Source organism: Oncorhynchus mykiss, chromosome 9 (assembly GCF_057628025.1).
Source record: "Oncorhynchus mykiss isolate SJ-2025 chromosome 9, ASM5762802v1, whole genome shotgun sequence".
In the NCBI taxonomy this organism is placed as follows: domain Eukaryota; kingdom Metazoa; phylum Chordata; class Actinopteri; order Salmoniformes; family Salmonidae; genus Oncorhynchus; species Oncorhynchus mykiss.
Window position 1 is genome coordinate 53,415,425 of NC_143030.1, and position 72,089 is coordinate 53,487,513.

The 72,089-nt window shown below is 44.1% G+C and overlaps 2 protein-coding genes across 7 annotated transcripts; one reads left to right on the plus strand and one right to left on the minus strand.

Annotated features, from left to right (window-relative positions):
* Positions 1–19,638: 19,638 nt before the first annotated feature.
* On the minus strand, positions 19,639–39,241 carry LOC110532255 (protein FAM110A). Of its 6 annotated transcripts, none has more exons than XM_021615985.3 (4): positions 39,124–39,229; positions 30,938–31,125; positions 22,795–23,109; positions 19,639–22,638 (listed from the first exon to the last, which is right to left on the minus strand). In XM_021615985.3, exon 4 carries the CDS (start codon positions 22,628–22,630, stop codon positions 21,245–21,247), a length of 1,386 nt encoding a protein of 461 aa, XP_021471660.3. In that variant the 5' UTR covers positions 22,631–22,638; positions 22,795–23,109; positions 30,938–31,125; positions 39,124–39,229; the 3' UTR covers positions 19,639–21,244. The 6 variants fall into 6 exon arrangements, with proteins under 6 accessions (XP_021471660.3, XP_021471662.3, XP_021471661.3 ...); XM_021615987.3 differs by having other exon boundaries at positions 39,128–39,222; XM_021615986.3 differs by having other exon boundaries at positions 30,938–31,173; positions 39,124–39,222.
* Positions 39,242–64,034: 24,793 nt separating this feature from the next.
* LOC110532257 (cytochrome c oxidase subunit 4 isoform 2, mitochondrial) lies at positions 64,035–71,130 on the plus strand. The gene is made up of 5 exons (XM_021615992.3): positions 64,035–64,104; positions 68,671–68,773; positions 70,368–70,532; positions 70,615–70,746; positions 70,865–71,130. The coding sequence occupies exons 2-5, from the start codon at positions 68,671–68,673 to the stop codon at positions 70,996–70,998; spliced, it is 534 nt and encodes a 177-aa protein (XP_021471667.1). The 5' UTR covers positions 64,035–64,104; the 3' UTR covers positions 70,999–71,130.
* The last annotated feature ends 959 nt before the right edge of the window (positions 71,131–72,089 follow it).

Consider the following 72,089-nt stretch of genomic DNA (forward strand, 5'->3'; position numbering starts at 1 on the left):
TTGCCTTGATGACAGCTTTGAACACTCTTGACATTCTCTCAACCAGCTTTATGAGGTAGTCACCTGGAATTGATTTCAATGAACAGGTGTGCCTTGTTAAATGTTAATTTGTGGAATTTCTTTCCTTCTTAGTTTGTTTGAGCCAATCAGTTGTGTTGTGACAAGGTAGGGGTGGTATACAGAAGATAGCCCTATTTGGTAAAAGACCAAGTCCATATTATGGCAAGAACAGCTCAAATAAGCAAAGAGAAACGACAGTCCATAATTACTTTAAGACATGAAGGTCAGTCAATCCGGAAAATTTCAAGAACTTTGAAAGTTTCTTCAAGTGCAGTCACAAAAACCATCAAGCACTATGATGAAACTGGCTCTCATGAGGACCGCCACAGGAATGGAAGACTCATAGTTACATCTGCTGCAGAGGATAAGTTGCAGCCCAAATAAATGCTTCACAGAGTTCAAGTAACAGACACATCTCAACATCAACTGTTGATAGGAGACTGCATGAATCAGACTGTAACGGTTTTCTTGATGAGAAGGAGAGTCGGACCAAAATGCGGCGTGTCTATTGCAATCCATGTTTAATGAAGTAACACACTAAACACAAACACTACCAAAACAATAAACTTAACGAAAACCGAAACAGCCTATACTTGTGTAACCTAACAAAGAACAATGACATCAGGACACTAAGGACAATCACCCACGACAAACTCAAAGAATATGGCTGCCTAAATATGGTTCCCAATCAGAGACAACGATAAACACCTGCCTCTGATTGAGAACCACTTCAGACAGCCATAGACTTAGCTAGAACACCCCACTAGCTACAATCCCCATAAATACACACCACATACAAAAACCCATGCCACACCCTGGCCTGACCAAATAAATAAAGATAAACACAAAATACTTTGACCAGGGTGTGACAGAACCCCCCCCCCCTAAGGTGCGGACTCCCGAACGCACCTCAAAACAATAGGGAGGGTCCGGGTGGGCGTCTGTCCATGGTGGCGGCTCCGGCGCGGGACGTGGACCCCACTCAATCAATGTCTTAGTCCCTTCTCCTCGCGTCCCTGGATAGTCCACCCTCGCCGCCGACCATGGCCTAGTAGTCCTCACCCAGAACCCCACTGGACTGAGGAGCAGATCGGGACTGAGGGGCAGCTCGGGACTGAGGCAGCTCGGGACTGAGAGGAAGCTCAGGAGTGAGAGGAAGCTCAGGAGTGAGAGGAAGCTCAGGCAGGTTGATGAATCTACCAGATCCAGGCTGGCTGGTGGTTTCGGCAGATCCTGGCTGACTGGCAGATCCTGGTCGACTGGCAGATCTGGAAGAGTCTGATCGACTGGCAGATCTGGAAGAGTCTGGTCGACTGGCAGATCTGGAAGAGTCTGGTCGACTGGCAGATCTGGAAGAGTCTGGTCGACTGCAGATCTGGAAGAGTCTGGTCGACTGGCAGATCTGGAAGAGTCTGGTCGACTGGCAGATCTGGAAGAGTCTGGTCGACTGGCAGATCTGGAAGAGTCTGGTCGACTGGCAGATCTGGAAGAGTCTGGTCGACTGGCAGATCTGGAAGAGTCTGGTCGACTGGCAGATCTGGAAGAGTCTGGTCAACTGGCAGATCTGGAAGAGTCTGGTCGACTGGCAGCTCTGGCTGCTCCATGCTGACTGGCTGCTCCATGATGACTGGCAGCTCTGGCTGCTCCATGCTGACTGGCTGCTCCATGCTGACTGGCAGCTCTGGCTGCTCCATGCTGACTGGCTGCTCCATGCTGACTGGCAGCTCTGGCTGCTCCATGCTGACTGGCTGCTCTGGCTGCTCCATGCTGACTGGCTGCTCCATGCTGACTGGCTGCTCCATGCTGACTGGCGGCCCTGGCTGCTCCATGCTGACTGGCGGCCCTAGCTGCTCCATGCTGACTGGCGGCCCTGGCTGCTCCATGCTGACTGGCGGCCCTGGCTGCTCCACACTAACTGGCAGCTCTGGCGGCTCCTTGCAGACTGGCAGCTCTGGCGGCTCCTTGCAGACTGGCAGCTCTGGCGGCTCCTTGCAGACTGGCAGCTCTGGCGGCTCCTTGCAGACTGGCAGCCCTGGCGGCTCCTTGCAGACTGGCAGCTCTGGCGGCTCCTTGCAGACTGGCAGCTCTGGCGGCTCCTTGCAGACTGGCAGCTCTGGCGGCTCCTTGCAGACTGGCAGCTCTGGCGGCTCCTTGCAGACTGGCAGCTCCTTGCAGACTGGCAGCTCCTTGCAGACTGGCAGCTCCTTGCAGACTGGCAGCTCCTTGCAGACTGGCAGCTCTATGCAGACTGGCAGCTCCATGCAGACTGGCAGCTCCTTGCAGACTGGCAGCTCCTTGCAGACTGGCAGCTCCTTGCAGACTGGCAGCTCCTTGCAGACTGGCAGCTCTATGCTAATTGGCAGCTCTATGCTAACTGGCAGCTCTATGCTAACTGGCAGTTCTGAACAGGCGGGAGACTCCAGCAGCGCTGTAGAGAAGGAAGGCTCTAACAGCGCTAAACAGGCGGGAGACTCCGACAGCGCTGGAGAGGAGGAGGGCTCCGACAGCGCTGGACAGGCGAGGCGCACTGTAGGCCTGATGCGTGGTGCTGGCACTGGTGGTACTGGGCCGAGGACACGCACAGGAAGCCTGGTGCGGGGAGCTGCTACCAGAGGGCTGGGGTGTGGAGGTGGTACTGGAAAAACCGGACCGTGCAGGCGCACTGGAGCTCTTGAGCACCGAGCCTGCCCAACCTTACCTGGTTGAATGCTCACGGTCGCCCTGCCAGTGCAGCGAGGTGGAATAGCCCGCACTGGGCTATGCAGGCGAACCGGAGACACCGAGCGCAAGGCTGGTGCCATGTAAGCCGGCCCAAGGAGACGCACTGGGGACCAGCTGCGTAGAGCCGGCTTCATGGCATTAGGCTCGACGCTCAATCTAGCCCGGCCGACACGCGGAGCTGGAATATACCGCACCGGGCTATGCACCCGCACTGGAGACACCGTGCGCACCACTGCATAACACGGTGCCTGTCCGGTCTCTCTAGCCCCCCGGTAAGCACAGGGAGTCTGCCCAGGTCTCCTACCTGGCGTAGCCATACTCCCTGTTAGCCCCCCCCCAAGAAATTTTTGGGGCTGCCTCTCGGGCTTCCTTGCCAGCCGTGTTCCCTCATATCGCCGGCTCCTCTCTCCGGCTGCCTCTGCTCTCCTAAGTGCCTCCACCTGTTCCCATGGGAGGCGATCTCTTCCAGCCAGTATCTCCTCCCAAGTGTAACAGCCCTTGCCATCTAAAACGTCCTCCCATGTCCATTCCTCTTTACGCTGCTGTTGCTGCCTGTTGACACGCTGCTTGGTCCGTTGGTGGTGGGTGATTCTGTAACGGTTTTCTGTATGTGAAGGAGAGTCGGACCAAAATGCAGCGTGTCTATTGCAATCCATGTTTAATGAAGAAAACACACTAAACACAAACACTACCAAAACAATAAACTTAACGAAAACCGAAACAGCCTATACTTGTGTAACCTAACAAAGAACAATGACATCAGGACACTAAGGACAATCACCCACGACAAACTCAAAGAATATGGCTGCCTAAATATGGTTCCCAATCAGAGACAACGATAAACACCTGCCTCTGATTGAGAACCACTTCAGACAGCCATAGACTTAGCTAGAACACCCCACTAGCTACAATCCCCATAAATACACACCACATACAAAAACCCATGCCACACCCTGGCCTGACCAAATAAATAAAGATAAACACAAAATACTTTGACCAGGGTGTGACAGAACCCCCCCCCCCTAAGGTGCGGACTCCCGAACGCACCTCAAAACAATAGGGAGGGTCCGGGTGGGCGTCTGTCCATGGTGGCGGCTCCTGCGCGGGACGTGGACCCCACTCAATCAATGTCTTAGTCCCTTCTCCTCGCGTCCCTGGATAGTCCACCCTCGCCGCCGACCATGGCCTAGTAGTCCTCACCCAGAACCCCACTGGACTGAGGAGCAGATCGGGACTGAGGGGCAGCTCGGGACTGAGGCAGCTCGGGACTGAGAGGAAGCTCAGGAGTGAGAGGAAGCTCAGGAGTGAGAGGAAGCTCAGGCAGGTTGATGAATCTACCAGATCCAGGCTGGCTGGTGGTTTCGGCAGATCCTGGCTGACTGGCAGATCCTGGTCGACTGGCAGATCTGGAAGAGTCTGGTCGACTGGCAGATCTGGAAGAGTCTGGTCGACTGGCAGATCTGGAAGAGTCTGGTCGACTGGCAGATCTGGAAGAGTCTGGTCGACTGGCAGATCTGGAAGAGTCTGGTCGACTGGCAGATCTGGAAGAGTCTGGTCGACTGGCAGCTCTGGCTGCTCCATGCTGACTGGCTGCTCCATGATGACTGGCAGCTCTGGCTGCTCCATGCTGACTGGCTGCTCCATGCTGACTGGCAGCTCTGGCTGCTCCATGCTGACTGGCTGCTCCATGCTGACTGGCAGCTCTGGCTGCTCCATGCTGACTGGCTGCTCTGGCTGCTCCATGCTGACTGGCTGCTCCATGCTGACTGGCTGCTCCATGCTGACTGGCGGCCCTGGCTGCTCCATGCTGACTGGCGGCCCTGGCTGCTCCATGCTGACTGGCGGCCCTGGCTGCTCCACACTAACTGGCAGCTCTGGCGGCTCCTTGCAGACTGGCAGCTCTGGCGGCTCCTTGCAGACTGGCAGCTCTGGCGGCTCCTTGCAGACTGGCAGCTCTGGCGGCTCCTTGCAGACTGGCAGCTCTGGCGGCTCCTTGCAGACTGGCAGCTCTGGCGGCTCCTTGCAGACTGGCAGCTCCTTGCAGACTGGCAGCTCCTTGCAGACTGGCAGCTCTATGCAGACTGGCAGCTCCTTGCAGACTGGCAGCTCCTTGCAGACTGGCAGCTCCTTGCAGACTGGCAGCTCTATGCTAATTGGCAGCTCTATGCTAACTGGCAGCTCTATGCTAACTGGCAGTTCTGAACAGGCGGGAGACTCCAGCAGCGCTGTAGAGAAGGAAGGCTCTAACAGCGCTAAACAGGCGGGAGACTCCGACAGCGCTGGAGAGGAGGAGGGCTCCGACAGCGCTGGACAGGCGAGGCGCACTGTAGGCCTGATGCGTGGTGCTGGCACTGGTGGTACTGGGCCGAGGACACGCACAGGAAGCCTGGTGCGGGGAGCTGCTACCGGAGGGCTGGGGTGTGGAGGTGGTACTGGAAAAATCGGACCGTGCAGGCGCACTGGAGCTCTTGAGCACCGAGCCTGCCCAACCTTACCTGGTTGAATGCTCACGGTCGCCCTGCCAGTGCAGCGAGGTGGAATAGCCCGCACTGGGCTATGCAGGCGAACCGGAGACACCGAGCGCAAGGCTGGTGCCATGTAAGCCGGCCCAAGGAGACGCACTGGGGACCAGCTGCGTAGAGCCGGCTTCATGGCATTAGGCTCGACGCTCAATCTAGCCCGGCCGACACGCGGAGCTGGAATATACCGCACCGGGCTATGCACCCGCACTGGAGACACCGTGCGCACCACTGCATAACACGGTGCCTGTCCGGTCTCTCTAGCCCCCCGGTAAGCACAGGGAGTCTGCCCAGGTCTCCTACCTGGCGTAGCCATACTCCCTGTTAGCCCCCCCCCAAGAAATTTTTGGGGCTGCCTCTCGGGCTTCCTTGCCAGCCGTGTTCCCTCATATCGCCGGCTCCTCTCTCCGGCTGCCTCTGCTCTCCTAAGTGCCTCCACCTGTTCCCATGGGAGGCGATCTCTTCCAGCCAGTATCTCCTCCCAAGTGTAACAGCCCTTGCCATCTAAAACGTCCTCCCATGTCCATTCCTCTTTACGCTGCTGTTGCTGCCTGTTGACACGCTGCTTGGTCCGTTGGTGGTGGGTGATTCTGTAACGGTTTTCTGTATGTGAAGGAGAGTCGGACCAAAATGCAGCGTGTCTATTGCAATCCATGTTTAATGAAGAAAACACACTAAACACAAACACTACCAAAACAATAAACTTAACGAAAACCGAAACAGCCTATACTTGTGTAACCTAACAAAGAACAATGACATCAGGACACTAAGGACAATCACCCACGACAAACTCAAAGAATATGGCTGCCTAAATATGGTTCCCAATCAGAGACAACGATAAACACCTGCCTCTGATTGAGAACCACTTCAGACAGCCATAGACTTAGCTAGAACACCCCACTAGCTACAATCCCCATAAATACACACCACATACAAAAACCCATGCCAAACCCTGGCCTGACCAAATAAATAAAGATAAACACAAAATACTTTGACCAGGGTGTGACACAGACCTTCATGGTCGAATTGCTGCAAAGAAACCACTACTAAAGGACAAAAATAATAAGAACAGACATGCTTGGGCCACGAAACACAATCAATGGACATTAGACTGGTGGAAATCTGTCCTTTGGTCTGATGAGTTCAAATTTGAGATTTTTGGTTCTAACTGCCATGTCTTTGTGAGACACAGAGTAGGTGAACAGATGATCTATGCATGTGTGGTTCCCACTGTGAAGCATGGAGGAGGAGGTGTGATTGTGTGGGGGTGCTTTGCTGGTGACTCTGTCAGTGATTTATTTAGAACTTGTGGCACACAACCAGCATGGCTAACACTGTGACGATACACCATCCCATTTGTTTTTCCAACAGGACAATTTCTTATTATTTTTTTTAATTTCACCTTTATTTAACCAGGTAAGTTCTCATTTACATCTATGACCTGGCCAAGATAAAGCAAAGCAGTGCGACAAAAACAACAACACAGAGTTACACATGGGATAAACAAACGTACAGTCAATAACACAATAGAAAAAATCTGCATACAGTGTGTGCAAATTAAGTAAGGAGGTAAGGCAATAAATAGGCCATAGCGGCGAAGTAATTACAATTTAGCAATTAACACTGTAGTGATAGATGTGCAGATGAGGATGTGCAAGTAGAATACTAGTGTGCAAAAGAGCAGAAAAACAAAAACAAATATGGGGATGAGGTAGGTAGGTAGGTAGTTGGATGGATGGGCTATTTACAGATGGGCTGAGTACAGCTGCAGCGATTGGTAAGCTGCTCTGACAGCTGACGCTTAACGTTTGTGAGGGAGATATACTGAAAGTCTCCAACTTCAGTGACCCAACACACCTCCAGGCTGTGTAAGGGCTATATGACCAAGAAGGAGCGTGATGGAGTCCTGCATCAGATGACCTGGCCTCCACAATCATCCGACCTCAACCCAATTGAGATGGTTTGGGATGAATTGGACTGCAGAGTGAAGGAAAAGCACCCAACAAGTGCTCAGCATATGTGGGAACTCATTCAAGACTGTTGGAAAAGCATTCCTCGTGAAGCTGATTGAGAGAATCTCAAGAGTGTGCGAAACTGTCATCAAGGCAAATGGTGGCTCCTTTGGAGGATGTAAAATATAAAATATATTTTGATTTGGTTGACACTTTTTTGGTTATGACATGATTCCATGTGTTTTTTCATAATTTTGAAGTCTTCATTATTATTCTACAATGCAGAAAATAGTAAAAATAAAGAAAAACCTTTGAATGAGTAGGTGTGTCCAAACATGACTGGTACTGTATGTTCAAGGTAAAGGAACAAGGCCAAGGAAAAGAGAGCACTAAAAGGCGCTGCATGGTCAATCAGGTGTCGACAATGGCCGTGCAGCATTTATGGTGATGGGTCCCGCAGAAGTGAGGTCATTCATATTTCTTGAGCTTTGCGTTAGCAGCGCAAAGATGTTGAGCAGAGCTGTTGTCAAGGAAGTTAGTTTATGTTCATACAGGACCTCCCGCCCTCACCTACTGTCAACCAATCATGTCAATGCGGAGTTATACTGAGCCCTCCGCAATGTTGCAAAATTTGAGAGACGCACGCCGATGCAGTACGGACCTCAATGTGGCCTCTGCCGGGCTTCCGGAGGCTCCGCATTTGCATCACATACCATCCATACTGCGCCTCCAACCACATTTTCGGATCAAGCACAAGTTGGCTCTTAGATTATATTTACTGAATGCAGACATACCATAATCATCAGGCTGTGTCATGTCCTTTCATGTCCCCTCGGACCAAATGATACAATTATGCACCCGGGCAAGCCATTATAAATTAATGTACTTGTTCCAGTTCTACCCCCAAACTTTTCTCTTGTAAAATCCTTTGCTTACGTTGGCAACCCAGTTTAGTGGCATTGCCGCAGACATGAGCTTTTCCTTTTCAAGATGCGTTGAGCTTCACAGCATGACATCCACATTATAGAGCAGCGAGATAAATTACTGCTGCTTATTCCAGTGGAAGAGTGAAGATGCGATATTAATTTGACTAAATCAGACATACTATATGAATAGATGTTTGCATAGTGTAGAAATATTTAAGGTCTATTATGTTCCATTGTTTTCTAGTAGGTGCTCCCACGTAACATACGACAGTTTACTATAGAAAACTATAGTACTTACTATAGAATTCTGTAATAAACTGTAGTATACTGTAGAATCATATACCTCACACTCTAGTATCCCTTTAACCATGTGTAGTACTTTAACATTTTGTAGTATACTGGAGACTTCTATACGACACACATATTGTGTAGTACTTACTATAGAATTTTGTAGTATACTGTAGAACATCATACTGCACACTGTTATCTCTTGATCATGTAGTGCTTACTTTAGAATGTTGTTCTATAATGTGTTTAATACTATACTACACACTGTAGAATCCCTCATATATGTAGTGTTTACTTTACTACTAACTGCTAGCTTTGTCGATGCTGTTTTGATTTGAACGTGAGGAGCTCATGCCAGGGATTTCCTCTGAAGTTCCCCCTCGATCGTGTAGTACTTATTATATAATTTTTTTGTAGAATACTATACTCCATATTGTAGTATCCCTTGATTGATTTTATATATACAATACAACCACAAATGCATTTGTACATTTCCATAACACAAAAAAAGTTTACAATTTATTTCCATTGTGGTCCTAGTTCAAACATCAAACATGTTACACATTTACAGCTAACCCACATTAAAAAAAGTATATAGGACACTATGGTCTAAATACTGTTGTATTACTATATTTATAAACTCTAGTATTCACTGTAGTGTTTTTGTGGACAAATCAAATCACATTTTATTGGTCACACACATTTTTAGCAGATGATAAATGCTTGTGTTCCTAGCTGCAACAGTGCAGTAGTATCTAACAATTCACAACAATACACACAAATCTAAAGTAAAAGAATGGAATTAAGAAAGATCTAAATATAAGGACGAGCAATGTCGGAGTGGCATTGACTAAAATACAGTAGAATATAATACGGTATATACTTCTGAGATGAGTAACTCAGAACAGTATATACACATTATTAAAGTGACCAGTGATTCCATGTCTGTGTTCAGTGGCTTGTGAAAGTATTCACCCCCTTGGCAATGGAATTCAAATAGATTTTTGGGGGGGTTGTATCATTTGATCTACACAACATACCTACCACTTTGAAGATGCAAAATATGTTTTATTGTGAAACAAACAAGAAATAAGACAAAAAACTGAAAACTTGAGCATGCATAACTATTCACCCCCCCCCCCCCCCCCCCCCCCCTCTACTTTGTAGAGCTACCTTTTGCAGCAATTACAGCTGCAAGTCTCTTGGGGTATATCTCTGTAAGCTTGACACATTTAGCCACTGGGATTTTTGCCCATTCTTCAAGGCAAAACTGCTCCAGCTCCTTCAAGTTGGATGAGTTCCACTGGTGTACAGCAATCTTTAAGTCATGCCACAGATTTGAAAATTGGATTGAGGTCTGGGCTTTGACTAGGCCATTTCAAGACATTTAATGTTTCCCCTTAAACCACTTGAGTGTTGCTTCAGCAGTATGCTTAGGGTCATTGTCCTGCTGGAAGGTGAACCTTCGTCCCAGTCTCAAATCTCTAGAAGATTGAAACAGGTTTCCCTCAAAAATTTCCCTGTATTTAGCGCCATCCATCATTCCTTCTGTTCTGACCAGTTTCCCAGTCCCTGATGATGAAAAACATCCCCACAGCATGACGCTGCCACCACCATGCTTCACTGTGGGGACGGTGTTCTCAGGGTGATGAGAGGTGTTGGGTTTGCACCAGACACACCTTTTCAGTTATGCCCACATATTTTCTATTGGATTGAGGTCAGGGCTTTGTGATGACCCCTCCAATAGCTTGACTTTGTTGTCCTTAAGCCATTTTACCACAACTTTCGAAGTATGCTTGGTCATTGTCCATTTGGAAGACCCATTTGCAACCAAGCTTTAACTTCAAAAGCTGATGTCTTGAGATGTTGCTTCAATATATCCACATCATTTTCCTACCTCATGATGCCATCTATTTTGTGAAGAGCACTAGGCCCTGCTGCAGCAAAGCACCTCCACAACATGATGCTGCCACCCCCGTGCTTCACGGTTGGGATGGTGTTCTTCGGCTTGCAAGCCTCTCCCTTTTTCCTCCAGACATAACGATGGTCACTGTGGCCAAACAGTCTTCTTTTTGTTTCATCAGACCAGAGGACATTTCTTCAGAAAGTACGATCTTTGTCCCCATGTGCAGTTGCAAACCGTAGTCTGGCTTTTTTATGGAGGTTTTGTAGCAGTGGCTTCTTCCTTGCTGAGCAGCCTTTCAGTTTATGTCGATATAGGACTCGTTTTACTGTGGATATAGATACTTTTGTATCCGTTTCCTCCAGCATCTTCACAAGGTCCTTTGCTGTTGTTCTGGGATTGATTTGCACTTTTCGCACCAAAGTACGTTCATCTCTCGGAGACAGGGAAGTCAGGAACCAAAACACCTTCTTCAGGGAAGTCAGGAACCAATATACTCAGCCTGTTAGGAAAGCTAAGGCTATTTTTTTCAAACTGAAATTTGCTTCCTGTAGCACTAATTCCAAAAAGTTTTGGGACACTGTAAAGTCCATTGAGAATAAGAGCACGTCCTCCCAGCTGCCCACTGCACTGAGGATAGGAAACACTGTCACCACCGATAAATCTACGATAATCAATCATTTCAATAAGCACTGTTCCATGGCAGGCCATGCTTTCCACCTGGCTACCCCTACCCTGTCCAACATACCCCTACCCTGTCCAACATCTCAGCACACACCCCCCCCCCCCCCACACACAAATCTGGATCCCTACAAATCAGCTGGGCTAGACAATCTGGACCCTCTCGTTCTAAAATTATCCGCTGCAATTGTTGCAACCCCTATCACTAGCCTGTTCAACCTCTCTTTCGTATCGTCAGATATCCCCAAAGATTGGAAAGCTGCCACGGTCATCCCCCTCTTCAAAGGGGGAGACACTCTAGACCCAAACTGTTATAGACCTATATCCATCCTGCCCTGCCTTTCTAAAATCTTCAAAAGCCAAGTTAATAAACAGATCACCGACCATTTCGAATCCCACCGTACCTTATCCACTATGCAATCTGGTTTCCGAGCTGGTCATGGGTGCACCTCAGCCACGCTCAAGGTCCTAAACGATATCATACCGCCATCGATAAAAGACAGTACTGTGCAATCGTCTTCATCAACCTGGCCAAGGCTTTCGACTCTGTCAATCACCGCATTCTTATCGGCAGACTCAAGAGCCTTGGCTTCTCAAATGACTGCCTCGCCTGGTTTTCTCTGTATATATCAATGATGTCGCTCTTGCTGCTGGTGATTCTCTGATCCACCTCTACGCAGACGACACCATTCGGTATACATCTGGCCCTTCTTTGGACACCTCCAAACATGCTTCAACGCAATACAACACTCCTTCCGTGGCCTCCAACTGCTTTAAATGCTAGTAAAACTAAGTGCATGCACTTCAACCGATTGCTGCTCGCACCCTCACGCTCGACTAGCATCACTACTCTGGACGGTTCTGATCTAGAATATGTGGACAACTACAAATACCTAGGTGTCTGGTTGGACTGTAAACTCTCCTTCCAGACTCACAATAAGTTTGTTGAGAATGATCAAGGTGTGTTCTTGATGCAGACAGTATCATGACAGATCCCTGGCCTTGGTGTGTAAAAACATGACCCATCCCCCATTTAAAACAAACAATGGTGATACTGTATATTACTGTAATCCTCACTCACAGCAGGGCTCCACCTCCCTGGCACGGAGGGGCAGGACAGAGACTCTATGCCCATCAACTGGCACAGAGAAAGGGATGCTCGGATCCCATGGTGTGGGTGGAAGCCGTGGAGAGAGTCAGTGAACCACCGGCCAAGAATGGTATCTAAAAATTGAAAAATGGGCACCACATCTGAGATGGGATGAATCAACTAGCCAAGCTTGAACATTATCATAACACACTGAGGGTTCTCTGAGCTACCATATTGTATAACCCCAGCCCAGTGTAGAAGTTGTTCTCAGTACTAAGTTGCATATATGATGCATATGTATTTCAAGTGTTTATTCTAAAGCTAAGCACATGCAAATCAGGACATAACTCTGTGTGTGTGTGTGTGTGTGTGTGTGTGTGTGTGTGTGTGTGTGTGTGTGTGTGTGTGTGTGTGTGTGTGTGTGTGTGTGTGTGTGTGTGTGTGTGTGTGTGTGTGTGTGTGTGTGTGTGTGTGTGTGTGTGTGTGAACGAAAGAGACTTATACACACAAGCCTTCTATAGAAGAAGAAGGCAGACCAGCTTTAGAAGCAGTCTTACGGACATTAGCTGGAGCTGAAAGTGGGGTAGATTTTGCAGCTTTAATTACTAGAGGGATTTACCCCTGAAAGGCTCCTGCATGAATTGAAAAGAAGGAAACAAAGAAGAAAGAAAGAAACAAAGAAGTTGTTTGTTGATGTTGCTGTTACTGTATTATTAGTACTCGCTAGCACGTAGTACCCTGTGCATGTTGCTCTGTATGTCTGTCTGCTTGTCCTCTTCCTGTGTGTCTGTCATTTTTGTTTTTCTATTTCTCTGTTTCTCAGCATATCACAGTCCCCCAGTTTGTGTGAGTATCTGCCAGTGTCTCAGTGTTTATCAGACTCAGATTCAGAGTCCGACCAAGTGGGCAGCTGCTCACGCCTGTCTCAGTCCTGGGCACCAGCTGTGTTCCAACGGACCACTACCCTACTAGGACAACTGGCTCCAGCAAATCAATGGAGCTAACAAGCTAAGGCTCTCATCCAGCTGCAACTCTGCACACATGCTGTCCTCTCCATTGCCATTAATTATTCAACACACTCCAGTCTTTTTAATTCAGCTTTTTTCTATTTGATCCAGCATGGGGCGGCAGGTAGCCTAGTGGTTAGAGCGTCGGGCTAGTAACCGAAAGCTGACAAGGTAAAAATCTGTAATTCTGCCCCTGAACAAGACAGTTAACCTACTGTTCCTAGGCTTTCATTGTAAATAAGAATGTGTTCTTAACTGACTTGCCTAGTTAAATAAGAAAATATTCAGTGTTTATTGAAATCTGACCTCTGGAGCCTTGTTGTTCATCAACTCAGTCACTAAGGGCTCATTGGGAAATTACTATACTACTTCTCAGTAGTTGGTATTCAGATTTACCTTATGAAGGTTCGTAATGGCATTTGCAGGTGTGGTTCCCTTGCGCACGCTGAATAAATGTAATGCAACTGTTGAAAACCCTCCCACTTGCTGGCCAACAGATTTTCTCCTGGAGTTCTCATTCAATATGTTTTTCAGTACATTTATCTTAAGTAATCCCTTTAAATATGGTGTACCTTTAATTAGAATTTTGACGACAGACATTGAGATACATTGAGAGAACGGGTTAAAAAATATAGGGATCAATGAAAGAATGTCATGTATGCATCTTCATCTCAATTTCAGCACCAACTGATTTTAAAATACACTGATTTGTTAGATTATTTAGGAACATTTTAGGGTTAGGAAAGTATGTATGTATCATTTAAAAAAAACTGGTTTGGAGAGCCTTTACGCTCTAAATATATTGATTAATAAAAAAATACAGTGGTTTGATTCATCCTGAAAGTTCTCATTAAATTTCAATCCATTAAATATTGTAAGGTGGAAAAAAGTGTAGGTGTTGAGCAATTGTCCTATGAATCTAATCCTCACTAATCATGGAACTGTGATGACAACGGTCCAGTCGTCTTGAACCATATTGATTGAAATAGGATACAAGTTGTTAACCTAATATGATCCACTAATGCTAGCGACCCTCAGGAATAATTAACACAGACCTGACAGAGGATGTAAGATACAAATTGAAGAGAACTAACACTAAAGTGACAGTTCTAAATGTATGTGGGTATTACTGATGGTGGCTCCCAATAGTGGCTAATATTTCCCATGATACAAATTGTAAAATAAAATGGAAAAAAGCCCAGGCATAGGCTATAATTAAAACATTATAAAGTACATACATCAACTCAGCATGTTCAGCCCTACAGAAGCTTTGATGTCCAAATTTCATCCATGCAAAAAAATTCAGGCATAAAGATAACGGCACACCTATTTATTGTCTATTTCACTGCGGAAAAGTTCATGTCATGTTGATATGATTTTCTGTTTGCTTCCATTTAACTGGTTTCACATTCCAGGGATCATAAGGGAAAATGATCTAAAACATTTGCTATGTGTATTTACAATCCCCTTCTCCAAACGGATTACTCATTTACCTAGCTCTTATCAATAGCTCTTATCAGTTTAGAAATGACAGCGCATGGAGAATGCTGTTATTTTTAGCTATGGAACCGGCAGGTTTGCATGACCTTATTCATGGTTTCCTCGGGCATAAAAGTGCTGGAATTATGAGAGAATTAAGTAAAAATCTGAATACGGCTTATCTGTACACTGTTTTAAAAGGGTTCTTCAGCTGTCCCCATAGAAGCACCTTTTTTGGTCCAGGTAAAACAATTTTGGGATTCATGTAGAACCCTCTGTGGAAAGTGTTCTACATGGAACCCCAAAACAGCTATACTTGGAACCAAAAATAGTTATTATATGGGGATAGCCGAAGAACCATTTTAGGCCGTAGATAGCACCTTTCTACGGGTTCAGACACACCTTCATTTCTTTGATCTCCACCCAAACGAACAGTGCTATTCTCATGCTTCAGTTCAAGATCAGAATACGCATAAAGAGAGAAGTGCACGCTTAACTCGGGTCGAAATCGGGGCCTGATTGATCTATTGAGTCTGCTTTAAGTCAATTACCCCGTTGAAAGACAAAGCGACACACACACTGACCTATATTTCAGTGCAATATCTTGGAATTATGGTTCAAGAGTATATCACATACATCATTTTTTTTGAATGTGCTGTGACAGTCCATCTGTGCATATCTACAGTGCATTATAGTGCACTACAACACCATAATAAACTATGTGGTAATCATCACTATAAAATACAGTAGAGCATATTACATCATTATTGACATGCTTGTACTATGATTTGGGTGACCAACAGTACTGATAGGTTGGTCACTCCCAGCCTGTGTTAAAAAGACAAACCCTGCCCACCTTTGGCGAGAGAGTAGTTCATTACAGGACATAGAAGGTCAGGGTTTGCAATAACAACAGGGTGGGAGACTTCCTATCAAACTTGTGATGTCAGTCAAGGGATTTTTCAATGAAAGAGGTTAGGTAAACACAAGCAGCCCTGGAATTGCCCAACTCTGGCCTGAGGTACTCTCAATATTTGGCATCCGTCGTGGGAGGGTAAATCCGTTGTTTCCGTTAATTACGGCTCCTGGCCTGACATTGTTATTGTCAGACAGTGTAGGGTTGTGAGGCAGACAGGTGTGGTTGTGTTTGGCCATGTGCAGCAGACAGATCAAAGTGCAGAGGAAGACACATCTCATCTGATTGGCTGGCTGGCTTTCTCCTTATCTCTGTGATTTAATGCCTTTTACAGTACATATTTCCAAACTGAAAGTCTGAAAGTTTCCCAGAAAACAAAATGGAAAGACAAGCACCCGAACCGATAGACACATACACTCACTCATTGACCCTCACTGAAATAATAAAATACCTCCAATGACCTGATAAACAAAAGCTCATATGGTTTAGCAATTGAAGTGATAGGACCATTTTTCTCAAGTGATGCTCTACCAGCCCAACTAGTATTGTTTGAGTGTGTCTCCGGTGTTTTTTCTGCATTCACATGTTCGTTTACGAGCTTGATACATTATTAAAGGAGTTGCTTTGCACGCCTCCTAAAGTGACACGTTGGTGTCTCTGAATGCCCTGTAAGAGATCCGACAGAAACGGGTTTAGACATGGCTCTGCACTCCTGCCCTCCCACGCTATGACTTTACTGTTGCAAAACAGTAGCAAGCACAGACACCTTACTAATAACCTTGTTTGCCATCGTCATCTAAAGCATGGGAATCTTCCTTTCTGTTAGTGGGTTAGATAGGCTGACGTGTTATATTGTCAATATGCTTTACACAATCTATAAATATCCTGTTTCGCCGGCATCATCCGCCCTATATCCCCTGCCAGACTGGCACTCGTTCGTCCCTTTCAGCTGATCTAAAGATGGTTTCACAGTTTAGCTTTTAAAGATTATGGTTAGAAGTTGCTGATCTGACTGCAGCTAGAGCCATAGGGGCTCCAGTTGAGTATTGTACTGAACAGTACCATTTAGAGGCTGTATTTGTATGTACAGAAAAGGCTAGATATGCCTCCGCGTCAGTGTAGCAGGTAAGTTGTGATGTGATCCATGTGGAGTGCTGCAACATGCTAAGTTAAAAACCACACTGTCCCCTAGTTTTCCCACAGGATACAGCACCCAGAGCATGTACACACACACAGACCCCATCTGCCCCTTGTCCCTAATCAGCTTATCACTGTCTTGTCATCCTCCCTCCCTCCCACTGGTGGGTGAGTGTGTCAGGGCTTGACATACATTAGCAGAAGCCTTCTTATAGGAACTAGGGCTCAGGAAGTCTTCAGTTTACAACACAAACTCTCCCTGGCCCACCGTTTAACCCAGGCCTCATAGTCTAAAGTCAGACTCCACACACACATACACTCACCCACAGAACAGAGACATACACTCAGCAAACATGCAGTACACACTAAGACGGCAACATTTCCACGAGTGTGTGTGATTGTGAGAAAATGCAGATGTGTGTGTGTGTGTGTGTGTGTGTGTGTGTTTTTCCCCTTGCAGAGCACCAGAGCCCAGCGGATCTCTCAGCCAATATGGACATATGGCCTCCTCTATGCCTTCCTCACTCACTCTGCCTGAGAGCTAGCTGATCCCGTTTGTTTGTCTGTCAGTCTAATGGGAAACGACAGAGCATGGGATAACACAGGAAATATGCTTGAGTTTACTTCCTTCACGTCATAGGATCCTCTACTTTTGAAAAGCTGTTGAAGGAACATTTGAGAGGGGCCAATAAGGCATACTAAAAACACAATGGCAGTAGTCCCTGTTGTCCTTATACCCGTGTTCCTAACAACACTGGTCTTCCCAGACCAAGGGAGTCTGCTCCTTCTGTATAAGCCCTAAAACCCAGCATATTGGCATGCAGAAGGTGCACTCTCTCACCCATCCTTTCCTCCCCCACTCCTCTTCCTCTCTCTCTCCACTGAGGGCTGGACATGAATCACTGCTGACCAGAGTGACAGGTGGTTGGTGCCACTGGGCCTCATCCCAGCCTCAGGGACAATATTTATCACTTTGTTTATGGATCCATAGCACATTGCTGCCCCAATACCATCAACACTATAACCCTCCCCAAAGCTACTTAAACCTGCACCCTAAATCAGAACACATCCTTGGGTGAGGAGGTGATGTTGAAGTAACGTGCCATGGGACAGGGTTTGGCAGGCAGGGCCACTGTGGAATTCAGCAGCTGGGTAACAATCCGACTCGGCCCCCTCCCCATCTATTCCCTATCCATCCTCCTCTCTGTCAGTATGAAGGAGAAATGCTCCATTGAAGACAACTGGGTAAAGTAGGCAAATAAGCTTCCGTAAATGGAATGGAATCCCCTCTGTGGATTCTGATCTCGAACTTAAGCATGAGAATAGCTGATGCCGTATTCTGACCGTAACTTAATGCCCTAATAATTCTACCACCTTTACGCTCAAGGAAACTATGAAAAAAATTATGAAAAATCAACTTTATTTTTCCGATAGAAATAACACCATTCTCCATGCACTGTCATTTACAAATTGATAAGAGCTAGGTAACTGAGTAATGCGTTTGGATAAGGGGATTGTAAAAATAAATGACAATTGTTTAGATCTATTTTACCTTCTGATCTCTGGAGACAAATGTGAAACCAGTCATATGGCAGCAAACTGAAGCATATAAACTTTCCCACAATAAAGTTTATGAAAATGCTGTGCCATTACGCATAATTTAAATTGTACGGCCTTAACTTGGAGGGATGGGCCCGCTCTTGAATGACTTAAATATACCCTGACTTCCTCTGTTTCCATCATGTTAAATATTAGCCACAGTCAGTAGGCCTAATAACCACATATTTTACTGTTAGTTCCCTTCAGTTGGTACAGCCTACATAATCATTTCATTTACTTGGTTCTTCGGTAAATGCCGTCGCAGCCATGTGGTTGTTTCTGAGGATCATTAGTAATAGTTGATATTATAAAAAGACATGTAGGCTAATGAAATAATTATGGAGCAGAGCGCAGACCAAGCCATGACAGTTTGAAGCCAACGCACGGCGCAATATTTTGCTGTGTCTAAGTTCCATGGTTAGTGCAGGCAATAGGCAAGGCTACTATTGTACACTATTCTCCCCATTACATGTACACTAACCTTCCAACATTACCATGGGTTGAAGAACAATGCAGCATTTTTCAGAATGAATCAAACCATTTTTCTTTTGTGCGTAAAAGCCCTCCTAACCTGTTTATGATTCATAAATACTTTCCTAACCCTAATAAATCTACAAGATGAGAATATTTGTAAAAACTACCAATTGGTGCTGAAACAACGACGAATATGTCAGTATTTCCATGGCTTTCTTTCATTGATCCCTAATATGATCCCTAACTGTTCTCTAAATATGTCCTATTGACTGTGTCGACCAAAGTCAAACTAAAAAAGGTACACGGTGTTTAAAAGGAATGGCTGAAGATAAAAATGTACTGAAAACACAGCAAGTGGGATGGTTTTCAACAGTTGAATTACATTTATTCAGCAAGGGAACCACGTCTGCAAAGGCCATGAAGCACCTGCATAAGGTAGGTCTAAACACCAACTAATGAGAAGTGCGTAGGAATGGAGAGCGCAAGAAAGGCTAAATGTTCTACGGCAGAATCGGGCCCCAACACTCTTCTGGACCTGTGCCATATCAGGAAGAAAATAGAACTGTAGCATGATGTACTAAATAAAGTTTTCCATTCTAAATAATGGATGAGAGACTATAGAAAAACATCAAATATATATTTTTTTTAACTTGTCAAAAGGGACATGGGAGTGCTGCTGTCAATTCATGCAAAACATTAGATTTGGGAACAGCTGTGGGTTTTCCTCTGGACCCGCATCACATTGAACATCTCAGAACTTAGCCTCTAAAAAACAGAGTCTATGTCCATATGCCGTCACAATGACCTTAAGACATTCAACTCGATGACAAACTCTACACCATTGAATATTTTGGTAAGCACTGAAAGCAATCACTGACCAGGGAAATATATTTTTCCTAAAACTTTATTGACATGTTAAGAAAGACACCATGTTGCAAGTTGTAGCTTGACTCTTCTTTGGGCAGTCAGACACTGCTGACCTCAAAAGCACATCAACAGACCGTGGAGCTCAGTCCTAGACCTACACATCGTCTCACCACTGAGCCCTCCATCAGTCTCCGAGAGGAACAGGAAATCACATAAATAAACAGCCTCCCCTCTTTTCCCTTCACACAGAGCAGAGTGCCAGGGCTGGGGTCAATTCCATTCCAATCATTTGAAATGGAATTGACTCCAACCCTGCAGAGTGCATATTATCATTACACATACTTCAGAATTTAGTTACACACAACACTCACACTAATGTTGTGCGGGTGGCTGGTGCCTGGATTTTGTGTGCATATAATGTGTGAGTTTGTCTGTGTGTATGTTCACATAGATGCAACCAGATTGCACTTTTGTACAAAGCTTGAATGCTATGCACCAGTTGTTGAATAGTACAATTACAATAGTTTTGTAACAACTTCAAATTGCATTTTTAAAAGACATATTGGTCCATCTTCTCTGCAGGTTGCCGAGGACACGCAGAACCGAAGTCACCCCCTGTTTACTTTCAGAGAATTCCCTCTTTCCTACTCCAACCATCCTGATCCCCCTTCCATTGAGCAGTGTTCGACTTTCCTCACCTCCAATCCCAGACAGCACCCCTACCCATCCACACTACACTTACCACAAGACTCTCATCCGCACCCAGACATACTTCCTCAGTGAATAAACAGAAACACTAAACTGCACCAATGCTTGATTAGAGACCCTGCTCACCTGCAATACAGAGCTACAGACGTTACTCCGTCGTAGACCTGAAAACGTCTGTGTTTTCATTGTGTATTTGTGAGTACAGGTGATTGTGCTATGTTGAGATGACCCACAAATATATTGACTTTCACTTGCATGCTGGAATCAACATCAACGGTATTAATGAAGTCTTAGAGCGAAGGTAAAAAAAATAAAAAAAGCTTTCATGTTTCACAGTATCAATGGGGTTCTAAGTCTTACTTGCTCTTCACACACACAGTCTATTCTTGCATCATCAGACTAGCTCCAACCCCAGTGCAGACACAAAAGGGCTCTGGGACCCTCTACACAGCATCCTTAGTACCTGTGTGACAGACAAACAGACAGCAGGGACCACAGCATCACTGGTCTACACCCATCAACATCATCCTCAGCATTCAGTCATTTCTATCCCTGACATGATTGCTTTCAATGTTTGTTTGAGAAGTGTGATTGCTTGTCCTGCTCTTCTAGGGAAGCAGTCCTGACCTGCAGCCCAGATGAATTCATGTGCTCCAGAGTGCTCTCCGACTTTGAAAGATTGTTGGTTCAAAAATAATGCCCCCCCCCCCCCCCCCTCCAAAAAAAAAAACGTATATTCTAAAACACGAGGTAAGGCAACAGAATAACAATGTCCTCCTTGAAACAAAAATAAAAAACAATATATACCAAAGACCCCTCAATGGTCTGTGGGATTTATCAATATTAAAAAAAACAAAAAAACAATGTGGAACAGGCCTGGGTATCATTCCAGAGCCTCCCTGTCCTGTCTCTTTCCTCTAAACATTGGACACAGCGTTGGAGTCCCGCGCCTGGCGGATCCCGTATAGCCACTTGATGACGCGAGCATTCCTCTCGATGACTGAGATTCCGTAGGGGACACGCTCCCCAGGTCGGGCAGGACCCTCCTCATCCTCGTCCTCCCCCTGTTCCTGGGCCTGCTCACACTCAGAGCTGGGGGTGCTGACGCTGCGCATCTTGGACACAGACACAATGTCTGAGCTGGCCCTGGCGAAGCGCTCCACTCCCCCCATGCCCTCTACCTCCTCTGGGTGCAGCCCACAGTAGTTGAAGAAGCGCTCCAGGTCGGCTGTGGCTCGTGAGTACCGGTCGCTCAGGTCAGACTTGGAGCGGTGTAGGGAGGGGTGTTTACGAGCCGAGCCGGGCCGAGACCCCCTGGAACTGGCTGAGGACATGCGGGTGAAAGCAGGAGAGGCTGGGGGCATCATACCGGCCCCGAACACCATGGGGCTGGGAGGCAGGTAGGGTGGAGAAGAGGGGAGAGCCTGCATGGGGGTGAGGGACAGAGGTTTAGTCTGGGGCTGCTGTGGAGGAGGTGGTGGGGCCTGTGGCTGGGCTACCTGGGGCTGGGCAGTCTGTCTGGGCTTGATCGGAGGCCGGAGGTGGGTCCTCAGGGGCTTCCTCACCTCAGCCTGGGGCCTAACATCCACCCTGCGCACAGTCACTGAGTTTGGAGTGCTGTAGGGCACTGGCACCCCCACCCTGATGCCCCGTGCTGGGACAGGAGGTGGCAGGCGGCTGGGCTCGGCAGGGGAGGCCTGGCTGTTGTTGTTAAAGGGAGAGGTGGAAGAGGAGGATGTGGAGGAGGTGTTGCAGTTATTAACATGTTTAAAGTCGTTCAGGACTCGGTTGCTCCTCTCCTGGTCAGCTAAGAGTCTATTCCCCATGCTGTTCCCTCCTGATGAAGGAGAGGAGGCGGAGGGCGAGGAAGGGACGGGAGACGGGGAGCAGTGCAGGGGTCCATCACACACGTTGATGAGGTTGTTGAGGATATCCAGGTTAAGAGGGGGTCCCCTCCGCCACCCTACCCCTCCTGTGTTCTCTGAGTCAGCCGGCCGCCGCGGGACCTTGCGGGCCGGGGGGGCATTGATCCGACACTGCAGCATCATGCCCGGGGACAGCAGAGGCTTGCGGATGATGGGTGGTTTGACAGGCTCCTGCCTGGTGAGCACCACCTGCTGGCTCTTCACATACTTGGCCTTGTCCGCCTCCAGACGCTCCACCGCGCTCAGCTTACGGGCTCCAGGCTCCGCGGGTCGCCGGAAGTAGTCGGGTCCCTTGTTGAGGATGCGGAAAGGCATGGCTGAGGTGAAGGGGACTCCCACCAGGCACCCGTCCGAGGGCCGGAGGGTCTCTACAGGCATTTTGGGGTCTGAAAGAAAAGCAGAGAGAAAAGTAAAAGAGTGAGACAGTAATGGTCAACGTCCTTTTCGTGCTCACAACTGTCTCAAGCCAGAGAAAATAGGTGTTTTGCACGGCCCCTTTATCCCCCCCTCCTTCTCACCCAAGGACCAATTAACTTTCTTACCGGTTTATCTGCTACTGCTGCTGCTCTTACTTCTCCTTTTCTTCTTCCTTTCTTTACGTCGTCACTATCTGTCCTCTTCACTGAAAGGCTAATTGTGGAACAGGGTCACCATGGTTCACATTCCACATCAGTCGGGCTCAGTGACCCAACGGGGGCAGATCCTGGGGCTAGCTGCCGCTGGTTGGTAACTAGATCACACAGGCAGACTGACAGAGCAACTCAATCTCCTGATCCTTCTGTCCGTCCCGGAAAAGCAACAGATCTGGTAGTTCCACAGATTATCAGGGTTCCTGGAGTGAAGCTCCAGCAGGGCTCCTGGAGAGGAAAGAGAGAGAGAGGAAGACTGTCAGACTAACAGGAGAATCGCCCTGTAACGTTACTGCTCCACATTAACAAACGCACACTGGAGCACTCTTAAGCAAAAGGACAGCAGACCGGCCGGCTTTAATACGCCATCCGACTCCTCCCCTAAACACACTCACTGCCTCCGGCTGCTGAGTCCCAATGCAGCCAATCACAGGCCAGACAGGGAATCTCAGCAGGGCAGGGAGGGGTGGAGGTTGGGAGCTACGCTGCTATTGGCTTTAGTCAAAGGATTTTGACCAATTGCACCCCTCCCCCCACTGACAACAAAACAAACTGAATTTTCATTCAAATTAAATTATTTGAAAGGGAGAAGAAAAAAGGGGGAGAGGTGGGTAAAAAAGCTGCAATATTTTACATCAAACAGGGTCTTATTAAAACATTTCAACATCCTCAACTGCTCCACTTGTTCTGCTCTTTGTTCAACACTATAGCCATACAGTGAGAGAAAGTATGTGAAGAAATATGAGAAGAGCAAAACTGTAAAGACATCAGCCGATCAAGTTTCATATCCTCTCAATCTCAGGAGCATCACATCTTCCTGGTAAAGATTGGACTTTAAGTACTCTTAATACATGTGGAGAAAGAAGAGAATTGCTCCCTTGCTGTTCCCATGTCTATGCTCACAGCCGATGACAGCTGCTCTCGTCCACCAATTCTGTCTCCTCCTTTCTTGATCCCCAGTTTCAGAGGAATTGAAAAGCAATTCCGAATGTAATTTTTTTTCATTACAGTTACACCATCAAAGCCCCGGATTACATCACACTGAGCGTTACTGCTGGCTGGGCTCATCTCTTTCCCCTTATCACCACCATGATCATATTCCGATGTACATTTTTTTATTAATCTTTTAATAGCCTTGCTGTCTCCCAGAGCTCATGTCCCCCCTCTCCAGCAGCATCAGAGAGAGAAAGCAGGACCGACAGGCATCAGCCCGTACTACTAACAACGCACACGCCTCCTTTCATCCTCTGCATGTGACAAACCAAAAGGAGAAATCTCCACCGAAATAGAGCATAGAATTCTAGTAGGAAATGCCTTGATATGCCACATCCTGCTATGAAATAATGTAAAATGTAGTATGACCCTGAGTCTACCAGTCAGCTACCAAAACTTAGGGGAATGGATAGATATGAACATAGGAATGGAATGGTTAGTGTACCGTACAGTGTGCAAACACTCAAAGGGTCTGTATAACAGGTGAGCCATAGGGAGCATGGAGAGAACAGAGAAATAACAGGAAGGACGTGACTGTAATCATGACAGTGGCACATAAAACAAGGTTGCATTGCCTTGTGCAGTTCAATCTCTTCTCACACACCTGTCTCGAAGAGGCAGGTCTTTTAATAGCTGGCACAGTTGCTCAGGCAGAGGGGTGAGGTGGCTGGCAGGCTCTCTGGTGTCTGTGCTAGACCCCGACCCAGTCATCATTCACATCCACACAGTTACTGTACAGCGCTTCAAACATGCAGGCGAGGCTGCAACCCTACAGGGCCACTGACATACACATGAGGGCAGGACACTGTCAAACACTCCAACACAGCAGCTGGTGGTCAAAGGCTAGACCAATCTCAGACAGACAGTACCCTTTCCAGAACCCACATTTTCATTCAGACAAGAGACTCAGTAACCCCCCTGACCTAAATCAACTGCCCAATTAACTACCACAAGCCTGCTAGTGTCTGGTTACCATTATTGTATGGTTACACATGCTGGATGTAATCACACAAACAAATTACTGTTCTGGTAATTATCATAAACCTCTCCTGTTCCTGGTGATAAGAGAGGGTAATAATTTTCTTCCTGGACGGTGCCACTGCCTACCGCCCATATAAAACCCACCCTAACAGATGGCATAATCCTGAAATCCACTCTCCATCCCCTCGCTTTGTTATCTGTGCCCACAGCCAGTGATACGGCTATGAATCCCAAATGCTGTGTATTAACAAGGAAGGCGTGTAAACACAACCTACCCATCTCTTCCTGAAGCACCAGCCATTGTCATTCAGAGGTAGATCCACAGTTGTTGCCGCATTTACAAATGAAGATTTACCCCAGTGTTTTACCCAAAAGGCTCAGACTTTTGTTTTCGTCACAGGCCAGCACCCGTGTCTCACTGGGTCATGGGTCCAGCGGAGCTGCACTAACTTGGAGCCCAGGCAAGGCCCATGGTACTTCGAAGCTGGCATCTACGTAACAATATGGCTAGATAAACTTTTAAAAAACGCCACAAAGGTTGTTGATTCTGGCCGCCACAAGTCTTTAGTGTCACACGCCTGATGGAAACACAATAACACTGGCGCTAACATTAACATAAAACACTGGCGACACCCTGGTGCGAGGGTAAAGGCGTTCCACATGCTTCCCAGAATCAGAATGAGATCTCCTTGGCAAAAAAGCCAATTAATGACAGACTTCTTGACTTTTCTTAGATTAATTGTGACTATTGAGGAATTGTCCTGGCTACAGCGTCTCAAAATGGACAAACAGTACTATTGCCGCTTTTTTCTCATTTTTTCAAGCGACGGTCTTTTAAGGGAGCATGTGAGCCCATCGTTCGGGTAGCCAGCCGAACTAAAGCAGTCTCATTGGAAAGGCACCAACACAGTGCAGGTCCATAACCTAACAATGCATTTTGGGTGTGGTTGTGTAAACGTCAATGTCATACTGGTTTTGGTTTTTGTATTGTTGTTTATCACTTGTTTTCTTTGGTGCAAATAAATTCAACTTTAACTAGTTCCTGCCCCAGGCTGAGGTGTGAACTGATCTAATAACTAGAGGCCCTCAGCAACCTGGCAACTGTACAGGGGGGGGGGGGGGGGGGGGGGGGGTTCGGGGGAAAGAACGGGCCAGGAATACCTCCTGTCAGAAATAAAAACACCTCCAATTGCATGACATGCTGCCTGCCTGGCTGAACATTCAACTACATCACTCACTGTGGTTGGAATGACCACAAATGGAGAATGGAAATAGCTGTGCTCTCCCTAACCAGGCTCACAGCAATAGTCTACCTCTTTCGTTGAGTGTACCGTTTTTCATCCAGCTGATGATTAGTGGAGAATGCTATGCCTTATGAGAAAAGCACATGAAGCCACAGGTGCTCCATCTATCTGTGGTCAGCACCAACCCAGTGGCCTCTTGCTGAAAGGAAAAAGCAGCCCACAGAGCACATGGCAAGAGAGCCATGAGGGGTAATTACAAGGGAATTATGTGACTGGAAGCAATTTGCTTCTCCCATAATATCTATCATGTGACAGAGACGGAGACAGAGAGCAGGGGGTTTTAAGAGACAGTGAGGAAGAGGTCAGGACTGAACAGAGGAATTCCTGAAGAATACAGCCTTACAATTCATATGCTTCAGGATAAAGAGGGCTTCCGTCAGGCAGTGGTGCTATTGTAAAGGGTTAAAGTGGAAGACAGTAGCCTTGGAAAGCAGTTTCAAGTCAGGAGCCAAGCGGGCCTGCCAATCAGGAGTCAGTTGGTTTCCCTAGTAGCCCTGGCCTGCTGGACATTGACCTCAGAGTGAAGGACAACAACAGGGGTGCCACCTTCTACAGAAGAGTCACGACAGAAAGAGGGGGAAGCGAAGCTGCCATTGGCCGTGGTTTCTCAGGTAGGCTACATCACACATATAGAAGGAAGCAGTGACTCATTTCACAACAGGAAACGTGACCGAGATGGATATACAAACAAACACAGTGAGATGGTGTGACTGACTGTTTGTCCTGCTGGACTGAGAGGCTAGAGGACCCTGCAGAGCTGTGAACTCACCTCACTTTGCGGAGCTATGTATGCATTGGCCTTCTCCACTAATCTAACAGGCCAACTACAGAGCAAGGAAATGTATAAAATGTCAGACTTGATAACCTCACTCACAGCAAAAAGTAAAACCTGTAAAAAGACCAAAACCAAGATAGCTCTACTAAAAACAACCATTGGCAACCCAATGGATAGCACAGAGACTGTCACCACTAACCCCACCACCCACTGTGCTCCAGATTTATGGTCACCCAACAGTTCAGAGGTTATCAACCACTGTCTCCAGGGGGTGATTTAAGAGGTTTTACTGGAGTAAAGAAGATAAGTTTTCCCAGGAGAGGACTGCTGCTGCAACTCCACAGTATCAGCAAATCTCATGGGATCTAAAACCGGTAACCTTATGGCATAGGGTCAATGTATATATCCTCCACACACATGTTGAACTGCATTAAAAGTTAGGCTAATGCAGATTGGGCTGAGAGATGGATGGCGAGAAACCACATACTAGAGAGTGTCCGTTAGGGTACAAGTACAGATGTTCTCTGTGCCTGCCAACACCCCCGCCCTAACAATCACACGCCCAGCAGGACAAAGTCAACAGAGAGTCAGATTAGAGCTAGTCATTGGAGCATAACTCCCCCTCTAAACCATCACTGTCTGTCTATGGCTTCAGGATACAAAATCCCATTCACAATTACATACACTGGAGATCCCAACTGACCGTCTACTCTACTGCCCCCCACCCCCCTCACACAGAAAGATGTCGCACGCAAACATGCACACACACAAAATACATCCTTCACACTTTCCCACTGACCCATCTCTCGCTAAACTGAGCAGTGTATAACCGTGTGTGGCCTAGGCTAAATGAGGAGGTAATGAAACAACAGCAGGTGGTACAGCGCTCCCTAGGGGAGCTAAGCTCTGTAGCGCAAACATACGGACAAAGACATCTGTAATTTGTCCACATTAGCCCACTAGGAAAAAAGAGAAAGGGGTTCAAAGAGAGTTCTGAAAGTAGGGCCTACCAGGAAAAACACTCATTAGTCATGTTGACAGAGGATTAGACAGTGTTCCATATAGCCCATATCACCCTAACAAATCAAAGTGTTCCAACTCAATCTCAATTGTCATCTCTCTATTATAAAATGTTCACAAGCATTCGTGTTTCTCTGAAAACCCTAGGGCTCAGTGTTCAGTCCCCTGCTGAGCAACCTTACGACCCTTGCGTCCCTCCTCATCATGACTAATCTTAATGTTAGATAACACAGTATAGAAAAGACAATTACACAGCCCTGGCCTTTACTGTGGTAGCTCAGCCTAAGGGGAAAGAGATAGGGAGTACAAATCCCCCCTCAGCAATGAATGTATTCCAAAATGCAGGCGCGGGCGCAATCACATAGACATGTCCCTAGCCAGCCAGCCAGTAATCACAGAGACGTGATGCTGGGGAAGAGAGTGGCCGGGCTGAGTCGTCGGCGGTGCCTCAGTGTTGGCTTTGCCAGAGAACCCCACAGACACGCTTCGCAGTCATCATCCAATGATTAACCCCTGGAATCCCAGGTTGTTTTGCCATATGCAGGCAGAAAGCCCAAAGTGCCCCTGAGAGAGTGGGGATGTTCTGTTTGTTTTAGCTGAGGGCCAGAGGAGATACGGCCACTATACACTAGCCTATACACACACAGGCTGACGGCAGAGACAAAACATTCCCCAGCCAACATGCGATTCTGACTTAAAGCTACATTACCCCAACTGCCCTACATGATTATCGTCACCATGGTTTTCAACATGCTCATTCTCAAATGCATTGTTGGCAAGAATGTGTTTACTCTTAAATTCTTCCACTGCCATACATACTTTCCCCCAATTAGGGAAAGAGATGATTGTCTTGAAGCAGAGCTGCCAACTTTTATAATCAAGGCCAGTATTTAGGTTAGGAAAATTCAAACAACCATGAGACCACAGGAGCCAGAGAGGATGGACAGCGGCTGTGTCTGATGGATAGAAGTCTCCATACGATAGGTTTTCACTACAGTCAGAAGTTTACATTCACTTTAGCCAAATACATTTAAACTCAGTTTCACAATTCCTGACAATTAATACTAGTAAAAATTCCCTGGCTTAGGTCAGTTAGGATCACCACTTCATTTTAAGAATGTGAAATGTCAGAATAAAAGTGGAGGGAGACTAAATTTCTGCTTATATTTCTTTCATCACATCCCCAGTGGGTCAGAAATGTACATACACTCAATTAGCATTTGGTAGCATTGCCTGTAAATTGTTTAACTTGGGTCGAACATTTTGGGTAGCCTTACACAAGCTTCCCACAATAAATTGGGTGAATTTTGGCTCATTCCTCCTGACAGAGCTGGTGTAACTGAGTCAGGTTAGTAGGCCTCCTAGCTTGCACACACTTTTTCAGTTCTGCCCACAAATGTACTATGGGATTGAGGTCAGGGGTTTGTGATGACCACTCCAATACCTTGACTTTGTTGTCCTTAAGCCATTTTGCCACAACTTTGGAAGTATGCTTGGGGGTTATTGTCCATTTCGAAGACCCATTTGCAACCAAGCTTTAACTTCCAAACTGATGTCTTGAGATGTTGCTTCAATATATCTACGTAATTTTCCTTCTCATGATGACATTTATTTTGAAGTGCACCAGGCCCTCCTGCAGCAAAGCACCACCACAACATGATGCTGCCACCTCCGTGCTTCACGGTTGGGATGGTGTTCTTCGGCTTGCAAGCGTCCCCCTTTTTCCTCCAAATATAACGATGGTCATTATGGCCAAACAGTTATATTTTTGTTTCATCAGACCAGAGGAGATTTCTCCAAAAAGTATGATCTTTGTCCCCATGTGCAGTTACAAACCGTAGTCTGGCTTTTTTAATTGCGGTTTTGGAGCAGTGGCTTCTTCCTTGCCGAGCGGCCTTTCAAGTTCTGTCGATATAGGACTTGTTTTACTGTGGATATAGATAATTTTCTATCTGTTTCCTCCGGCATCTTCACAAGATCCTTTGCTGTTGTTCTGGGATTGATTTGCACTTTTCACACCAAAGTACGTTCATCTCTAGGAGACAGAACGCGTCTCCTTGCTGAGCGGAATGACAGCTGCGTGGTCCCATGGTGTTTATACTTGCGTACTATTGTTTGTACAGATGAACGTGGTACCTTCAGGCGTATGGAAATTGCTCCCAAGGATGAACCAGACTTGTGGAGGTCTAGAATTTTTTTCCTGAAGTCTTGGCTGATTTCTTTTGATTTTCCCATGATGTCAAGCAAAGAGCCACTGAGTTTGAAGGTAGGCCTCAAAATACATCCACAGGTACACCTCCAATTGACTCAAATTATGTCAATCAGCCTAACATAATTTTCTGGAATTTCCCAAGCTGTTTAAAGGCACAGTCAACATGTTACCTTCTGACCCACTGGAATTGTGATACAGTGAATTATAAGTGAAATAATCTGTCTGTAAACAATTGTTGGAAAAATTACTTGTGTCATGCACGAAGTAGATGTCCTAACCGACTTGCCAAAACTATAGTTCGTTAACAAGAAATTTGTGGAGTGGTTGAAAAACTAGTTTTAATGACTCCAACCTAAGTGTATGTCAACTTCCGACTTCAACTGTATACTGCAAAATTACAAATTACATGCATCTAGTTACAAATGGAATGTGCTTCGGGTTAATATGAATATCATTTACATTCTGGAGTACAAAAGTTACTTCCCATGAGTCAAAGTTTGGTTACCTAAAATAACAGAACACCCAAGCCCCCTGGTGTAGAATCAAACAAACACAAACCACTTCTAAACACTCCGGCTGTTTGGTCAGCTCGTCCAGATAGTCCTACTTACTTGTGTGTCCACGAGTGGAATCCTCAGCGGAGTCTCAAAGATCTGGACAAGAACACTGGAGAATCAAGCCCTCTAGAATGAAAGCTGACTATGAGAATGTAGAGCATGCATCTGGGTCCTGAGTGAGTGTGTGTATGCGGAGTTCTGCTTGAACACAAACCTGTAGAGGCTGGTTCACTCCCTCACTGAAATACTCCTCCTCCTGCGCTCACTCCACCCTTTGCCTTGAATCAGGAACAGCCACTCTGGAGGCAGGAAGCAGCCAGGCAGGGCCTCTTCCTCAGTCACGTGAGATCCCTTACACTTTCTTCCCATTTAAAGGGTTAGCCGAGACACATTTTCCTTTACCTGTTACAGATGAGCAAAGGAATGGTCCCAGTGAAGGATTCCAGTAAACTGCGAAGCAAAATTTAAAGCATCATTTTTAACCATCATAAAATAATTTGTCCCTAACAAACCCATGAACAAATAATCTCTTAACCATTCTATGGACTTTCACTTTCCCCAGAGGTTATTCCAGCTGAAAAACACCTCTGGTCTGTTAGACAACGTGATATACCTCAGAGAAAGCTGGGTGAAAGACAAGAAAATCACATGCCGGTGTGGCTGAGGATATAGCTTGTCAGTAAGCCTGGTTGGCCTGTGTTACAGCAGCAGTCCTACTGGAAATACATGGAAAGGACTAGGCTGTGTTACCCAGCCCTGTGTGAGACTATATCCAAGTCCGTTCATATCAGCAGCTTGATGGCTTCCTGTAAGCAAGGCCCAGACTTTACAGTACTTCTCTTCTACGGTCCAAAACATGCACGTCTTGCTTATTTATGGCCAACCGATGTGTAGGGTGGGGTGCTATGGACAGGGCTCTGTGGGTAGAATTATGAAACTACCCTCTCATTTTCCTGACACAGCACAGTGAGAATCGCACTGGCCTTCCACTCAAAATCACACTAGCTAGCTGTGTGTGTATGGTAAAGAACATCAACACTAAAATAGTGTAATATTTATGTCATGATTTAAAAACGTCCAGTTAATAACATTTTATCCCAGCAAATAATGTCCTCTCTCTCAGGGTCTCATAAAAAAAATAAAAAGAGCACAGCGAGACCAGGCCGATCAGAGAAATCTGTCTTGCCTCTCCCCGAGTATGTCATCTGCAGAACTCCAGCGACGATCGGTGTGGGATCCCTATGATCCCACACCGCCTAAAGCTGAACCCCCTGCAGACAGACCGTCAAGTTACCGTCTCTCCTCCTCCATCCTCTGCTGCGTTGAAACCGACACCACTCTGCCAGGGGAACAAGCTCAGCAGAGGAACTACTGAACATCAATAACAACTTCCAAAGTGTACCCAGTGGCTATGGTAATGTATCGCCATGGGAACCCAAGTGTAGTTGAGCGTACCCGACAACTGCTCCTGTTCCACCTGCGCTAGCCGCAAGGTAGGTGTCAGAGGATTTAACGGAGTGAGTGTATGATTGGTATTCTCCCGCTATAACAGCTACTGTATGGCTGACTGCTACATCAGATTCTCCATAACAATCCATGTTCTGCATTTTTTTTTTTTTTGAGAGTGAAAAGGCATATGGGGGGTGCAGGTTCACTATTACAGCAGCATCAGCCCAGCTCCCACAACAGATAAGCCTGGCCTCAGGGCTCAGACACACACACATTCCACAGGACAGACTGTAAGCCAGTCTGACGCGCTCACATTACTGTTCCATATTACACATCAGCATGCCCAAGCAGGCCCTAGCTCTAACTGTTGTGGAACACACACACACACACACACAACAGCTGTGGCAGTCATTGAATATTGGATTATGGTAGTTGACCAGCAAAATGGCTGTGGTCACCATATATACACACACACACACACACACACACACACACACACAAAATGGCCCGGAGGCCGGACATCCCGCAACCTTGTTTAAATGGACAAAAAAAGTGCTTCTCTTTCAAAAACAAGGAAATTTCTAAGTGACCCCAAACTTTTGAATGGCAGTGTGCACACACACACACTCACTACATTCAGAAAGTATTCCAATCCCTTGACTTCTTCCACATTGTTACATTACAGCTTAATTCTAAAATGGATTAAATACTTCTTTCCCCTCAATCTAAACACAATACCCCATAACGATGAAGGGAAAAAAACAGGTTTGTAATCATTTTTTGGCAAATTTATTACAAATAAATAAAAGGAGAAATAATAAAAAGACCCTTTGCTATGAGACTCGAAATTGAGCTCAGGTGCATCCAGTTTCCATTGATCATCCTTGAGATGTTTCTACAACTTGGTTGGAGTCCCCCTGTGGTACATTCAATGAATTGGACATTATTTGTCTATTATTTGTCTATATAAAGGTCCCACAGTTGACAGTGCATGTCAGAGCAAAACCAAGCCATGAGGACGAAGGAATTGTCCGTAGACAGGATTGTCAAGGCAACAGATCTGGGGAAGGGTACAAAACAATTCTGCAGAATTGAAGGTCCCCAAGAACACAGTGGCCTTAAATGGGATTAGCTTGGAAGTACCAAGACCCTTCCTAGAGCTGGCCGCCCGGCCAAACTCTGTCGGGTGAGAAGGGCCTTTGTCAGGGATGTGACCAAGAACCCGATGGTCACTCTGACAGAGCTCAAGAGTTCCTAGGTGGAGATGGGAGAACCTTCCAGAAGGACAAACTTCTCTGCAGCACTCCACCAAGCAGGCCTTTATGTTATAGTGGCCAGAGGGAAGCCACTCCTCAGTAAAAAGGCACATGACAGGCCGCTTGGGAGTTTGCCAAAAGGCACCTAAAGGACTCTCAGACCATGAGAAACAAGATTCTCTGGTCTGATGAAACCAAGATTGAACTCTTTGGCCTGATTGCCAAGCGTCAAGTCTGGAGGAAACCTAGCACCATCCCTACGGTGAAGTTCTTGGTAGCAACATCATGCTGTGGGGATGTTTTTCAGCGGAAGGGACTAGGAGACAATTCAGGAGAGGGTAAGATGAATGGAGCAAAGCACAAAGAGTTGGGCGAAGGTTCCCCTTCCAACAGGACAATTACGCTAAGCACACAGCCAAGACAACGCAGGAGTGGCTTCCGGACAAGTCTCTGAATTTCCTTGAGTGGTCCAGCCAGAGCCCGTACTTGAACCTGATCAAACATCTCTGGAGAGACCTGAAAATAGCTGTGCAGTGACGCTCCCCATCCAACCTGACAGAGCCGGAGATGATCTGCAGAGAACAAATGGGAGAAACTGCCCAAATACAGATGGGTATGACGCTACAAGCTTGGCACAAGAAGATTCAAGGCTGTAATCGCTGCCAAAGGTGCTTCAACAAAGTACTGAGTAAAGGGTCTGGATACTTATGTAACATTTACATTTTTGTGATAAAAACCCATTTTTGTTTTGTCATTATGGGGTGTGTAGATTGATGTGGGGGGGAAAAAACAATGTAATACATTTTAGAATAAGAAAGCAACAAAATGTGGAAAAAGTGAGGGTCTGATTACTTTCCGAATGCACTGTATATACAGTACCAATCAAACGTTGACACCTCATTCAAAGGTTTTTCTTCATTCTTACTATGTTCTACATTGTAGAATAAAAGTGAAGACATCACAACTATGAACACATGGAATCATGTAGCAACCAAAATAAGCGTTAAACAATTCTTCAAAGTAGCCACCCTTTGCCTTGATGACAGCTTTGCACTATTGGCATTCTCTCAACCAGCTTCACCTGGAATGCTTTTCCAACAGTCTTGAATGAGTTCCCACATATGCGGAGCACTTTTCGGCTGCTTTTCCTTCACTCTGCGGTCCAAATCATCCCAAACCATCTCAATTGGGTTGAGGTCAGGTGATTGTGGAGGCCATGTCATCTGATGCAGCACTCCTTGGTCAATTAGCCCTTACACAGCCTGGGAGGTGTGTTGGGTCATTGTCCTGTTGAAAAACAAATGATAGGCCCACTAACCGCAAACGAGACTTGATGGCGTATCGCTGGAGAATGCTGTGGTAGCCATTGTTGGTCAATTTCTTCAACACATGATCAGGTTTTTCTAATTATCAAACATACATATATGTAGTAGACGGGAAACATACTCTTTGTTTAAGTATTACAATTCTCCTTTAGTAATACAATTGTAGGCAGAAGTTGATACAGAGTACAGTATATGATAGCTCTCCCCAGGTTCTGAAAAGTGTCTAAGACATCCTGTAACTTATATAACCTCTCCAGTTCCCCTTTGCGTGACTTTCCCTGGCAACATTTTAATAAATATAACCTCCCCCTGACAGCAGCAACCATCTTGTCAGCAATTAAAAGCTCAGAAGTGGATTTGACTGAAACTTGACCTTTCATGACAAGTATAAGTATAAGTACAAGATGAATGAGTCTAAGCATCTTCTGAAAGGCGGCTGTTTTCATCAGGTCTGCAGCAGCCTTGTGTTCTCAGAAAACCAGTCGTATTCTCAGAACCTCAGCCACGGTGGGGCCCAGACGGTTTCCGCCTTCTGATAGTGTGTGAAGGGCACAACACTCAAAACAGGTGTTCTCACACACACACACACGTCTCCTGAGAGGAGACCATACAGTTTATCATAAAACTTATTAACCCTTTTTAAAAAAAGGTATGAGGCCTTGGTTTAACCCCTTCACCATGCTAGTTAAGTGTGCCTTGAACTCTAAATTAATCACTGATAATGTCACCAGCAAAGCACCCCCACACCTCATCCTCCATGCTTCATGGTGGGAATCACTTATTCGGAGATCATCCATTCACAAAGACACGGCGGTTGGAAACTAAAGTCTCAAATTTGGACTCATCAGACCAAAAGGACAGATTTCCTCCGGTCTAATGTCCATTGGTTGTGTTTCTTGGACCAAGCAAGTCTCATCTTATTGGTGTCCTTTAGTAGTGGTTTCTTTGCAGCAATTCAACCTTGAAGGCCTGATTGACACAGTCTACTCTGAACAGTTGATGTTGAGATGTGTCTGTTACTTGAACTCTGTGAAGCATTTATTTGGGCTGCAATTTTTGAGGCTGGTAAGTCTAATGAACTTATCCTCTGCAGCAGAGGTAACTTTCTCTCTTGTGGCAGTCCTCGTGAGAGCCAGTTTCATCATAGCACTTGATGGGGTTTTTTTGCGACTGCCTTTTCAAAATCTTTCACATTTTCCAGATTGACTGACCTTCATGCCTTGAAGTAATGGACTGTTTTTCTTTGCTTATTTGAGCTGTTCTTGCCATAATATGAACTTTGTCTTTTACCAAATAGGGCTATCTTCTGTATACCAACCCTACCTTGTCATAACGCAATTGGCTCAAATGCTTTAAAGAAGGAAAGAAATTCCACAAATTAACAAGGCACACCTGTTAATTGAAAAAAAAAAAAAACTGAAAAAAATTGTCATAACGGGAAATGTAAGTATTTACACTGAATAAAAACTGTCCCATGTTTCATGAGCGGAAATAAAAATGTTATAAATAATCGCAGAAATGTTCCATACTCAAGAAAATATTATTTCTCTCAAATTGTGTACACTAATTTTACATCCCTGTTAGTGAGCATACCAAGATAATCCAAACGACAGGTGTGGCATATCAAAAAGTTGATTATACAGCATAATTATCACACAGGGGCATCTTGTGCTGGGGATGATAATGCACGGCCCCATGTCGCAAGGATCTGTACACAATTCCTGGAAGCTGAAAATATCCCAGTTCTTCCATGGCCTGCATACTCAGACATGTCACCCATTGAGCATGTGTACGTGTGGGATGCTCTGGATCGGTTTGTACAACAGCCTGTTCCAATTCCCGCCAATGTCCAGCAACTTCGCAGTCATTGAAAAGGAGTGGGACAACATTCCACAGGCCACAGTCAACAGCCTGATCAACTCTATGTGAAGGAGATGTGTTGCGCTGCATGAAGCAAATAGTGGTCACACCAGATACTGACTAGATATCTGATCCACGCTCCTACCTTTTTTTAAAGGTATCTGTGACCAACAGATGCATATCTGTATTCCCAGTCATGTGAAATCCATAGATTAGGGCCGAATGAATCTATTTATATTGACTGATGTCCTTAGATTTTACTGAGTTACAGTTCATATATGAAATTGTTGCATGTTGCGTTTATATTTTTGTTCAGTATACCTGTGACTTGGCAGAAAAAAAGTGCATTCTTGCATTCCCCACAAAATAATCTTCAATCCATAACAGATTTTTATGCCTAGACTAATCGTTCAGTAGATAGTTGAGGGTGTTTTGTTATCACTGTTGCCATCTTATTCGCCCTTCAGAGTCAAAACTTTAGCCATCTTTTCGGCATGCCATAACTATTATACCTTCTGTTTGGCTTACCTTTGATACAAGAAAAGAGAGATGCAAAAAGAATCTCAAACTCCAAACAGAGTAGGGCGGTAGACAGACAATCTCCTCGGTCCTCAGCTCAGTGTCAAGGGCAGAGTCACCGACCCCATTCCAAAGTGTTCATAATTTAGGAGGGTGAGGGGCCATGCCTCTCTCCAAGCTGTAGCTAGGGAACCTATACTATACTCTCAGCCTGCCTGAGAATGTTGTATAGGAATCACTCAAACTGTATTGAATTGCGGTGGGAAGTGTGGTGGGATGTTTTACGGGTGGCTTTTAAAACATGGTGTGTTTTAATCTGACAGTTTAGTAGTTAAAATGAAGTTGCATAATGCTGTGGTGAGTTGACTGGTGGATTACTTGGCTGCCAGCGCACTCTCATCACATGGTAGATGACAGAGTCAGCAGCCCTGACAACAACCAGACTCAGGCCAGCCTAACACAGTCAGCCACGGAGTGATATGCCTAACATCTTCACATAACTATTACCCCACCTGCAATGTGGGGGATTTCCTATTCAAGCCCACAAAATTACAAATCACCCACACTTTTTCTAATAGCCTACTCTGTCCCATTCATGCTATGTCAAGTGGGTCAGAGCACAGAGTTTGAAATCAGGTCTTTTTTAAATTAAGTCTGAGCTCATAGGCCAGAAGGTCAAAACGAGCAGGGTAATAACTGCACTAACCCAGATTGTTAGTCACATTTTGATATTGTGAAATCTGGTTGTTACCCCAAAGACATTTTACTCTGTGTGTGTAGTTACTCAAGGCCCTAACAGTGTGTGTGCGACAGTTATTGTAATAATACTGACATCTGCTACAGGCTTTAATCAGACAGGATTTAGGACAGACAGACCAGAAATGTGTGTGAAAAGGATACTACTGCAGCTCCTAAAATGTATTATTTTTTCATGCCAAAAATGAAAACAAGGAAGCACACCAAACTCTTGGTTCCTTTAAAAAGCTACTGTGTGTAAAATGTTGTTCTATAATTTGAAAAATAAAGGCAACATGACTCTGGATGACAACATAATGAGTCATGTTTGTTTACACCATTAAAGCTATATTCCTAAAAAAGTTAAATCTGTTTCGCCCGCCCCCCTTGCCACGATATTAACAAGTACTGTGATGCTGGTATCGTCCCAGACCGACTAAAGAAAGAACACATATTTACTGCTGTTAAAACAACTGAGCGTGCAAATCCGATTTAGGAAAGACTCTACCATAAATTAATTCTAAATAACAGCCATATAAATACACTGTTGCAACTTGTCTGTGTGTAGGCTACATTATGGCTTAATAAAGCTTTTCTATGGTTCATTGCTAAAGCTCGAAATCACTCTGGCACTTCCCGAAGAGTTAAAACATCAAAGGATCCCGAGAACGTTAACACAACACGTGTTGGTATCCAGTCTCACAACTATTGAGGACGTAGCCAGCAGGCTCCCTTTTAGGGAGGAGAACTTCAGCCCTTGCCTTGCACAGAAACCAGCGTGCAAATACACCAACGGGGACATTGAGAAGTAACGTTAGGCCTAGCCTAGTCCGCTTCCTTCCCGAAACCACCCCATTCATTTGACACCCACCTAATGTCCTGCATGGAGGGAACACCCAACACACCTATCTCAACAGTTTGAGGATAACAACTCACATAGAACACGCAACATAAAGTAATGTGTTAAATTAACGTACCTACAGGGTCCACTACTAATGCCAGACACACAAGTCACCTTTCCAGTCAACACAAGTTAGCCAGTTGGCTGACACAAAATTATTTTACGCCTTTCTCTAGTCCATTTGCTTGGAAAAAGGTGTGCAATCACAACAACATGATAATGAAACAATGTAAATAATATGGTTCTAAAACCCAATTTACTAGAATAGACCCACTCTCATGCCCACAGTCTGTCATTCATTCTGGTTGTAGAAAGCTGAATTGGAATGCAATGAAATACTGTGTAGATAACTTACTCACTGTGTGTCTCCGAGTGCGTTATGACTAATCGTTTTCGATGCTTTATCAGACTCATATGATAACGCTGTAGGTAAGTATCCATCGTCGGGGTGGTTGTAGATCAAGTGCATAAGTATGGGAATTCAATATTGGCGCGGAAGATACCAACTCAAGCCCATTTAGTGGCAATATAAAAAAAGTCAGGTGTAATTTGTCTTCAATAATCAAAACCCTACAAATATCACACATATGTTTTTAAGAACAAATCCGATGGCATTGCTTTAGATTAGGACTAAATGTTGTAAATACGCTCAAGGCATGGGATCTTGTTCACCCCTCATTATGTCCCAATTTGGTATGCCCACAATCCGCCATTGGTCAGTTCCCAGTTTGGAAGATGCATTGTCGACTGCTTGGAGACCGCTCTGCGCAATAAAATTGAGTATTATTAAGTTTATTGGTTGCATACAGATTTGTGTTATCGCAGGTGCAGCCAAATGCTTGTGTTTCTAGCTTCAACGGTGCAGTAACACCTATAGCAATAATATAATTAAAATAAACAATACACAAATCCATAAATGGTTTTAAGGAAGAAAGAAATGAAGACATAATAGAATGAGCAATGTCAGAGACTGGAATAGATATATACCGTACCAGTCAAAAGTTTTGACACCTATTCATTTAAGGGGTTTTCTTTATTTTTACTATTTTCTACATTGTAGAATAATAGTGAAGAAATCAAAACTATGAAATTACACATATGGAATCATGTAGTAACCAAAAAAAAGTGTTAAACAAATCCAAATATATTTTACATTTTAGATTCTTCAAAGTAGCCATCCTTTGCCTTGATGACAGCTTTGCACACTCTTGGCATTCTCTCAACTAGCTTCATGAGGAATGCTTTTCCAACATAAGGAGTTCCTGCATATGCTGAGCACTTGTTGGCTGCTTTTCCTTCACTCTGCAGTCCAACTCATCCAAAACCATCTCAATTGGGTTGAGGGGTGATGGTGGAGGCCAGGTCATCTGATGCAGCACTCAATCACTCTTCTTCTTGGTCAAACAACCCTTACACAGCCTGGAAGTGTGGTGGGTCATTGTCCTGTTGAAAAACAAATGATAGTCCCACTATGCGCAAACCAGATGGGATGGTGTATCGCTGCAGAATGCTGTGGTAGCCATGCTGGTTAAGTGTGCCTTGAATTCTAAATAAATCACTGACAGTGTCACCAGCAAAGCACCATCACACCTCTTCCTCCATGCTTCACGGTGGGAACCACACATGCGGAGATCATCCGTTCACCTACTTTGCGTCTCAAAACAACGTCTGGGCATACTGCCAAATTGCAGCTACTGATAAGTGAGGATTTGTACAGTCAGCCACTTGCATGAACAAATAAATTGGTTTATAGAACAGCACATGAATATAACACAGAAATTAGTTATAAGAAAAACACAAACATGAACATTTCCCTTACAAGACCAAAGGACAGATTTCCTCCGGTCTAATGTCCATTGCTCGTGTTTCTTGGACCAAGCAGGTCTCATTGGTGTCCTTTAGTAGTGGTTTCTTTGCAGAAATTAGACCATGAAGGCCTGATTCACACAGTCCCCTCTGAACAGTTGATGTTGAGATGTGTCTGTTACTTAACCTCTCTGAAGCATTTATTTGGGCTGCAATTTCTGAGGCTGGTAAGTCTAATGAACTTATCCTCTACAGCGGTTAATGTTTTTTGTGACTGCTCTTGAAGGAACTTTTAAAGTTATTGACATTTTCCGGATTGACTGACCTTAAATGAAGCTGACGGATGATCTAATGTTTTGGCAACAAACTGCATTAATTAACTAATTCAAAATGACCTAAACTCAAATAAGAGAGCGTTGTGACCTTCATTACTTACCTGCGTACAGAAAGGATGGAACAGAGAAAATAACCCTTGCTTCTCTGTTCCTGTGGGAACAATAGATGTATTATTCTCAGCATGAATGTGTTTCTTGCTTCCGTTATTAGATTAGGAAGAGAAGCAAAAACATTTGGATGAGGGGGCCTAGAAGACCTTTGCACAACAAAGATGATGCAATTAGTATGTTTGCCACATCAAAGAGTAGACAGGATAAGGAATAGGGGAGTGTGTGTGTGTGTGTGTGTGTGTGTGTGTGTGTGTGTGTGTGTGTGTGTGTGTGTGTGTGTGTGTGTGTGTGTGTGTGTGTGTGTGTGTGTGTGTGTGTGTGTGTGTGTGTGTGTGTGTGTGTGTGTGTGTGTGTGTGTGTGTGTGTGTGTGTGCGTGTGTGTGTGTGTGTGTGTGTGTGTGTGCGTGTATACACCTCTGAGGAGAACTGCATCAGATACTTATGGATGTATCTGTATTATCTTATTGGCCTATTCTTGTTCAGAGTGGAATGGAATGAATAGCTTTATTCCCCTAAAAAAGGCCTGTAGTCTCTGCCCTATTGGAACATTTGCCATATTGCCCACGTTTGTAGCTTCAATTGATTATCTAGACAAAAAACAGGAAAACGATGGAGCGCCAAGTCTAGGACCAAAAGGCTCAGTCTAAATTGTAAGGAGGACAGCCAGAAAGGACATGCCCCTGAGAACCACCAAATACAAAGGACTGAGTCCCCAAGGTCCTTGGTCCTGACTCCTGGCTGCCAAACCCCCTTCATGATATAACACATATCACCCCCTCCAAAACCGGCACAAAACTAGACTCAATGCTCTCTGGACTTACACAGTAGATGAGGAAGTTGCATGTCTGGGGAAATACTGGGGATTTTAGGTCATTTAGAGAAGCAACACATACTGTAAAAGCATTGTTATTTTATGTCATCTGGATGGTTAAATCTATCACTGCTGTTTGTCCAGGATAGGGATGTACTGTACTTCCTCTCCAATAGAGTATAATTCAGTGACAGGCAGGGGCGTTGCGTTCTATGGAAAAATGAACAGCGTGGAACTAACCTTCCAGAGAGTTGCTTTATTTTCCAGAGAACGCATAGAGCCACAAGTTCATTATCCCTTTTATACCATGGCTATAACTGAACATATTTGCCCCTATACATGTGTTCATTTGCTTCTAGAAATGTGTTCAACATCCACTGGTGGCTAGCAAGTTTACCAGATAGAGACAGTGGTTGCCTCGGTAACCAAACAAAAATACTTGCCAGTTTAGTTAGCTAACCAAATCAGTCTTAGCTCACTATTATGAAAATCGAATTCAACAAGGGCAATGTTTTAAATTCCACTTTTGCTTTCAAAAGCAGTTGAAACATAGAACAAGTAAGAATTAACTAAAGCCATTGAATTCTACCATGCAAATGTACTGTGCGTTCTAGAATGCCCTTCAAACCAATCAGAAACGAATATTCAACAATGTCATGGTATAAATAATGTTGTGATCTTTTGTTGTTTTATCTAACCCTTAAAACACATGAACATTGGACCTTCTTTAGAAATATTTCAGAAATAGAGTGCTTGGTAAGGTTAAGAAGACACAGGACAAAACAGAGCAACAACTGCTCTTATTTCCTTTACAGTAAAATATAATGCTCAAACTGAGGCAGATTCAACAAGTTAACTCACATCAGTTAATTCCTTTCTTGGGCAACACATCACGTCATCTATAAAATTAAATCTCACAACAACGATATTGACATAAAGCATCACTATTTCCTTTCTTAGAGCGACACAACTACATCCAGCTATAAATGGAACTTTTTCCACACACACATCCAGTCAAGAACCAATAAAACACTTGGGGGCCTAGATATTGTTTACAATGCACCTAAGCCAGATGATTGTGTTTTCAATGACTTCCAGTTAACTGGAGGGAACCTGCTTCCCGGTTGACCTAGAGCCAAGCCGCTGCACATCAGAGAGGAGGAAATCCTTCAGGCACTGTGCGGACACCTCGTCATCACTTCCATCAACACGGCTGTTTCTTTAAACCCCCCAGCGTGAGACAAACATGTTTCTCACATACAATATTTTTAATTTTGATTCGAGAGAGCTGCTTTCGCATGAACCAGCACTCCTCGCATCTTACAAATACATAATTATTTGAGTGTTGTGATAATAAGATGTATGTATCTCTAGCTCATAATCTTGGGCACTTAACGATGGTTAGCAGTTTCCGGGATAACACACAAATTCCTCTTGCTCTATAGTATGAATGTGTAGATTTATGGCCTAAACAAAACAACATTTACAGTGGAAAAAGTTAATACATTTTGTATCACTGTCAACATACTTTCCTTTAGTACGAGATTCATCATATTTTAGACATCCCAGAAATCTGGTATCAAGATTTAATTGAATTGCGGCCCATGCTTTCTAACATGCTGACCAAACCTCTGGCGTGGTGTGCGCGAGTGTTGCAAAATAAATGTACACAAACATATTTTTCAATAATTTCATCAAATTGCTCACCAGCGTCTGCTTAGCCAGGCTCTAGAATAGAACTTGGTTCTATATTAGAACTTGGTTCTATTTTAACAAATGATGTGCTGCAAGTCCCGCCTCTCCCATCTACTCATTGGTTTTTAGGCACATACTAACCCACGTGGGTGATTGAAAGATGATTGAGGTTCACACTCCAGTCCAGTTGATGGTGGTAATGGTTCTAAAATATAAAATCTGCAGAAGAAGAAGAATGAATGAAATAGGTTTCCCCTTTAATTTGTGGATTAATTGTTGGAGCAGAGAACACACGATTTTGTGTGACTCAAAATGGATCAAAATTCTACAAAGGTCCAGCAAAAAAAGGACCATATGCATTTCAGGTAAAATGACAACCCAATGTTTATCTCCCAGGACAAATTAGCTAGCAACAGCAAGCTAGCTAAATGCCCTGGAATATTTCATGTGTATTTCGACCTGTCCCCAAATTCATATAGTTGGTTCACAGTTGGTTTTGGTATTTTAACCTGCGTGTCACGAACGAGCCAGTTTGGTCAGCATGTGAGTTTGTAAAGCACTCAATCAAGGATAATGGAAAAACAATTTACATGATGGGGAAACAGGTCTAGATGTGTACAAATAAAAAGGGGTTTTTCACAGCCCATTAGTTTTCCTTGGAAGTGAGAGAAGTATGAATACTTTCCATTGTCGAGAATAGAGATATGACCTGGGCGTGGTCCAAAACAAGTTTAGCCAGGCCTGGCAGAGGCCTACATAGGGTGGTAAAATGTTGGTAACTTTCCCAAAATTCCCTGGTTTAACAGAAATCCTCGTTGGAGGATTTCCTGTATATTCCCTTGTGATTCCAGGAATCTTCCAACCAAGATTTCTTGAAAACTGGGAAATTTGGGGAAAGTTACCAGAATTTTGCAACCCTAGGATTACACAAATCCTCCCGGCGATGCCCTGTTCCTTGGTAAGCTGTGGTGGGCTGCGGCTTTCCAGTCTGATCAGGTTTTCCAGTTATACTTCTATCAGCAGGCATCAGCAGACAACATCAGTCATAGGCATCAACTACATGACTAGAGTTACAAAATTCCAGTAACTTTTGAGAAATTCAGAGGTTTTCCAGAAATCCCGGTTGGAAGACACCGAATTTCCTTGCATATTATCTTACAATTCCGAGAACTGGGATTTCAGGAAAACCAGTGAATTTGGGGAGAGTTAACTGAATTTTGAAAACTTATACAGGACAGCCCTAAGCATAATCTCATCTGCCATAATGCAATCTGGAAAATCATAACGTAATGATACATATCTAATAGCACCTCTTTCGATGCGTGTCGCCTGTTGCTCCCTTTTCTATCTGTGTGTTGTTTTTATCTCTCCACTCCATCAGGCCTAAATCATCAAAGATATTTATACCTCTGCTTTCCTCGTGTTCTCAGGCTGTGTGGCCGGGTCTGAAGGCCAGGCCGGGACGCTGGTACTCTGTCACAGCAGACAGCTCCTCTCTCTGTGAGCTTCCGTCTGACTCACAACCCGGTTTCTCCTTTCTTCCCATAAGATATTTATAGTATGTACTATAAATGCAGGTTAAAAATAATGTCTTTGTTTTAATTATGTTTTTATTCAGTTATATAATCACAAGAAGTGACAACTGTTCCTGGATATCAATGATAATATTCTTGGAATTGGCCATTCTTGGAATCTAGCATAAATATTGCTGAGTTCTTGCAACACCCAACACTTCCCCTAACAACAAGGAGTCTAATGTAGCAGCAGCGAGTAGCAGCAGTGTAAAAACAAAGGGGTGGGGGGGGTCAATGTAAATTGTCCAGATGGTCGTTTGATTAATTGTTCAGCAGTCTTATGGCTTAGGGTAGAAGCTGTTAACGAGCCTTTTGGACCTAGACTTGGCACTCCGGTACCGCTTGCCATGCGGTAGCAGAGAGAAATTGTCTAAGATTCGGATGACTGAAGTCTTTGACAACTGGGCCGTACGCACTACCCTCTGTAGCGCCTAACGGACGGATGGCGAGCAGTTGAGTTACCAGGCAGTGATGCAACCGGTCAGGATGCTTTCGATGGTGCAGCTGTATAACTTTTTGAGGATCTGGGGACCCATACAAAATATGTTCAGTCTCCTGAGGGGGACAATGTGTTGTCGTGCCCTCGTCACAACTGTCTTGGTGTATTTGGACCATGATAGTTTGTTAGTGATGTGGACACCAAGGAACCTGAAACTCTCTAACTGCTCCTCTACAGCCCTGTCGATGTTAATGGGGGCCTGTTTGGCCCTCCTTTTCCTGTAGTCCACGATCAGCTCCTTTGTCTTGCTCACATTGAGGGAGGTTGTTGTCCGTCTCTGACCTCATTCCTATACGTTGTCTCATCGTTGTCGATGATCAGGCCTACCACTGTTGTGTCGTCAGCAAACTTAATGATGGTGTTAGAGTCATGCTTGGCTACGCAGTTATGGCTTGTTACGAATCCCTTTTGCCCAGCAGTCTAGGGGGGATGGTAACGAGACCCGTAACATAACTCATGCAAATTATAATAGTGAAAAAGTAAGAGTGAGAACGAAATAACCACAGACAACTAAATTACCGTCAAACACTCATGGTTTATTTGAAAACACACAGTAATGGGGGGAGCAGGAAAAGGGTCTGAGCTGGACCCAAGGAAATAAATAATAAGTATCCAAAAACACCCCTAAACTAGACTAGCCTACTTCACCAACAGCTAACTAACCAAAAATACAGTGGGTGGTCCGCCCAGTTCTAACTTGTGTTTTTATACAAAGTATTCCTACGGGTAATGTATGCCCATGGGCAACTTGTCTTGGTTCCCCCTTTTCCCACCATCAAACACCATTACGAAAACAATACTCACAGGTGGGGACAAAGTGATATGGAGGTGCTAAAACAAACAAGAGAACTACCGAGAGATTGTATGACATAGAGAGATTGACAGAGCGATTGAGCTCCAGAGGAAACATGGGACACGGTTTTTAAACCAAGGGAAAGGGGATGTGATAGGGTAATGGAAATAGGAGGTGTGTCTTCTGATTGATGATTGATTGGTGACTGATTGGGGAGTGATGATTGCCACCTGTGAGGAGAGAAGGAGAGAAAAGAAGACACAGGATACACACACAACCTGGGTGTGTGTGTGTACAGGATGGGTACAGGAGTACAGGATGGGACTAAGCACGCATCCCTGAGGGTCCCCTGTGTTGAAGATGAGCGTGGCAGATGTGTTGTTGCTTACCCTTACCTCCTGGGGGCGGACTGTCAGTAAGTCCAGGATCCAATTGCAGGGGGAGGTGTTTAGACCCAGGGTCCTTAGCTTAGTGATGAGCTTTGAGGACACTATTGTGTTGAACGCTAAGCTGTAGCCAATGAACAGCATTCTCACATAGGTGTTCCTTTTGTCCAGGTGGGAAAGGGCTGTGTGGAGTGCGATTGGGATTCTGTGATCTGTTGGGGCAGTATGCAAATCGGAGTGAATCTACGGTTTCTGGGTTGATCTGAGCCATGACCAGCCTTTTACAGCACTTCCTGGCTACGGATGTGAGCGCTATGGGGCGGTAGTCATTTAGGCAGGATACCTTCGCTTTATTGGGCACAGTGACTATGGTTGTCTGCTTGAAACATGTAGGTATTACAGACTCGGTCAGGGAGAATTTGAAAATATCAGTGAAGACACTAGGCCAATTGGTACACAGAGTACATGCACAGAGTACACATCCGGGTAATCCGTCTGGCCCCGCGACCTTGTGAATGTTGACCTATTTAAACGTCTTGCTCACTTGCTCACATCGGCTACGAAGAGCGTGATCACACACTCGTCCGGAACCGCTGGTTCTCATATGGATACTTCAGTGTTGCTTGCCTCGATGCGAGCATAAAAGGCATTTAGCCCGTCTGGTAGGCTCGCGTCACTGGGCAGTTCATGGCTGGATTTCCCTTTGTAGTCCGTAATAGTTTGCAAGCACCTGACATATCTGACGAGCTTCAGAGCCTGTGTAGTAGGATTCAATCTTAGTCCTGTATTGACACTTTACCTGTTTGATGGTTCGTCTGAGAGCATAGCGGGATTTCTTATAAGCGTCCGGATTAGTGTCCCGCTCCTTGAAAGCGGCAGCTCCAGCCTTTAGCTCGGTGCAGATGTTGCCTGTCATCCATGGCTTCTGGTTGGGATATGTACATACGGTTACCGTGGGGACAACATCGCCGATGCACTTATTGATGAAGCCGGTGACTGAGGTGCTATACTCCTCAGTGCCATTAGATGAATCCTGCAACATATTCCAGTATGTGCTAGCAAAACAGTCCTGTACCGTAGCATCCGCATCATCTGACCACTTCCGTATTGAGCGAGTCACTGGTACTTCCTGCTTTAGATTTTGCTTATAAGCAGGAATCATGAAGATATAATTATGGTCAGATTTGCAAAATGGAGGGCGAGGGAGAGCTTTGTACGCATCTCTGTGTGTGGAGTAAAGGTGGTCTATAGTTTTTTTCCCTCTGGTTGCACATGTGACATTCTGGTAGAAATGAGGTAAAAACAGATTTAAGTTTGCCTGCATTAAAGTCCCTGGCCACTAGGTGTGGCGCTTCTGGATGAGCATTGTCTTGTTTGCTTATGGCCTTGTACAGCTCGTTGAGTGCGGTGTTAGTGCCAACATCAATTTGTGGTGGTAAATAGATGGCTACGAATAATATAGATGAAAACTCTCTCGGTAGATAGTACCTCATGATAAACTGTAGACCACACTCTACCTCAGGCGAGCAATACCTCGAGACTTCTTGAATATTAGAAATTGCGCACCAACTGTTATTGACAAATAGACACACACCCCCACCCCTCCTCTTACCAGACGCAGCTGCTCTGTCCTGCCGATGCACGGAAAACCCAGCCAGCTCTATATTATCCGTGTTGTCATTCAGCCACGATTTGGTGAAACATAAGATATTACAGTTTTAAATGTCCCATTGGTAGGATTATCTCGATCATAGATCATCCTGTTTGTTTTCCAGCGATTGCACATTGGCCAATAGAATGGATGGTTGAGTTGGTTTACCCACTTGCCAAAGAATTCTCATAAGCACCCTGACATCCGCCCCCTGTATTTCCATAATTTCTTCAAGCGAATGACGGGGATTTGGGCCTGATCTTGGGGAAGCAGTACTTCCTTTGCGTTGGACTCATTAATAATTCTTGGTGCTTGGGTGCAGTATTTTCATTTTTGGAAAAAATACGTTCCCGTTTTAAACTGGTATTTTGTCAGGAAAAGATGCCAGAATATGCATATAATTGACAGCTTTCGATAGAAAACACTCTAACGTTTCCAAAACTGTAAAGATATGGTCTGTGAGTATAACCGAACTGATGTTGCAGGCGAAAGCCTGAGAAAAATCCAATCCGGAAGTGCCCCAGGTTTTGAAAGCGCTGCGTTCCAATGACTCCCTATTTGGCTGTGAATGTACCATCAAGAGCTTATGCTTTCTACGTATTCCCCAAGGTGTCTACAGCATTGTGACGTAGTTTTACGCATTTCTGTTGAAGAATAGCCGTAGGCGGCCACATTGCGTAAGTGGTCACATGGTGGCTCCGAGAGAGATTCTCGTGTAAAATACAGAGGTAGCCATTACTCCAACTCCTAGTGAAAAACGAATTGTCCCGACGGATATATTATCGAATAGATATTAGAAAAACACCTTGAGGATGGATTCTAAACAACGTTTGCAAATGTTTCTGTTGATATTATGGAGCTAATTTCGAATACTTTTCGGTTGTGGTGACCGCAATTTCCGGGCGATTTCTCAGCCAAACGTGAAGAACAAACGGAGCTGTTTCGCCTACAAAAATAATATTTGGGGAAAAAATGAACTTTGGCTATCTACCTGGGAGTCTCGTGAGTGAAAACATCCGAAGTTCATCAAAGGTAAACGATTTAATTTGATTGCTTTTCTGATTTCCATGACAAGGTTGCCTGCTGCTAGCAAGGCATAATGCTATGCTAGGCTATCGATAAACTTACACAAATGCTTGTCTAGCGTTGGCTGTAAAGCATATTTTGAAAATCTGAGATGACAGGGTGATTAACAAAGGGCTAAGCTGTGTCTCAATATATTTCATTTGTGATTTTCATGAATAGGAATATTTTCTAGGGATATTTATGTACGTTGCGTTATGCTAGTTTCAGGCGATGATTACGCTCCCGCATGCGGGTTTGGGAGTCACTAGAGGTTTTAAAGAAAAAATATTTGGCCAGTTCGAGGTGAGTAATCGCTGTTCTGATGTCCAGAAGCTCTTTTCGGTCATACGAGATAGTAGCAGCAACATTATGTACAAAATAAGTTACAAACAATGCAAAAAAATAAATAAAAATAGCACAGTTGGTTAGGAGCCCGTAAAAAGGCAGCCATCCCCTCTGGCGCCATCTGGTTGAGACCTTATTATTAATTTCCAGGTGAAAATACCTACAAAGAACAGATGAGTTTCTACTTTAGTCAACTTTATTGCAACATGTAAAAATACCTTACATTTCTTACATAATAATAAAGATTTAAAAAATGGGATTGTTTTTTCTTCAACTAACAATGGAAATCACCAACTCTGTCTCTGACTGACTTCATCGGTTTCTTTCTTGCAATCGTTTTCATATCTTGTGAGAATCTGTGGTAGTGAAAAAGAATGTATGCCAATTTAGCAAAGACACTACATGACCCCTAGTTATCATCATGATTTCTATAGTTTAGGCATATAGCTAGCTAGGCCCAGCTAGCTACCTAGCAAGTTGTTGTGTTATCCAGCTAGCAATAATAGTGCTTGCTAACACTAATAAATTAGCTAATGTTTAGCTACATTGAAAGGAACTAGTGTTACTCATTGTGTGTTGACACAAGTGGCTAGCTAATTAGCTAGCTAGCTAGCTAATGTTAACATGCTGGGTGTGTCTCATGTAATACCATTGGGGAACGGATATCCTGAGAACAAGGTTCAGGGAAGATAAGACCATCGAGCCCAGCTAACGTTAGCGAGTAGCGACCATAACATATTTTCCTGTTTAGCTAGCTTGTCAAGGTTAGAAGACTAGCCAACTAGCTACTGTGCTACCTAATCAAAAACAACTCAACCGATTACATGGGAAGTCTATTCTGTAGATGGTAACTAGCTAGCTAGCCTAATTGGTAGGCCCAACAAAGATGTCAGCTAACATTTTCTATCTAGCTAGCAAACATTAGCTAACTACCTATGCTAAATCATCCAGCAGAATTAATGTATCCAAACAAGCAAAACAAATGACTTTCTATTCTTTTTGACCTACAACACTTTGTTTCTTTCGTGTCTGGATTTTGCACACTGTTACATGACCTCAGTGTCAACACATGCGTGCACGTTCGAGGTCTTCTTTATTTCAAGCGTGTTGCGCAGATGGGCAGATCTCGACATGCCTTAATTCCTGGGATACATAAAAAAAATCCCAACCAAATGTGAGAATATTTCTCAACAGTCAAACCCTTGCAAGGTTGCATGATAGAATACGAGCTTGTCAAATGACCATTTTAAGTGCATTTATAAACCACTATTCAACCAAGATAAATAGGCTTACAATTTTTGGGGGGATGGTTAATGTAATTTATCCATTGTCAAATGCACTGTTAAATGATTTAACAATTGAAAGTATTTTTGTATGTGAACCCATGTTTTTGGCATTGGGCCTGGGTATCAGACTTCAGAGCCCTTTATTGCAGAGTTGTGTCAATGAGTGGTCAGTTTTCAGTTGGCCAACACTTATCACCTGATTTGTACAGGCAGAAAGAAGGTGCGTTGTGATGCTATCGGACATGTTGACATTTGTAACTAAGCATGGTAACAAGCATTTGTTGTTACACGCCTGTAAATACAGACTGCAATTACCACCAGTTATCAAATCAAATTTTATTTGTCACATACACATGGTTAGCAGATGTTAATGCGAGCGTAGCGAAATGCTTGTGCTTCTAGTTCCGACAATGCAGTAATAACCAACGAGTAATCTAACCTAACAATTCCACAACTACTACCTTATACACAAGTGTGAAGGGATAAAGAATATGTACATAAAGATATATGAATGAGTGATGGTACAAAACGGCATAGACAAGATGCAGTAGATGGTATCGAGTACAGTATATACATATGAGATGAGTAATGTAGTGTATGTAAACATTATATTAAGTGGCATTGTTTAAAGTGGCTAGTGATACATTTTTTTACATCAATTCCCATTATTAAAGTGAGCTGGAGTTGAGCAAGTATGTTGGCAGCAGCCACTCAATGTTAGTGGTGGTTGTTTAACAGTCTGATGGCCTTGAGATAGAAGCTGTTTTTCAGTCTCTCGGTCCCTACTTTGATGCACCTGTACTGACCTCGCCTTCTGGATGATAGCGGGGTGAACAGGCAGTGGCTCGGGTGGTTGTTGTCCTTGATGATCTTTGTGGCCTTCCTGTGACATCGGGTGGTGTAGGTGTCCTGGAGGGCAGGTAGTTTGCCCCGGGTGATATGTTGTGCAGACTTCACTACCCTCGGGAGAGCCTTACGGTTGTGGGCGGAGCAGTTGCTGTACCAGGCGGTGATACAGCCCGACACGATGCTCTCGATTGTGCATCTGTAGAAGTTTGTGAGTGCTTTTGGTGACAAGCCAAATTTCTTCAGCCTCCTGAGGTTGAAGTGGCGCTGTTGCGCCTTCTTCACCACACTGTCTGTGTGGGTGGACCAATTCAGTTTGTCCGTGATGTGTACGCTGAGAAATGTAAAACTTACATGCTATTACAGTGTAACTATTAATTATTAAAATTAATTACAATAGTTGTTACAGTGTAATTACATGTGTAATTGCACTGTAATAAGGACCTCTTAAAATTAAGTGTTGCCCACAAACCGATGGCAGATTGGCAGAGACTTGATACAAAACAGACAGACTTTCAGGCAAAACAGAGACAGTCCACACTAGAGCTGAAGAAACGTAATGAACTTGGTTTGGGTTTCTAAAACCTGAGCAGAGAAGAAAATGCCCCAGCAGCAGAGCATCCCAGAGAGCCTGACCATAAAGTTATTTAGGGTTTTATAGCAGCAGAGCATCCCAGAGAACCTGACCATAAAGTTCTTTAGGGTTTTATAGCAGCAGAGCATCCCAGAGAACCTGACCATAAAGTTCTTTAGGGTTTTATAGCAGCAGAGCATCCCAGAGAACCTGACCATAAAGTTATTTAGGGTTTTATAGCAGCAGAGCATCCCAGAGAACCTGACCATAAAGTTATTTCGGGTTTTATAGCAGCAGAGCATCCCAGAGAACCTGACCATAAGGTTCTTTAGGGTTTTATAACAGCGGAGCACAGCACAGCTCCATTACCTTCCCACTCTTTAATATCCCCATGCTCTGCCCCTCCCCCTTCCACCCCAACATCTCGGTATCCCTCTTTCTCTCCCTGCCTGGGCTTGGGCCTGCCCTGGTCCCTAGGGGTCTTCACCACACAGCCCCAGTGGAGGGGGTCAGCAGATGCTAAGCTGCCAAGGCACACTCTGAATTAAATAGATTCACCCACCCACTCCCCCTATCATCACAGGGACCTGGGGAGGAAGGGGGAGGAGGAGGGGCTCAGAGACATAGGGCCTACAGAGACAAAGTCAAGGCTGCTGACTGCTGTTGTGTTGACATTATATTCACAGTCAAGGTACTTGAGTGTCTCTGTGTGTGTTTGAGACTTTGCACGTTGAGGGCTACTGATTTGTGTGCGTGTGTGTGTCTCTAATGGGGTAACAGACCAGCAGGCCTGCTCGTTTGTTGGCAGAGTAGGAGGCTGGGGGTAAAGGTCTTGTCAGTTTAGGGTCAGGTGATCACAGTTGCGACAGATGGAGATTTACAGCCTTTGCAGAGAGGTATGAAGATAGTTATGGATAAATATCTACATTGCTACAATCTATTCCTGTAATATGTCGAAGTTCTAAAAATACGTATTTAGTGCAGTAAAGCACAAAAACCCAGAAACCCATCAAATCCACAATTTCTATGAATTTCTGTAGAATTTGAGTCAGTGTTAGTTATCATATCTATATTTGCATAAATGTCATTAAAACAGTGGCTTTGTAGATGATGAGAAGCCTACAAAGAGTGGTGATACATTTAAATCTACTTAGCTAAAGAGCAAGCCAGGGTGACTCAACATAGCATAAAAATGTGCCAAAGGTTAAAACAAAGTATTTGTTGTTGTTGTCCATCCCTCTCTTTTAGCCACACGCCCCTCAGTGCCTTCCTGCTATCCATCCACCTCCACTTTCCTTCTCTCACCAGACAACCAGCTGCTTCTCCACACCTCCATATGGGCAAAAGAAGTGCCCCAGGAGAGAAGGATGAGGGGATAGAGGGAGGGATCGGATGGGTGTGACTAGACGCCTCAGGTTCGGAGGTCAGACCTGCATTCACCGGGGTTCTTTGTGTTCTCTCTCTGTGAAGTCACTGAACCCCCACACACACACAGTAACACACTCCGGCCAGACACACACTCCCACAGACACTCATTACTGGGTCGATCAGCAGAGACAGGGTTCAGAACCCAGGGGACTGGGCCATGATCACAAAGGTGGCCCGAGAAGAAAAACGTCATGATCACCCCCTCCATCTTCACCAGAACACTTGCCCTACATCCCCCAATACTCTGTGTCTGAAGTGGCTGAAGCCATCATGCTGCTGTAAGGAACCCAGTCGAGACTCGATGCACAAGGACCCTTAACCAAATTATGAATTATGGATCATAAAGGAATGAATAATAGATCAGAGATAATATATTTGTCCTGAAGCTGTGTAATTATGGCTGACACTTCACTATGAACGCCACTGAATCAGCACTGAGCAGTGACAACAGTGAGGACAAGTTTGGATTGGATACTTGTTTATGACCTTTTAAGCCACTAGTTCAGCCAATTTCATAATATCTGCTGCACCTATACTTCACTAATCTTTGGAATTTACAGCAGAATTCCAAAGGAGTGCGTATACAGAATATCATCAGCTCTATATGCTGACCTGAATAAAAAAACCTTAGCAACAGAAATGTATTGCTTTCATAAAGATTATTCTCATCACTCATGTCAATACTATTGCTTAAATCCACCGTTGACAGTCAAGGCACGCAAAGCTTAGAATGACTGACGAGAATAAATTACAAGAAAGAAAGAAAGAACTAGGCCACCCTGTGCAGCAGACAGACCCCATTGCACAGTCGAGGGGGCAGGGGGTTGTTCACAGGAAGGCCATGAAGTCAGTAGGCCTAATCCTGTACCAGACAACAGGGAAAAGGTCAGACTACAGAGATATGACTACAGAGATGTGACTACATGTGTTAGAGGAAGCACATAGTTTACCAAACACAGGCAGAGGTGAGATAGGAGGGGGAAATTAAGATGAATATGTCTGAAAAACAGCATTTTAGGGGGTAAAGCAGAGGTGTCTGAATGGTGAGAAAAAGAGACTTGGTTCATGCGACTGTCTCCTGACTGCCCCACAGAACACAGTCCTATGGACCTAGAAGGCTGTCCCATTCATTTATTCATTGGAGAATTCACTATCCCAGTAACCAGTCTAATGTGTGAACAATTTCATAATTGAGATACAAAATGAAGCAATAACATGCGACACATACAGTACCAGGGTCTTCCCATTCTAGCCCGAACCACCTTGGGCTGTTTGCAGCCTTTCTCAAGCTCCTGATCTCTCTCCAGATCACCTGTCTCAAAGTGATCTAATGGCATTCCACAGAGAATTCTTGGCTATTTCCCAGACACACCTCTTCTCCTTTATGTTGTGTGTTGAGTGGGAGGTGCCAACATGTGACTATGAGTAGAGTGCTTTTTAACTCTTTGTTTGAGTGCATTTAAGTCAATGTGAGTGTACACCGTACTACACCGTAAATACATGAGTGGCTGACTTTATGTGCACGGTGGAATGCGATAAGCGAGTGTGTGTGAGTCAATGAGTGTATATTTTTTGTGTATTAATAGATTGTTGTATTTTGACACCCAGTACCAGTTCAGTAGGTTCAAAATCAAGCCCCTCTGACACAGAAAGTGTGCAAACAAATGAACACATGCATGGCACAAGCACACACACACACATACAGATACGCAAACGCCCTGGAGCAGTGTCCTTGTTTGCTTGTGAACAGACAAAGTTGAAAAAATATGCCATGTTCGTTAGCACAACAGAAGAGCAAGCGGAGTGTATATTGAGCATCTATTTTTATTTTTGCTACCCACACTTATTCTGTACATACAGCAACATACCAGTGACCCCCATCGCCGTTGCGGTGACATGCTGACCTAACTCATCAGTGTCTACAGGTGTGCAGGAAGACACTCAAAGAGCTGCTCCAATTCTGGACATAACCCAGTGATCATTCAACATTCCTGTCTCACTTTAGGGTAATCCATTACCACCAATTAAATTAAAGCTGATTCATTTCCACCATGTTTCCTTCTTTGAACCCATTGAAAAACAAAGAGTGACAGAATGGGTGGTTTGTCCTGTAGATTCATTGGGATAAAGATTCTCCAGACCCTCTGGTGCTTTCCCCCTGCATTGTGTCCCAGGTGATTATTCAGAGGCACAGGACACTCTCTGACACCCAAAGGAAGGGCCCTAACTCTAAGGCCATGCACAGAATAGACCTTACGCTGCCTTGGCAATGGACACAAGTCTGCAAAGACCAACTCGTCTGGAATACTCAAGACTGAAGAAAAAAATCCAACTGCCACGTTTTACTCACAAACTAATTTGATTTGGTGCACAAGTTATGTTGTTTTGAAGTTTATCTATTTTATTATGTATGATGTAATACAATGTAATGAGGATTTCATGAGTTAATTTAATGAATTAATAAAAATCAATGAAAAACAGTAGCCTAATCCGGTATGGCACAGCACTTGTCGCCAAATATTTTAGAGCCACATCAAGTAGAATGAAGGACGCTAGTCTTTCCCTCAGGCAAGATGCTTAACCCAATTTGCGTCATTAGGTAGATCATATGTAAAACTGCAACCTAGGTGACTTGCCCTGGGTAAGAATGACAACTGAGAATGTTATTGTGGTGCACCAGAGAAACAGACAACAGAGAAACCAACGCAACAAACAGTGATGAGGCACTAATCGAGGTCTTCACTAGACTCACAACAGTGGCTCCATGGCACATTCATCATTATCCAGGTCCACATCCCCCTGCACGCATCGATATCCCCTTAGAAAGGGGTTCCAGGGAAGGGAAGGCACAACCCGAAAAAGAGCACAAAGCAGCAGGGCAGAATATGGCAGCAGAGGGAGAACAAAAAATGAACCAGCCTCAGAATGCTTATGATGGGAATCTGACCCACTTACCCATCAGGCCACCGGGCTTCAAAGGAGGGGACAGTCCTGTGCTGCCAGGGCCAGGGAGCCAACATGGGAACAAGCTCTACAGGAGAGACGAGACGACTCAGCTAGCCTGGGCATGTAGGGGCCACCATGACAGCCTCAGCTAGAGCCTGAGCCAGGTCTGCTCCCAGAGATAATGTACTGTATAGTCTGATGAAATCTCATGGATGACTGAGGCGGACCACACAGATGTGTGGAAGAAAATCTATAGCACTAGACCCATGATGTATTCTCCGTCTCTGGGATGCTGCTTACAGTGTTTTCCATCACCTTCTCCTGTATGCAGATAACAAATAACCTGTGGTAATTTGGTGCATGCTAGATTCAGTGTACATCACAGAATGTGTGATGATAAATTGTGACTTATTTTTATAAAGTACTGGAAAAAGAGGAAGTCATTAACACATGGCCAGGTTGGTGTTGACAATTTCCTGATGTACACAGATACTCCACATTTTTAGTATCGGTATTCATTCTATAAAACTGGAAGTTGCCACAGAAACCAAATTCTGTAAGCAGGGTAAATAAAATAAAAGCAGTATTTTTAATGAATAAGGACGTTTCATAGATAATGGAGAACTTAGAGCGTTGCCCTTAGAGCAGCATTCACTCCGCAGAGACATAAGTATCAGGAACCAGTGGGTTGAATATTTATCATCTCTTCACATTAGATGGATGTTGTAGTGAGTGCGGTTAAGGGATCTGCCTTTAGGGTGGATAGCAAGCGTGGCGTCTGTCGTTTGCTTGTGTGCCAGATTGACTTCAAACGGACAGTCAGGGGCTAATTCCTCCTTCAATCTTCATTTCTGCCTTTTTGTTGTTATAAAAAGAGACAAGAGAAACGTGAACAAAGAGAAAAAAATGCAGAATGGCATCCGTGTTTCCTCTGGAGAGAGAAAAGCTCAAATCTACAATTCTAATGGGGGAGGCAGTGAGAGGCAGGAGGTCACAAAAGGGGAGTGGGGGATGGACAATAGGGGAATCGAATGGGGGGTGGGGTGGATGTGTGCACCGTCACGGTTTATGCTTAGTTTCCATGAATGAATCAGGGGGACACGTGCCGCATGCGTGCATGCATGGGGGTGTGTTGGTGGGGGTCCATGGCCTGTGACGTTGATGTCAGCCCTCTGTTTTGTCCTCGCAGCTGTTGTTAATATCAACAGCCAACGTAACAGACATGTCATAAAGAAAAGCCCAAAACCCTCACCTCTACCATCACCACATCCACATCCTGTACCATAGAACAAGAGATTATTTCTGAACACGTGTGAGCATGTGACTATGATGAGTTGTGTGCGAGTGTATACCGAAAATATCTATTCTAAAAAGAAAACTCAAGTGGATTTTTAGCTCAAAGTTTAACCCTCCATGTGAGACTGAGACAGAGACACCAGTAAACCATCTACAGTACCTTCAGAAATTATTCACACCCCTTGACTTATTCCACATTTTGTTGTGTTACAGCCTGAACTCAAAATGGATTAAGTTGATTAGTTTCTCTCACCCATCTACACACAATATGTTACGGTTTTCTTCCTCTTCTTCCTCTGAAGAGGAGGTGTAGCAGGGATCAGACCAAAAGGCAGTTATTTCGATACATCTTTAATAAAAGATAAACACGAACAATACAAAACAATAAACAATACAAAACAATAAACAATACAAAACAATAAACAATACAAAACAATAAACAATACAAAACAATAAACAATACAAAACAATAAACAATACAAAACAATAAACAATACAAAACAATAAACAATACAAAACAATAAACAATACAAAACAATAAACAATACAAAACAATAAACAATACAAAACAATAAACAATACAAAACAATAAACAATACAAAACAATAAACAATACAAAACAATAAACAGCCTCATCTGGTGCAAACAGAGACAGGAACAATCACCCACAAAACACTCAAAGAATATGGCTGCCTAAATATGGTTCCCAATCAGAGACAACGATAAACACCTGCCTCTGATTGAGAACCAGTCCATGCAACCATAGACTTTTCTAGACAACCCCACTAACCACAATCCCACTAACCACAATCCCATAACCTACAACAAACCCCTAGACAAAACACGCCACAATAAATAACCCATGTCACACCCAGGCCTGACCAAAATAATAAAGAAAACACAAAATACTAAGACCAGGGCGTGACACAATACCCCATACTGACAGAGTGAAATGTATTGAAAATTAAATACAGAAATAACTAATTTACATAAGTGTTCACACCCCTGAGTCAATACTTTGTAAGAATAATCTTGGCAGTGATTACAGCTGTGAGTCTTTCTAGGTAAATCTCTAAGAGCTTTCCACACCCGGATTGTGCAACATTTTCGTCCATTATTCTTTTCAAAATTCTTCAAGGTCTTTCAAATTGGTTTTTGATCATTGCTAGACAACCATTTTTAGGTCTTGTCATAGATTTCCAAGTAGATTTAAGTCGAAACTGTAACTCGGAACATTCACTGCCTTCTTGGTAAGCAACTCCAATGTAGATTTGGTCTTGTGTTTTATGTTATTGTCCTGCTAAAAGGTGAATTAATCTCCCAGTTTCTTGTGGAAAGCAGACTGAACCAGGTTTTCCTCTAGGATTTTGCCTTTGCTTAGCTCCATTACGTTTATTTTTTATCCTGAAAAACTCCCCAGTCCTTAACGATTGCAAGCATGCCCATAACATGATGCAGCCACCACATTTGAAAATATAGAGAGTGGTACTCAGTAATGTAATGCACTGGATATGCAGTTTAAATGTAGTGCCTTGTTGCAAACAGGATGCATGTTTTTGTAATATTTTTATTCTGTACAAGCTTCCTTCTTTTTACTTAGGTTAGTATTGTGGAATAACTGCAATGTTGTTGATCCATTCTCAGTTTCTCCTATCACAGCCATTAAACTCTGTAACTGTTTTAACGTCACCATTGGCCTCATGGTGAAATCTCTGAGCGGTTTCCTTCCTCTCTGGCAACTGTTAGAAAGGACGCCTGTATATTTGTATAGACTGGGTGTATTGATACACCATCCAAAGTGTAAATAAAAACTTCACCATGCACAAAGATACCCCCCCCCCCCCCCAATCTACCAATAGGTGCCCTTCTCACGGGGCATTGGAAAACCTCTCTGGTCTTTGTGGTTGAATCTGTGTTTGAAATTCCCTGCCTGACTGAGGGGTGTGCGTGGGGTACAGAGATACAGTTGAAGTCAGAAGTTTGCATACACCTTAGCCAAATACATTTAAACTCAGTTTTTCAGATTTACTGACATTTAATCCTAGAACAAATCCCTGTTTTAGGTCAGTTAGGACCTTTCGGGTAGCCTTACACAAACTACCCACAATAAATTGGGTGAATTCTGGCCCATTCCTCCTGACAGAGCTGGGGTAACTGAGTCAGGTTTGTAGGCCTCCTTGCTCGCACACGCTTTTTCATTTCTGCCCACAAATGTTCTATGGGATTGAGGTCAGGGCTTTGTGATGGCCACTCCAATACCTTGACTTTGTTGTCCTTAAGCCATTTTGCCACAACTTTGGAAGTATACTTGGGGTCATTGTCCATTTGGAAGACCCATTTGTGACCAAGCTTTAACTTCCTGACTGATGTCTTGAGATGTTGCTTCAATATATCCACATCATTGTCCTTCATCATAATTTTCCTAGTGCAGCAAAGCACCCCCACGGAATGATGCTGCCACCCCCGTGATTCAAGGTTGGGATGGTGTTCTTCGGCTTGCAAGCCTCCCCCTTTTCCCTCCAAACATAACGATGGTCATTATGGCCAAACAGTTCTATTTTTGTTTTATCAAACCAGAGGAGATTGAAAAAAGTATGATCTTTGTCCCCATGTGCAGTTGCAAACCGTAGTCTGGCTATTTTAGAGCGGTTTTGGAGCAGGGGCTTCTTCCTTGCTGAGCGGCCTTTCAAGTTCTGTCGATATAAGACTCGTTTTACTGTGGACATTGATACTTTTCTACCTGTTTCCTTCAGCATCTTCACAAGGTCCTTTGCTGTTGTTCGGGGATTGCACTTTTCGCACCAAAGTACGTTCATCTCTAGGAGACAGAACGCGTCTCCTTCCTGAGCGGAATGACATCTGCGTGGTCCCATGGTGTTTATACTGGTGTACTATTGTTTGTACAGATGAACGTGGTACCTTCAGGCGTATGGAAATTGCTCCCAAGGATGAACCAGACTTGTGGAGGTCTACAATTTTTTTCTGAGGTCTTGGCTGATTTCTTTTGATTTTCTCATGATGTCAAGCAAAGAGCCACTGAGTTTGAAAGTAGGCCTTGAAATACATCCGCAGGTATACCTCCAATTAACTCAAATGATGTCAATTAGCCTATCAGAAGCCTCTAAAGCCATGACATCATTTTCTGGAATTTCCCAAGCTGTTTAAAAGCACAGTCAACTTAGTGTATGTAAACTTCTGACCCACTGGAATGGTGATATAGTGAATTATAAGTGAAATCATCTGTGTCATGCACAAAGTAGATCTGCCAAAACTATAGTTTGTTAACAAGAAATTTGTGGAGTGGTTGAAAAATAAACACTATTAGTGCACACAGAGTGAGTCTTTGCAACTTATTATGAGACTTGTTAAGCACATTTTTACTTGCAATAACAAAGGCGTCAAATACGTATTGACTCAAGACATTTCAGCTTCTAATTTGTAATTAATTTGTAAAAATGTAGAAAACACATAATTCCACTTTGACATTATGGGATATTGCATGCGCCAGTGACAAAAAAAATCTACATTTAATCAATTTTAAATTCAGGCTGTCACACTACAAAATGTGGAAAATGTAAAGGGGTGTGAATACTTTTTGAAGGCACTGTATAGTAGACAGGATCAGGCCTGTCACACACCTTGTTATATCCAATAAGGCGCTTGTGTTTCACCAATGGTCAAAATATAAAACTGATCATCCACTTCCGATTGAGAAAAACAACATTCTGACTAATTCCTAATAACTCATGGGACAGCCTCAGTTTATCCACCAAATCCATGAAAAAACACATCCCAGTAGCCTTATCTTTGTATCCAGGACTAGAGCTCTGCGAGGTCATGTTTTTTGGTCTCTGACAGCCTCCTGATAGACAAGTTAATACAATGCCAACAGATTAAATGTATCTATAGTCGGCATAGCCGACAATGCCACACCAATAATCCCTGGCAATACTGTTGATTCTAAGGATACATTCATGCTGCCATCTCGTGGCTAAATGTAGTAACCACAATTAAATTGCGGTACCATTGAGAAGTATAATAACTAGCATGAAGACTTAAGGCTGAACTTTTTCACTATTTATCCATTTTGTATTTCTAACAACCATTGGTCTGCAGCACACTCCTGTTAGTGAATAATCATGAACTATAAGTTGAAGCACATGAAAGCATGTACACATCACATCGACTGCATCTTCATTTCCGTCTACCATTGCAGTAAAAGCAAAACGTGTCCAGCGCTAGTGAAAGATCAGCAAGCAGATTGAGTGTAGTTACATAATACAAACCATCAACATATGAGACAACCAGTGAGAGGGTTACTCCAGAGCACAGGAGGCTGTTGAGGGGAGGACGGTTCATAATAATGACTGGAACGGAGTGAATGGAATAGTATCAAGCAGCGTATTTGACGTGTTCGATATCGTTCCATTTATTCTGCTCCAGCCATTACTATGAGCCCGTCCTCCCAAATTAAGCTGACACTGGTTGCTTGTGCTCCAGAGGTAAGGTGAACTCTGAGGGTTATGTAATGTACCAGCAAAAACACTGTTTATCAGTGAATCGGAGGACAGTTACAGTTTTACAGACTGTCTGAATCTCATTGGCCGGCTCTGCGTTGATGGGCTCTGAGTTAATTAAGCACTAAGGCCCGAGGGGTTGTGGTATATGGCAGAAATACCACGGCTAAGGGCTGTTCTTAAGCGCGACGCAACGCGGAGTGCCTAATACAGCTCTTTGCCGTGGTATATTGGCCATATACCACAAACATCCGAGGTGCCTTATTGCTATTATAAACTGGTTACCAACATAATAAGAACAGTAAAAAATAAACGTTTGTCATACCCATGGTATACGGTCTGATATACCATGGCTGTCAGCACATCAGCATTCAGGGCTCAAACCACCCAGTTTCTATTATAGATTGTATTATTATTTCAAGAATCTGACTATATTTTGACTAGTATTTTTGTCATTAGTTTACATTGTTCTGCTAAAAGAGCAAAGTAAATTGTACTGCCAAAGATGGTATGGTTGCTGTAACATTGACCTTGACCAAAAAATACTTTAACAGCTGCTGTTCATGGTTGCTGGCTGAACAGCAACAGCATACAGTACTGTGCAGCCAGCCTGTCCTTAACTCACCCCTCTTGCCACTCCCCTCCTTTCCCCTCAGCGCCCTCAACCATTGGATGCCCTCCTGTGAATCACATACTAGCAGCCAAACAACTGCCAGGGGTAATACTGGCCCAGGTCCTGCATGGCTAAACCTAAATCAGGCCTGAACTTGATCCAATGTCGTCCCTCGTCTTTCCCTTATCACAAACTTTGACGGTTCGCATTTTCTTACTCTCTCTTGGTCACACTATTTCAGCCTTTCGCATGGCCTCTCTGTATCTCACTCTCCCTAGGGATGTTTTACTCTGCACTGTGAAAGCAACTCTTCTTTAAGATCCCTCCTTCTTGTATAAACTGACCCAAAGTTGACCTGTCTGCATTCCAATGGCTCCCTCTTTCTGTCACTGTGGAGTTTTCTGTGAAGGTGGAAAGGAGAAGATTATTAAAGAGAGTTTTCAGGAGCCTCAAATATAGGGTCTGTGAAATATGTTTTACACTGCAACCCTAGTCCTGGTCCAGTCTGCCAGTAGCATCACATGCTTTCTCAGATTGTTTACTTGCACTAGTTTAGTCTCTCTCGGTCTAAACTCTCACCCGCCTCCTCCCTGCCTCTATCCCTCCCCTTCTCTCACCCGCCTTTCCTGGTCAGTGTGATTGTTTGTTGGCGATAAGATCCAAGGGTGAGACACAGTGACAGTGAGCCAGAGCAAAGTGAAGAGAGGCTGCTCTTATTTCTCCGTCTTTTTTTCCTAAAGGTCCACTCTCAGGACAACTGTGAGTAGCTGAAGGCTTCCGAACTTCTGGGGTCTAACAGGACTGGCTATTTGGGTCAGGTAGGGGCGGGTGGGGCGGTCATTTAGACCCTTTACTTGAATCAGGAGCGGGCATGCAGAGTTAAGTGAACTCTAACACAGATTCTGCAGACAGACTTCTAGAATACAAAAAAGTTTTCAAATGCGCGACAGGCATGATCATTGGTAACATACCAACTCAGGCTGTTCTGGGAGGGAAAGTGAAAGGGATTGTGTTAATAGCATGCAGTGCTGTATTTGGTAACAAATAATTGGCATCTCTCTCAATGCCTTTTGAGATGATGCATTAGGGCATTGGAGCATATGTGTCAACTCAAGACTCCACAAGTTAAATTTGTAAATATCTCCACAACAGAAGACAGACACAACTCCATATTTGGACATCAATTCACACTGTACTCCTTGATAATATGTCTGCACAAGATAGTTTCTTTGTGCATTTTATAGAGAACAACACTCAAAAGTAATGTCAAACTCTTTTGCATAAAGGTCTCATAAAGTGGGTAATGTAATGGATGTGTCTGTTTGACAGTCCACCAAACTGTGTGTGGAGGTCATTAAGGACGTGGCGACATGGTTGCTGATGTTGACCAACTGCCAGTTTCCACCATTTTTATTGGCTTCAGTATGTGTGTGTGTGTGTGTGTGTGTGTGTGTGTGTGTGTGTGTGTGTGTGTGTGTGTGTGTGTGTGTGTGTGTGTGTGTGTGTGTGTGTGTGTGTGTGTGTGTGTGTGTGTGAAAGAGAGAGGGAGAGAGAGAGAGAGAGAGAGAGAGAGTGAGCAACAGTCACCTTGCCATTCATGCTAATAGAGCTTATCTGAATCTGAGAGAGAGAGATAGAGAGACCATATTAGACTCTGCAATACAAACAAATTAGCTTAGGGATATACTACGATGAAAGCCAGATCTACACAGGGTGTTCTAAAGCTAGCCAGATTCAGTTAGCTTCACATTCCAGCTCAGGCTTAATCCGTATTACGACAGTGGATAATGCTCGTCCGCTTGCCTTAAAAGATGCCCACATACTAAGTTTGGTTTGCTCCTGGAAGAACTCAACTAGGTGAAAGTCAAGCATACTCAAAGAACTTCGCTTGAAAAACACTCTTGAGACGCCGTAGCAACAACATAGCCAGAATTATCTAAATCTGAATTTAATTGTGATGTTTTTTTTGCCTAGGTCTTAGTCACGCAATTTTACATCGAACTTATTGTTTGTTGCAGTATTACTCAAGTGAGAAAAAGTGCATGAAAACTAGTTGTCTTGTTAAATGACAAGAAACCCTTAATTGAAGAATCCCATCCATAGTTCCCACTCCTAATAGAAGTAGTACTGTTGACCAATCACTGACGAAGGGGCCTAGACTTCAGCTACCGAATTTCGACTTGCCTCAAGAAAAACTGTTTTGACTGGGAAGCCTGCGAAAGGCTTAACTCGAACAGTCTTGTAACTGCATGTACATGTCACACATGGCTAGTCAAATGCCAAACTCTTCATTGAAACAATGCTGAAACATCAATCCACGGGCGAGTCAGAGCCACATTTTAATTTGTGTTGAAATCAAAATGAAAGAAAAGTTATCTTGCAAATTCAGCAGGCTATGGTGTGAAATAGGCTATTAGAAGCGCTGTCTTTCTTTTATTACATATCGTTAATGCCTTCTTTGTACTTTGATGTGCTCTTAGGGATCGGGCCCTTTTTTCAATTTCCGCCTTCAATGACATACCCAAATCTAACAGCCAGTAGCTCAAGACCTGAAACAAGCATATGCATATTCTTGATATCATTTGAAAGGAAACACTTTGAAGTTTGGGGAAATGTGAAATTAATGTAGGAGAATATAACACATTAGATCTGGTAAAAGACAATACAAACCAAAAAACATCAGTTTAAAAAAAAATGGTTTCGTTCCATAGTCTCAAATAGAAGAGAAAGGCCGTACATTGAGATAGGATTCAAGTTGTAATTTAGATGTTGTCCACAAGATTGCAGCAGTGTGTGTGCAAAGTGTGCAGACTGATCCAGTAAAGAATTACATCACTACACAATATTTGTGTCAAGCCTGCCAGGAGTTTGCCCAAATGTGCCGAATTGGTAAATTAATACATTTTCAAGTTCATAACTATAGAGAATATACAAAAATGCTATGGTAATAAAAAAATAACATTTACACACTCCCAGGAATGTCATTTATGATGGATCATTAGCTTCCCTACAGAAAATACACTAACCTTCACACATCTAGATGGCCGGGTGGGGTGGGTGTGGAGCCAGAGATTGGTGTGTGTGGAGCCATAGCCAAGGGAAGTAGGCTGCAGCACCCCCTGATAAATCAGGAGTTGAGTTCCGAGGGAGACAATGGGGCGAGGGTGAGTGGCGTCTAGTGCCAGTGGGGTGAGCAGTATTCCAGTAGCTCTGGAGGCGAATTGGGTGAGAGTGAGGATGAATTGTGTAGGGAGGAAGGTGTGGAGAAGGCTTCTATGTCCGAACCTCACAATGGAGGTCATGAAGGAGTGACATGTTTGGAGAAAGAGGACCCCTGCCTTCTGGCTGATCCATATGTGGTGTCTGGTTGGGTGGAGAAGAGATTGGGGACTGTTTCTGCCGTCCAGAGAGAGCAGGCGCTCCGCATCACGCGACTAGGGACAAGAACTGTGAATTGCTTTGCTCTCTGGAGCAGGTCGCTGTTGAAAGTAGTGATAACAGGGGTGGCATTAAGTGCTGAGGAGGGTGAACTGAAATTGAAGATTCCCGGTGTCTGTGACCCCCATTTTGGGCGACGCAGACCCGGTGGAGAGTGTGGTGAAACAGAGAAGATACTGTCTGTTCTGCTGAGTTTTGATGACAGCTTTTGTCCCGAACCAATTACAGTGTTTTAAATGCCGAGCTTATAGTCATGTTGCAGCAGTGTGTATGAGGGAGATTCCTAGATGTGAGAAGTGTGCAGGAGGGCATGAGACAAAGGAATGTGTAGTATCAGTGGAAAAAGTTGTGTGTGTTCACTGTGGTCCTGGAGATCAGAAGTGTCTGGTGAAAGAATGACAGGTTGAGGTTGCCAGGATCAGAGTAGTGCAGAAGGTGTCGTATGCTGAGGTAGTGAAGAGAGTAGTAGAGGAAGATGGGTCCAGGGTGAAGGATCCTAAGAGGATCCCTGTGAGTAAGCCAAGGCCAATAGAGAATGATAGGAATAATGTGCTTCAGTAAGGTTGGTTTATTAGCTTTAATAGCCTTAGTTTTCAGCTGTACCGAGAAAAAATGGAACATAAATCACAGAAAGTAGATGTTGTGGTGGCAGTTGCCGAGAATGACTTGGGTGTACAAGATTTTACTGCAGAAGATTTACAGGATGTGTTGAACGATAGTGTCCCATCCTCCCAGGCTGTTGGCATGCTGTAGTATCAGATAGGACTAAGTAGTGGAATAGTGGTGAGGTTTTAATGGGTGTAGGGTTAGTCGGTAGGGCAATTTTCTTCCCTTTTCCTCTTCCCTTCCCTTTTTGTGTCAGTGTTATTTTTTCTATAGTTTGCCACTCTTACAGTAGGTGGCGGCATGCACCTTTAACGCTTGTGTGCAGATGCCATAATACCATAGAAGAAGGTCAGCCTGTGCTTTTTGCCTGTAATGTCTTATGCCTATGGATTTGAAAGAACATTTTATGTCACATGCGCCGAATACAACACCTTACGGTGAAATGCTTACCTATAAGCCCTTAACCAACATCGCAGTTAAGAAAAATAAAGAGTTTAGAAAATATATATGACTAAATAATAATAAAATAAAAAGTAACAATAAAATAACAATAACAGGACTATATACTGGGGGTACCAGTACCAAGTCAATGTGTGGTCAGGTACAGGTCAGTTGAAATAATTGAGGTAATATGTACATGTAGGTAGGGGTAAAGTGACTATGCATTGATAATAAACCGCGAGAAGCAGCAGCGTAAAAAAGGGGTGGGGGGGGTCAATGCAAATAGTCCGGGTAGCCATTTGATTAACTGTTCAGCAGTCTTATGGCTTTGGGGTAGAAGCTTTTGGATCTAGACTTGAAGCTCTGGTAATGCTTGTCGTGCCATAGCAGAGAGAAAAGTCTATGACTAGGGTGGCTGGAGTCTTTGAACATTTTTAGGGGCTTCCGCTGACACCGCCTGGTATAGAGGTCCTGGATGGCAGGAAGCTTGGCCCCAGTGATGTACGCACTACCCTCTGTAGCTCTTTGCAGTCGGATGCAGAGTAGTTGCCATATCAGGAGGTGATGCAACCATGCTCTCATTGGTGCAGCTGTATAACTTTTTGAGGATCTGAGGACTCACACCAAATCTTGCTCTGCTTTTGCAAATAGCCTTTGAAGTTCCTATTTCATCAGTAACCATTTTTTTTATGTCATGGTCCAGAGGGGAAGTTTTGGGTTATTGTTAAAATACCTAGTCACCATGAGAGGGAGTCTCCAGAGTTACTGGTCAGTTAAGAGGAGATATATTTTGACGGGGGATAAATCTTGTTCTGTCTCTGTTCCTCACCTGTCTTTCAGATGCTTCACCTGACAACAGGACGTGTGGGGTGCTTGCTTTCCAAGCAAGCGGTGGTGGCACTGACGGGCAGTGGTGCAAGGATGTCAAGCCATGGCCACCACGGTACTATTCTTTGATCAGCTATTTTATTGCATTTACACATTTTCCCATGGTGCAGAGCAAAAAATACACCGTTTTATAATGCTATTCTACACATTTTGTCATGAGGCTAAGAGAAAATGTTACTATTTTAAAGGACATTTCCTGCAATTCTACACTTTTTGTCATGGACCAGATGTTTTTTTTCATTGGCGTTTAATATCTCATCTCAACATTTGTCCACATTTTGTCATGAATTTTGCAGCTTTAAAGCTTAATTCCTGCAATTCTACACATTTTGCTATCATATGCTATCTGGAGGCCCCCAGACCTCCAGTGGGGCCAGAAAAGGAATATGGGGGCCCCGTGGCACGTGCCTTGCGTGGCTGTTTCGTAATCCGTCCCTGCTTTACCACCCAGTGTAGTCTTCTTCTCTGAGGTCCATTATCTCACGTCAGATAGCATGATGGCCGTTTGCACTGATCTGATTTTGTTGAGGGACAAGCGCCACGTAGGAGTGACACCATCTGACGTAAGACAATGCTCTGAGGTCTATAAACCTCTAAACTAGAGGTCGACTGATTAATCGGAATGGCCGATTAATTAGGGCTGATTTCAAGTTTTCATAACAATCGGAAATCTGTATTTTTGGACCCCAATTTTTTTTGTTTTACACCTTTATTTAAATCTTTATTTAACTAGGCAAGTCAGTTAAGAACAACATTCTTATTTTCAATGACGGCCTAGGAACGGTGGGTTACCTGCCTTGTTCAGGGGCAGAACGACAGATTTTTACCTTGTCAGCTCAGGGGATTCAATCTTGCAACCTTACAGTTAACTAGTCCAACGCTCTAACCACCTGATTACATTGCACTCCACGAGGAGACCGCCTGTTACGCGAATGCAGTAAGCCAAGGTAAGTTGCTAGCTAGCATTAAACTTATCTTATAAAAAACAATCAATCAATCAATCATAATTACTGGGTAACTACACATGGTTGATGATATTACTAGTTTATCTAGCGTGTCCTGCGTTGCATATAATCGTTGTGGTGCTTATCGTTGCTCCAATGTGTACCTAACCAGAAACATCAATGCCTTTCTTAAAATCAATACACAGAAGTATATATTGAAATGGCTAGCTAGTTAGCGGGGTGCGCGATAATAGTGTTTCAAACATCACTCGCTCTGAGACTTGGAGTGGTTGTTTCCCTTGCTCTGTTCTCATGTTCTGAGCAAGGAACTTAACGTTAGCTTTCTTACATGGCACATATTGCACTTTTACTTTCTTCTCCAACACTTTGTTTTTGCATTATTTAAACCAAATTGAACGTTTCATTATTTATTTGAGGCTAAATTGATTTTATTGATTTATTATATTAAGTTAAAATAAGTGTTCATTCAGTATTGTTGTAATTGTCATTTTTACAAATAAATTTGTAAAAAATCAGCCGATTAATCGGTATCGTTTTTTTTGTTGGTCCCCCAATAATCGGTATCGGCGTTGAAAAATCATAATCAGTCGACCTCTACTCTAAACCCCACCTTACCACCACTCCCTTTACCTCAACCTCCCCTTCACTTGACTTATCTCGTGTCCTATATCTCATGTACTGTAGAGGTGTCCGACTCAGTGGACATGTCACAGCCAATGTACTGGGATCGTCTAGACACCCCTCTGCCAGACAGACCATGGAAGGATGTCCTCGATTCTACGGATAAGAGCCTGAAACAGAAGGAGAAGGGTCCCTGGACTGCGCTGTCCAAGGAGGAGAAAATCGCCTGTAAGCCACTCCCTCTCTCATTCCTTCTCTTGTCACAGCCTTTAATTCTGCTATTCTTAATAGTTATCCTTCTGTATCCCAGTGTACCGGCTGAAGTTCAACCACACCTATCCTGAGATGAAGAGGCCGTCCCATGAGTGGAAGACGGTGATTGGTGGAATGTTCATCTTCTTTGGCATCACTGGTCTGGTGGTCTTTTGGCAGGGCCACTATGGTAAGATTTCTCATGGTTGATTGCTAAAATTGATAGACTTCCTAAAGCCATTTTCACATGGATGGGCGATTGTTCAGTCCTTAAACTTGCTGTTCTTTTTCTCTTGTGTGTCCCACAGTGTACCCACCCCAACCTCATACCTTTGGTGAGGAGTGGCAGGCTAAGCAGATCCAGAGGATGCTGGATATGCGGATCAACCCAATTGAGGGCTTCTCTGCCCAGTGGGACTACAAGAACAAACAATGGAAGTAAAGGAAGGGAATAGACCGCTGCTGGAAGGAGGAATGGTTCGACTTGACACCTTGAGCCTCTGTTCAGACATCATAACAGCAATCCAGCCATCTGAATCCATTCTCTTACTATTTAATAAATAACTAAAAACGGGTTGTTTCCTTCTCTCTCCATCTGAGAAAACAGTATAATATTATGGGCTGCTTGTCCTCAACCTAATTTCTGCTTTAGTGTTCCTGTGGTAGTGTCTAGTTTGGCCTTAAGTGACTATTGTGAGATGTGCCATTGCCTTGGTGGTCCTGACACATTCAACACTAACAAAGGAATTTCTACTCCAAAATGGTCCACCGTATTCAATGTATAAAACACAACAAAAATATTAAATCAATCCTTGTACCTTTGTTTTCACTCCCTAAAGTCAGTCCCAAAATTGCAGAGAATATTAGCATTTTCTGTAGAAAACTATTAAAAAGTCTAGGAGTGAAGATGGATGGCAAACAAGTTAAAGATCATGTATGGCCGGACGCTCTGAGCAGCTTTACTACAGGCAAGGGACACTATTAAATTAACATTTGTGTGAATGTTCTCCTATGGGAACAAGTCATGAATTTTTTAGAGTTTCTCAATGAATGTCTTCTGGCCTTTCCCCTTATCCCTCCCAAAGCACCAAAATAAAATGTCAGTGTCCTCTCCATGTTCCAAATTGGTCGCTGCATGTAATTTAAGACATTACATTGGAATCGTAAGACATAGAAACAGACAATACACCATGGAGTTCCTTGTTTTTTCTCTAAAATCAAATCAAATTTTATTGGTCACATAAGAGAATTAGCAGATGTTATTGCAGGTGTAGGAAAATGATTGTGTTTCTAGCTCCAACAGTGCAGTAATAGCTAACAATTTCACAACACATCTAAAGTAAAGGAATGGAATTAAGAATACATAAATACTTGGACGAGCAATGTCGGAGCGGCATAGACTAAAATGAAGTAGAATAGAATACAGTATATACACATATGAGCTGAATAATGCAAAATATGTAAACATATAACATATAACGCAAAAAAAAAATGTACTTACAAATACACAATGCAAAGACGAAATTTAAGACC

Excerpts from the sequence above, each read along its gene's own strand:
- LOC110532257 (XM_021615992.3), top strand. The coding sequence starts at position 68,671 with ATGCTTCACCTGACAACAGGACGTGTGGGGTGCTTGCTTTCCAAGCAA. Across the intron at positions 68,774-70,367 it reads GTCAAGCCATGGCCACCACG|AGGTGTCCGACTCAGTGGAC; the intron begins GTACTATTCTTT and ends CATGTACTGTAG. Across the intron at positions 70,747-70,864 it reads CTTTTGGCAGGGCCACTATG|TGTACCCACCCCAACCTCAT; the intron begins GTAAGATTTCTC and ends TGTGTCCCACAG.
- LOC110532255 (XM_021615983.3), bottom strand. The coding sequence starts at position 22,630 with ATGCCTGTAGAGACCCTCCGGCCCTCGGACGGGTGCCTGGTGGGAGTC.